Source organism: Emys orbicularis, chromosome 13 (genome assembly GCF_028017835.1).
Source record: "Emys orbicularis isolate rEmyOrb1 chromosome 13, rEmyOrb1.hap1, whole genome shotgun sequence".
Classification (NCBI taxonomy): domain Eukaryota; kingdom Metazoa; phylum Chordata; order Testudines; family Emydidae; genus Emys; species Emys orbicularis.
In genome coordinates, this window is record NC_088695.1 from 19,282,365 (window position 1) to 19,336,001 (window position 53,637).

General features: G+C 59.3%; 3 protein-coding genes across 3 annotated transcripts; 1 reads left to right on the plus strand and 2 right to left on the minus strand.

Moving 5' to 3' along the window:
* Positions 1 to 15,073: 15,073 nt before the first annotated feature.
* GABBR1 (gamma-aminobutyric acid type B receptor subunit 1) lies at positions 15,074 to 39,137 on the plus strand. Its single transcript, XM_065415401.1, has 18 exons — positions 15,074 to 15,214; positions 17,716 to 17,850; positions 19,117 to 19,287; positions 19,921 to 20,022; positions 20,749 to 20,814; positions 22,963 to 23,154; positions 23,479 to 23,721; positions 30,852 to 30,915; positions 31,586 to 31,663; positions 32,502 to 32,652; positions 32,974 to 33,106; positions 33,588 to 33,704; positions 34,138 to 34,245; positions 34,761 to 34,854; positions 35,179 to 35,306; positions 37,242 to 37,370; positions 38,486 to 38,629; positions 38,886 to 39,137. Exons 1-18 carry the CDS (start codon positions 15,089 to 15,091, stop codon positions 39,135 to 39,137), a joined length of 2,433 nt encoding a protein of 810 aa, XP_065271473.1. The 5' UTR covers positions 15,074 to 15,088.
* Positions 39,138 to 42,452: 3,315 nt separating this feature from the next.
* Positions 42,453 to 43,355, minus strand: LOC135887702 (RING finger protein 225-like). Its single transcript, XM_065415431.1, has one exon. The coding sequence runs from the start codon at positions 43,353 to 43,355 to the stop codon at positions 42,453 to 42,455; it is 903 nt and encodes a 300-aa protein (XP_065271503.1).
* Positions 43,356 to 46,375: 3,020 nt separating this feature from the next.
* RPS5 (ribosomal protein S5) lies at positions 46,376 to 49,423 on the minus strand. The gene is made up of 6 exons (XM_065415429.1): positions 49,316 to 49,423; positions 48,355 to 48,460; positions 47,717 to 47,926; positions 47,423 to 47,551; positions 47,157 to 47,255; positions 46,376 to 46,483 (listed from the first exon to the last, which is right to left on the minus strand). Exons 2-6 carry the CDS (start codon positions 48,457 to 48,459, stop codon positions 46,415 to 46,417), a joined length of 612 nt encoding a protein of 203 aa, XP_065271501.1. The 5' UTR covers position 48,460; positions 49,316 to 49,423; the 3' UTR covers positions 46,376 to 46,414.
* Between the last annotated feature and the right edge of the window lie 4,214 nt (positions 49,424 to 53,637).

A 53,637-nucleotide genomic window follows, 5' to 3' on the forward strand; every position in this document is an offset into this window, starting at 1 on the left:
AGCTCAGGCTAGTGGCTGGACCATGTGTAAGGGTAGTGCAGGCAGTGGGGGGGGGGTCCAGATACCCCGGGCCGATCCCGCCTCCCCAGGGATATTGTACCCGCGTTGCTCACTTTGCACCCAACCCCAAAGGAGGCCATGTGGTGAGATATGCAGGGGTCGGGGAAGCCATTTCTGGGGGGCCGGCGGAGCAGGTGGGGAGGAGGCCAGGTCATTTCTAAGAGGGGTGTTTGTGTTTCCCGCTTTCAGGGCTGCTTGGCGGGTGCTGCGGTGTCGAGCGACTGCCCTGCGCACGGATCCAGCCCCAGGCTGGGAGGGAGAACAGGCCGGCACCACCCACCACACGCCTGCCACAAGGTATGGGGGGACTGCGCAGGCTCGGGGCTGTCCCTGCTGCTCCCTGCTGGGCGGGATGAGTCCTGGGGAGTGCGTGTCTGTCTGTCTGTCTGTCCCTGCTGTGAGTGCTGCTGCTCTGTGTGTGTGTGTGTGTGTGTGTGTGTGTGCGCACAAAGTGACGCTGCTGCGGGATGAGTCCTGGGGAGTGCGTGTCTGTCTGTCCCTGCTGTGAGTGCTGCTGCTCTGTGTGTGTGTGTGTGTGTGTGTGTGTGTGCACAAAGTGACGCTGCTGCCTGCCCTCTGCTGGCATGGGTTGTCTGTGTAAATTCCTGCTGCCCCCTGCTGGATGAGATGAGTCATATACTCTGTGTGTGTGTGTGTGTGTGTGTGTGTGTGCGCGCGCATGCTGCCCCCTGCTGAAGGCAATGAGATTTACTCAGTATGCGTTTGTCCCGCCTGTAGAATGAGTCCTGCTGTGTGTGTGTGTGTGTGTGTCCCTCCTGGCTGCCCCAGTGAGAGGGAACGAGCCCTGCGCTTTGTGTGTTTGTGTAAGTCACCCTCAGCGGCCCCTGTGGGCACTGCTGTCTCTGTTTGTGCTGGGACAGGGCATATCACACATTATCACTGCCACAGGCATTTGGGGTACTCTAGCAAGTACCCCCCCAACCACTAGACTGCACTCCCCTCCAAAGAGCCAGAGCTAGAACCCAGGAGTCCTGGCTCTAAGACATCCCGTGTCTCACCCACTAGATCCAATTCACAAACCGACAGGAGGGGCACCGATTGCATATGGTAGGCTCAGGGTCAGGGGCAGCTCTTCCCCTGTAATAGGCACACAGGGGGTGGGGGTCAGCAGTGGGGGCAGCTATTCCTATGCAATGGTGTCACAGACTCACAGGTTGTGCCCACTCTTGGTCCCATGCGGTCCCGGGGGAACCCCCTTCAGTGTGACAGCCCTTCTCGGGGGTCCACTCTTGGGGGTTAAGACCCTCCGCATCCTGGAACCGCACCTCTCTGAGCCTTAGCATGCCTGTTTCTCTCTGTGGGCCCCCTCAGGGGGTCCACTCGCTCTGGACACCTGGGGCCTCCACTCCCAGAGGAAATAATGCAACCCTGTTCTCTAGACCGAGTGACTGTCAGCCAGCGTAAAACAGGAGGGTTTATTGAGCATCTGAACACAGCATAGGAAACTCTCAAGGCCCTCAGGTCTGGCCTCCCTCAGCACAGCACATCCAAGTCTTCCCTCCATCCAGGTGGGCTCTGCCTGCTCTCTCTCTCCAGTCCCGAGCCCCCTTTGCTTTCCAGCTGGGCATCTGATATCACCTTCCCCAAGCCCCGCCTCTGTCCATTGTCTTCTATCCAGGTAAACAGGGTCACCTGGGCCTCCTCTCCTCTCCGCCGTCCTCTGTCCCCCTCTGGCTGGAACCCACTGGTCAGGTCACCGGGGTTCACAGCCCATTGTCCTCCCACTGGCCATCTGTGACTCCTGAGCTGGGCCTCCCGGTCACCAGGTCACCAGTCGCTGGGGCATCCATTCTCCAGGCCATTGGCTGGGGTCCCAGGTTCTGTTGCAGGTCCTCTGTAACAACAAACTCCCTCTCCCATCACCTTGTTAAACCAGTAACACCCAGGGAAACTGAGTCCCACCCCTTCTGCATGCAAACCATTGAAAAAACAAGGAAACCCCCCACAGTTCGTCACAAATGGCCACATGGGGGCACTGGGGACTAGGAATATTTAGGTATTCACAGGATGTTCTGGGGCTTATTCTCTAACTCTGCCATTATGCCCAGAATCTTTAGCCTTTCCCTCTGTGGTGCTTACTGCATCATTCAGATCTTTTTAAAGCCCTGGGAGTGAGGGTTAGTGGTTGGGGCAGGGGGCCTGGGAGCCAGGACTGCTAGTCCTATCTAGCTGTGGTCTTTTAGAAAGGCTGCAGAGGTGATCCTGGCAATTACAGGCCTAACCTCAGTACCAGGCAAATTGGTTGAAACTATAGTAAAGAACAGAATTGCCAGACACATAGATGAACATGACTTGTTGGGGAAGAGTCAACATGGCTTTTGTAAAGGGAAATCATGCCTCACCAATCTACTAGAATTCTTTGAGGGGGGTCAAGAAGCATGTGGACAAGGGTGACCCAGTGGATACAGTGTATATGACAGGGATCTGTAAAATCATGACGGTTGTGGAGAAAGTAAATAAGGAAGTGTTATTTACCCCGTCACATAACACAAAAGCTAGTGTCACCTCATGGAAAGAATAGGCAGCAGGTTTAAAACAAACAAAAGGAAGTATTTCTTCACACAATGCACAGTCAACCTGTGGAACTCTTTGCCGGAGGATGTTGTGAAGGCCAAGACTATAACAAGGTTCAAAAAAGAACTAGATAAGTTCATTGAGGATAGATCCATCAATGGCTATTAGCCAGGATGGGTAGGGATGGTGTCCCTAGCCTCTGTTTGCCAGAAGCTGGGAATGGGCGACAGGGGATGGATAACTTGATGATTACCTGTTCTGTTCATTCCCTCTGGGGCACTGGCACTGGCCACTGTCGGAAGACAGGATAATGGGCTAGATGGACCATTAGTCTGATCCAGTCTGGCCATTCTTATGTTCTTACCCCAGGCTCTGGAAGGAGTGTGATCTAGTGGGTTAGAGCAGGGGGGCTGGGAGCCAGGACTCCTGGGTTCTCTGCTGGCTCTGGGAGGGCAGTGAGGTCTAGTGGGTTAGAGCAGGAGTAAGGTCTTTGGGAGCCAGTACTCGTGGGTTCTTGCCTTGTCGTAACCCTGTGGCAGTTGGCCCTCTGTGTAATCATGTGGGGGACAGGTTGTATCCCCCTCCCCTATCCCCATTCTCATTGCCTCTTCCCTCCACCCCTGCAGATGCTGCTCCTGCTGCTGAGTGTGGTGCTAATTCCAGCTCCTGGCTCTGGGGCGCTGGGACTCAACAGCACGACAGGTACATGGGACCCGCTCCCCCTCCAGCCTCGCATGCTGGGCCAGACCTACCAGGCTTCTCTGCTCACCCCACCCCCAAAAGCCCCATAATCTATGCCAGGACCCCCCGTGCCGGCGGTGCTCAGTCCCCAAGGAGCTCCCCCCAGACTCCCACATATACCCCTGCATGTACCCCCATGCGCACGCAGACATGCTCAGTTCTGCACTCCTCTCCTCTGTGTACGCATGTGCACACGCTCACACACACTTGGGGATGCACACAGACACAAGCATGGGGAACCCAACAAAAGTACACACGCGCGAGGACGCCTCCCCCTGCACACACACTTGCTCTTCCCCCACCCACCCCACTCCTGTCCCCCCAGCTCAGCCGGAGGCCCCCCCACCTGACGGTGCCCTGCTCTGCGCCCCCCAGGCTGTGAGATCATCCACCCGCCGCGGGACGGGGGGATCCGGTACCGGGGCCTCACCCCGGACCAGGTGCAGACAGTGCACTTCCTGCCCTTCGACTATGAGATCGAGTATGTGTGCCGGCCCGACCGCGAGATCGTGGGGCCCAAGGTGCGCAAGTGTCTGCCCAACGGGACCTGGACTGAGATGGGCCATGCCAGCCGCTGCCGTGAGTCACCCCCGGCCCCCACGCCCACCCTGGGGACGGGACACAGGGCCTTTCCACCCTCGGGGGCACCAGCTCCGATCTGACCCCAGGGCGGGGGGATTGGCTGGCTCAGAGGGGGTGGGGAATGGGGCATGGGGCCTTTCCCCTCCAGGGGGCACTGTGTCCAACCCAGGCCCATGGCGGGGAATGACTGGCTGGCTTGCGGGGGGAGGGAGGGGGGCAGGGAATGGAGCATGGGGCCTTTTCCCTCTAGGGGGCGCTGGCTTCCATCCGGCCCCAGGCTGGGGGACTGGCTGCCTCAGGGGGTGGGGAATGGGGCCTGGGGTCTTTCTTCTCTAGGGGGCGCTGGCTCCAACCCAGGCTGAGGGTGGGGTGTCTCAGGGGGTGGGCTCTGGCTCTGACTGTCCCCCTCCCCGGCAGTGCGGACCTGTCCCAAGATACACCTGAGCTTGGAGAACGGGCAGGCGGTGCCGCGCGGCATGGAGCGGGTGCCCGTGGAGGGCACCTGGGTGGAATATCACTGCAACCCCGGCTTCCGCCTGGTGGGTAGCGCTCGCAGCAACTGTACCAAGGTGGGGCGCTGGAGCTTCCCCAAACCTATCTGTGAACGTGAGTCAGGGCACGGGGGGAGGTGAGCAGAGGGGGCCCCTTAGGGGCATGTCTGGGGTGAGTGGGGCAGGGTCTGTGGCTGGGGAGGGGGCAAGGTCCGTCTGTGTGGGTCTCTGGGGTGAGGGGTGTGTGGGGCAGGGTCCGTGGGGTGGGCCAGGGTCTGTGTGTGGGGGGGTCTCTGGGGTGAGGGGCCTGTGGGGCAGGGTCCGTGGGGTGGGCCAGGGTCTGTGTGTGGGGGTCTCTGGGGTGAGGGGTATGTAGGGCAGGGTCCATTTGGCAGCCCAGAGTCCATGTGTGGGGGGTTGTGAGGAGAGGACTGTGTGGGGCAGGGTTCATATGTGGGAGTCTCTGGGGAGAGGGATGTGTGGGGCAGGGTCCGTGGGGTGGGGCAGGGTCTGTGTGTGTGGGTCTGTGGGGAGAGGGGTGTGTGGGGCAGGCAGGCCCTCTCAGAGGTCCAGAGAGGCCCAGGCCACTTTCAGCTTTTGAGGCCCCCTAGCCATAATAAAAATAAAAAATGACGACACATGAAAACAAAATAAGGCACCAAAAAAAGAGTGAGACATAATTTGAATATTTTTTTATTTAACAAATGCTTTTCTAGCCTTTTTCTGTGCAAATGCACTAATTGTTGAGGAAAAATCTAGCTTTCGTGCAATGTCACAGTTGATATTAAACATGGCGAGCCCATTCAAATACTCTTGTCCCATAGTTGAATGGTGATAGTTCTTTACCTGCTTCAACATGTTGAAGGTGCATTCACCTGAAGCCACTGATGCAGGTAAACTGACAAAAATACGCAATGCAATTGTGATATTAGGAAACACCCCAGAACATCCAAAGAGGGGAGGGATAGCTCCATGGTTTGAGCATTGGCCTGCTAAACCCAGGGTTATGCGTTCAATCTTTGAGGGGGCCATTTAGGGATCTAGGGCAAAAATCTGTCTGGGGATTGGCCCTGCTTTGAGCAGGGGGTTGGACTAGATGACCTCCTGAGGTCTCTTCCAACCCTGAGATTCTATGATTTCTTGAAGCAATTCCTTTGGCTTGCAAACCAATTTAAAGTTCATGGAATATATTTGTTTGAGGAAGATGACCTCATCACTAAGATCTTTTGAGATTTCTTCATTGTACTGTTGCTGAAATTGTTCAGCTGCAGAAAGTAGATCTTCATTACTCAGTCTGTTGAACTGCCAAAGAAACCCAAAAAGGGTACAAATTAGTCACAGTGACTCAAATCGACATGTAAGACCTGATTGAATAGAGTCAATGATGACAAGGAAGACATTGACCCTATAATGCTGCTCGGCATCGGATTCAGTAGGTAAATTGCAATTGGTGAACTCAGATGAAATGTCAATATTCTGTGCTACTAATCTGGATTCAGTCAGGATCACATCCCATTGTTCACGAATCTGTTTAATGTCATTGATAAGACTTTCAATGTTATCACTCTCAACATCAAGTGTAGCATTGTGTGCTTCAATTACCAGATGAGTTTGGTGGATCATTGTAAGTAGCTTCATCCACAAAGATGACATCAGAATGCATTCAAATTTGGACATGTGCTTCTGAATAGACTGAAGTTCAGTTCGAGCCTGTGCAGTGAGATTGAGATTCAAGCTCATTTAAAGCCTTTCTCACTGAATTCAAATGCTGCACAACTGGTTGAACACCATCAATCCATGCAGAGCATCTAGTTTTGGACATCCCATGCAGTGAAACAGGAAGATATTGCTTCAGCATTTCCCACCTTTGTGGACTGCTACTGAAGAGATTGTACATTTGCTTAACAGTTCCAAAGTAAGTAATTGCCTCCTTGCATGATTCAGCACAGTCAACACCTACAAGGTTTAGCGTGTTGTTTCCACAGCTGGAGAAAATACAGTCTGAATTACGCTCAAGCAGAACTACTTGTACACCTTTGTACTTCCCAGCCATATTAGATCCATTGTCATAGGCTTCACCAATGCAGACTTGAAAATCTAACTTAAAACCTTCTAGAATTGCTAGTACTCAAGCAGCAATTTCTTTTTCAGTTTTTCTCGTGAAATTATCAAACAAAATAAACCTTTCTTCAATTGAAAATTTTCAGCTGTCTACAATCTTAACATACCAAATAACTATAGTAGTCTGTTCCTTGTGAGAACAATCTGGAGTGACATCAACAACGATTGAAAATACTTGGCATTTTGAATCTCATCAAGAATTGTTGTTTGTACGAATGACCCACATAGCTCAATAAACGTATTTTGTATGCGTGTGGAGAGATAATGGACTTGAACGCGCTTTTGACTCTCTTGCAATTCTCAAACACGTTTAACATCATTAATGATCTGGAGGATGGCGTGGACTGCACTCTCAGCAAGTTTGCAGATGACACTAAATTGGGAGGAGTGGTAGATACGCTGGAGGGTAGGGATAGGATACAGAGGGACCTAGACAAATTAGAGGATTGGGCCAAAAGAAACCTGATGAGGTTCAACAAGGACAAGTGCAGAGTCCTACACTTAGGACGGAAGAATCCCATGCACTATTACAGACTAGGGACCAAATGGCTAGGAAGCAGTTCTGCAGAAAAGGACCTAGGGGTTACAGTGGACGAGAAGCTGGATATGAGTCAACAGTGTGCCCTTGTTGCCAAGAAGGCTAACGGCATTTTGGGCTTTATAAGTAGGGGCATTGCCAGTAGATCGAGGGACGTGATCGTTCCCCTCTATTTGGCATTGGTGAGGCCTCATCTGGAGTACTGTGTCCAGTTTTGGGCCCCACACTACAAGAAGGATGTGGAAAAATTGGAAAGAGTCCAGCGGAGGGCAAAAAAAATGATTAGGGGGCTGGAGCACATGACTTATGAGGAGAGGCTGAGGGAACTGGGATTATTTAGTCTGCAGAAGAGAAGAATGAGTGGGGATTTGATAGCTGCTTTCAACTACCTGAAAGGGGGTTCCAAAGAGGATGGATCTAGACTGTTCTCAGTGGTAGCAGATGACAGAACAAGGAGTAATGGTCTCAAGTTGCAGTGGGGGAGGTTTAGGTTGGATATTAGGAAAAACTTTTTCACTAGGAGGGTGGTGAAGCACTGGAATGGGTTACCTAGGGAGGTGGTGGAAACTCCTTCCTTAGAGGTTTTTAAGGTCAGGCTTGACAAAGCCCTGGCTGGGATGATTTAGTTGGGAATTGGTCCTGCTTTGAGCAGGGTGTTGGACTAGATGACCTCCTGAGGTCCCTTCCAACCCTGATATTCTATGATTCTAACATGCTCTGATAAAAGTGGGTCATATTTGCTGCGGAGCTCAACTATGCCTAGAAAGTTGCCATTTGCACGATCACCAATATGTTGACTGGAACCAAAGAAAGCCAATACCCACTCAGAAAGAAAAAGGATGATATTCAGGATGTGCTCAAGAAGTTTTTTCCAGTTATTAGTTTCTGTAGAGAGTTCAGTCAAGAGTAAATTCTCAACTGAACTTTCAGCTGATGCTGCCCTACTGGCTGATTTTCATGCAACATAGTTTTCTTTGTGTGACGTTGAACTCTCATGTGATGGTATTCGGTCTTTCAACTTCCTCCAACCTCTGTTGATGCTCCATTCTGATTGATCAGAGAGAACTGATGTATTTGTAGCTTTTTTGTTCAAAATGAACCAGGTTGCACAGTACAGAGATTGTTTTTCCGTACTCCAGCATAACCAGTCTCTTGTGCAGGTCTCACCTTTGGAAGAGTTTTTGAGTGTCAGCAGATGAGTAGGGAAAGCAAGATTATCAGCATCTCGTGGAATGTTACTTGGAATTTCAAAACAACTAATCTGAAGAAAAGACTGCATTTGGGCAGCATTGCTCTTGTCAATAATTCCAATGTCAGTCACAGTCAAACCTGTAGTAATCATGAATTGCTCTTGCTGCGTAAGATCTACATCTTCCTGTTGCAGTTGAGTTTCTTGACCGTACACAGGATCTTCTGCTGCATCTGTTACTGTTGGCACATCTTCTTCTTGACTACTGTCCTCATGTTCAGGTATTGGCATTGAAATATCACCTGTTGCAGTTGCGGAGTTTTCATTATCTGTTTCAGAGTAGCAGCCGTGTTAGTCTGTATCCGCAAAAATAACAGGAGTACTTGTGGCACCTTAGAGACTAACAAATTTATTAGAGCATAAGCTTTCGTGGGCTACAACCCACTTCTTCGGATGCATATAGAGTGAAACACTATATGCATCCGAAGAAGTGGGTTGTAGCCCACGAAAGCTTATGCTCTAATAAATTTGTTAGTCTCTAAGGTGCCACAAGTACTCCTGTTATTTCATTATCTGTAGCATTGTTTGTTGGGTAAGGTGTGTTTTCCAGTGGTTTGAGAAATGAAGTTACTGGCTTTGAGCTCTTAGCTGCTGCTTCACTCAGTTGTTTTCTCTGTCTCTTGCTTGCACCATTTTCAAATCTCCTTTTCATAGTGATCTATCTGGTCAATATGTAGCCTATCCACACTTGAAATATTCTGCTGTAAATAAGTAGCTTATCTACACTTGAAATCTTCCACTGTAAACATGTACACAAATGCTGAAAAGACTTAAAACGAAGGAATACTAATGAAGAACACAAAATGAAACAATCAGACAAGTTATTATCCTTATCACTGAATCAAAACTCAAGCATGCAAGGTATAATATAACAGGCTGAGCTGAAGACAAAGGGATGACATATATATAGTAAACACAGACACAGATACAGACGGAGGGATAATGTCCAAAAATTTCAAACGTGTGCCCTCACCAAACTCACTGTACAAATTTGTCCTCAAAAATGTTCACCTTGAATCTGGGCCTATAGACTATGAAAGCCTATGATGATGGCCAAGCTACCAAGCTAGGGCTCAACCAACCAACCAGTCACCTCTTTTAGCTACCATATGAAGATAATAATGAGGAATTCTCACACATAAATAATTCCTTAGTCAACTAGACATAAAACTATAAAGACACTAAAATGTAACAATTCTCTACCTTTCAATATGCACTTGATCCAGCACCAGCCACTAGTAGTGGTTTGTTTATATAATCAGCTGATCTGAGAGGACACATTCATCACGGTCTAATCTTGTGCCATTAGAACCGATATATTTTTATTAATATTTATTGAACATTTTTAACTCTTTAATATGACAAAATCTATATCAGTTAACAAAAAAATTGTCTTTTACCAAATCACATCTCTTATTTGCTTAAATTTGCAGCTCTAAGCTGAGAGTGTGTGTCACATTTTGGTCCAATAGGGTTGTGCATAAAAATAAGTTGTGAAACTTATCAAATGCCAAAAAATTAACAAGCCCAGGCCAAATGGCCCTCCTGGGCCCCCCTCCGATTGGCTCTGGGGGCAGGGTCTTTGGGGTGGGTCAGAGGCCATGTGTGTGGGTCTGTGGGGACAGAGGTGCATGGGGCAGGGTCAATGGAGTGGGCCAGGGTCTGTGTGTGTGGGTCTCTGGGATGAGGGGTCTGTGGGGCTGGGTCCTTGGGGTGGGGCAAAGTCTGTGTGTGTTGGTCTCTGGGGAGAGCTGTGTGTGGGCCAGGGTCCCTGGGGTGGGCTAGGGTCCATGTGTGGGGGTCTCTGGGATGAAGGGTGTGTGGGGCAGGGTACATGGGGTGGGCCAGAATCTGTGTGTGTGGGTCTCTGGGGAGAGCTGTGTGTGGGGCAGGGTCCATGTGTGGGCGTCTGTGGGGAGAGGGGTATGTGAGGCAGGGTCCGTGTGTGTGGGTCTCTGGGGAGTGGGGTGTGAGGGGCAGGGTCTGTGGGGTGGGCCAGGGTCTGTGTGTGTGGGTCTGTGGGGACAGGGGTGCATGGGGCAGGGTCCATGGGGTGAGCCAGGGTCTGTGTGTGTGGGCCTTTGGAATGAGGGTGTGTGGGGCAGGGTCCTTGGGGTGGGCCAAGATCTGTGTGTGGGGAATTCTGGGGTGTGGGGTGTGTGGGGCAAGGTCTGTGGGGTGGGCCAGGGTCTGTGTGTGGGGGCCTTTGGAATGAGGGTGTGTGGGGCAGGGTCCTTGGGGTGGGCCAAGATCTGTGTGTGGGGAATTCTGGGGTGTGGGGTGTGTGGGGCAAGGTCTGTGGGGTAGGCCAGGGTCCTGGTGTGGGGGTCTCTGAGGATAGCTGTGTGTGAGGCAGGGTACATGGGGTGGGTCAGGGTCTGTGTGTGGTGGTCTGTGGGGACGGGTGTGTGGGGCAGGGTCCATGGGGTAGGCCAGGGTCTGTGTGTGGGGGTCTTTGGAATGAGGGTGTGTGGGGCAGGGTCCTTGGGGTGGGCCAAGATCTGTGTGTGGGGAATTCTTGGGTGTGGGGTGTGTGGGGCAGGGTCTGAGGGGTAGGCCAGGGTCCTGGTGTGGGGGTCTCTGGGGATAGCTGTGTGTGAGGCAGGGTACATGGGGTGTGTCAGGGTCTGTGTGTGGGGGTCTCTGGTATGAGGGATGTGTGGGGCAGGGTCCGTGGACTGTGCCAGAATCCGTGTGTGGGGTCTCTGGGATGAGGGGTGTGTGGGGCAGGATCTCTGTGTGTGTGTCTCTGGGGAGTGGGGTGTGAGGGGCAGGGTCTGTGGGGTGGGTCAGGGTCAGTGTGTGTCAGTCTCTGGGGAGAGCTGTGGGGGGGCAGGGTCAGTGTGGGGGTCTCTGGGGAGAGGAGTGTGTGGGGCAGGGTCCATGGGGTGGGCCAGGGTCTGTATGTTGTGGTCTCTGGGGTGAGGGGTGTGTGGGGCAGGGTCCAGGGGGTGTGGCAGGGTCCACGTTTGAGGGTCTCTGGGAAGAGGGGTTTGTAGGGCAGGGTCCGTGTGTGGGGTTCTCTGGGGAGAGGGGTGTGTGGTGCAGGGTCAATGGGGTGGGCTAAGGTCTGTGTGTGGGGGTCTCGGGGATGAGGGGTATGTAGGGCAGGGTCCATGGGGTGCGCCAGAGTCCATGGGCGGTGTCTCTGGGGCAGGGCTATGGGAGGGGCTGGGTCCTCTGGGCCATCTCTGGAGTGGGGGCGGGTGCCTGGGGCATCTCCCTCCTCCCATCAGTCTTAGCCCCTCTCTCCTTCCCCCACAGTGCGACGCCCGATCTCCACAGGTGAGTGGCTCTTGGCAGGTCCCCTCCCTCCGTCTCCCCACCCCCCTGGGGCGGGTGCTGAGCTCTGCCCATTCTCAGCCATGCCCTTCGGCCCCATGGGCAGCTCCCCTGCTGCCCATGCCAGGCGCCCTGGGGATTTGAGCCTGGCACGGGTCACTCTGGGGCATTTACCCTCCTTGGTTCCCCCAGCCAGCCACAGAACCAGGGGCTGGGCCCCCCACCTCCCAGCGCCCCAGAGAGATCGGTGACCCCCTCAGGTTCCAGAGCCAACTGGCTCCTCCCCCTGTGCTCTCTCCCCTTACGCGCTTGTTGTGCGGGCACGGGGTGGACTCCTGGGGCCGTCCTGTAGCCAGTACCACGCTGCTGGGTTGGGGGAGAATGAGCCCCACGTTTCCTTCCCCCACCCTGTCCTAACGGCCCAGCCAGCCGACCCACCAGGGCGATGCTGAGCCTCGCCTGAAACCCGCAGCCAAATGCCTCTGTCCCAGAGTCTGGCAGCCAGCTCGAGGGCATCAGCCACCGGGCTGGGGCTCAGGACACATTGGTTCCATTTTCAGCCATGCTACAGGCCCCACATGAGAGAAAGTGACTTCCCCTGCCTGTACTTCAGTTTCCCCATCTGTAAATGGGCTCTACAGGGCAGGGAATGACTCCAAGTGCATCGCGGAGCACAACAAGACCCTGCTCTCGGTCACTACATGTCTGGGAAGCGCCTGGCACGACAGGGCCCCAACCTCAGGATGTTCATTTGCCTTTTATCCGGGTCACTCCGAATGCCCCTTGGGGTGGGGGAGGTTCTCCTGCAGACCCTGCATGTCCTGACTTGCACCAGCCCTCTGGGGATGGGCAGTGAAGTCCAGGAACTGGGAGATAGAAACCATGGTGCCAATCTTTGCCAAGGGGCCTGGCTACGGCTAGCTTCAGCCCCATCTGTGTATGGCAGACGTCCACATATGGGACAGGCTGGTGAGGGGCCTGGCACCTCCCCCCCCCCCCACACACACATTGCTGCCTGGGTGAGGGCAGGTGGAGCTGGGCAAAGGCTGAATTCCTATCTATCTATCTATCTATCTATCTATCTATCTATCTATCTATCTATCTATCTATTCCCATATACCCCATCTCTCTCTCTCTCTCTCTCTCTCTCTATTTCCTTATTCATATCCCTGTTATCTGCATCCTGTCGCCCACCTACGTCCCTCCATCCCATCCCGTTATCCTTTCATCCATCCATCCACCCATCCCTCACTCTGTTTCTTGCTGTCTATCCATCTGTCAATTTATCTGTCCACCTGTCGGTCCATCCCCGTGTCTCTAGCCACCTGCTCATCCCTGCATCCATCCGGCCTTCCAGTCATCTCTTGACCCATCCATTTCCCTAGCTGTCCATCCCTCTACCTGTTCACCCATTCATTCTCCTGTCTCCATTCATCCATATTTCTTTATCCATCCCTCGCATCCATCTAGCTGTCTCTCTCCATCCATTTTTCTAGCATCCATCCACCTTCCCATCCATCTCGCTCTCTCCCCCCATCCATTTCTCTAGCTAGCTATTGCTCTCTCTGTCTAGCCACCCACCTGTCCTCTGGTCCAGCTGAGGCTGCAGGAAGGGGGGTGGGTGAAGCCTGGGTGGAGAGCGCCCCCTGCTGCTCCAAGGGGCCATGGCCCCTACGCCCCTGGGAGACGGGTAGAGCCCAGCACTCTGCCATGTGCATGCCCCCTGCCCCTTGCCTGCTCCCCAGGGAAGTTTCCCTCACCCATACCTGGGGAGCTCCTGCCATGTGTCTTTGAGGGACACTGCACCCCAAGTTCTGCCTTCTGCCAAGCATCCCCCCGCTGGGGTCCATCCGAGTGCAGCCGTGGGTTGTTACCTGGGCTAAGAGTGGGAGGGGGAGGGTGTTGCTCTTAGAGCATGTTGATCTAGGGGGGTGTCCCCACACTGTCCCTCCCCCCCTCCATGCGGGGATCCCACAGGGTCTGTTGCCCCACTGGGTGTTAATGCAGCCAAATGCCAGCGCATGGTGGGAGGGAACCTCTGCCCTGCCCCTCCACACAGCCCCCTTCCCCACTCCTCCCTCACCAACCCCCTCCCTGCCTCTGCCCCACAACCCCCCACCAACTGCTTCCTCCACTCCTCCCCCACCAACCCCCCTGCCCCACTCCTACTCCGTTGCTTTTCACCACACCCCCATTCTACCATCCTTCACTCTCTCCCCTCCCTTCCCACCCCTGCATCTTTCCCCCTCCCAGTGCCTCCCCTCTATCCCTCTCCTCTCCACTCATCCTTCCTCCCCCTTCCCCTCCCATCCCTGCATCCCTCCATCCTTCCCTCCTTTCCCCCACTCCCCCCCACATCCCTCCCTTGCCCACTCTCACCCTTCCCCCTCTCTCCCTCCCTCCTCTCCCTCCCCTCTCCTCTTTCCCTCCCCCTCCCCTCCATCCTTCCATCCTTCCCTCCCCTCGCTCCTCCCCTGCCCACTCTCATCCTTCCCCCCTCCATCCTTCCCCTTCCCTCCCTCAATCTTCTCCCTCCCCTCCCTCTCCCATCCCTGCATCCTTCCATCCTTCCCTCCCCTCCCCCACTCCTCCCCCACATCCTTCCCCTCCCCTGCCCACTCTCATCCTTCCCCCTCCCCTCCCCCTTGCTCCTCCCTTTCCTTCACTGCATCCCTCCATCCTTCCTTCCCCTCCCTTCCCCCACTCCTCTCCCATAAGCCTCCCCACTCTCTTCCTTCCCCTTCCCTCCATCCCCCTCCCCTCCATCCTTCCCCCGCTCCTCCCCTACATCCCTCCCCTTGCCCACTCTCATCCTTCCCCCTCCCTCCTCTCCGTCCCCTCTCCTCTCTCCATCCCCCCTCCCCTCCATCCCTCTTCCCCTCCTCCTCCCATCCCTGCATCCCTCCATCCTTCCGGCCCTTCGCTTCTCCCAACCCCTCCATCCTTCCCCCTCCCATACCTGCATCCCTGAATCCTCTCCCTCCTCCCCTCCATACTTCCATCCTTCCCCCTCTCCTCCCCTCCCCTCCATCTCTCCCTCCTCCCCCTTTGCTCTTCCCCCTCCCTCGATCCCTGCATCCCTCCATCCTTCCCCCTCCACTTCCAGCATCCCTCCCCTTCCCCTCCATCTCTCCCCTTCCCCTCCCCTCCCCTCCCTGCATCCCTCCATCCTTCCCCCTTCCCTCCCTCGCTCCTCCCACTCCCCTCCCCTCCCTGCATCCCTCCCCCTCGCTCCTCCCCCTCCCTGCATCACCGCTTCCCCCCGCCCCCCGCGCCTCGCTCCCTCCCGGCCGGTCCCCCCGCCGCCGCAGAGCCGCGCGCCATGGCCGGGCCCCGGGCCGCCGCCGCCGCCGCCCCCGCGCGCCCCAGCCCTAAGCGGCCCGGCCCGGCCCGGCCATGCGCCCCGCCGCGCTGCTGCCGCTGCTGCTGCTGACGGGCTGGCCGCTGGCCGCAGGCAGGCGGGCGGTGCACATCGGGGCGCTCTTCCCCATGAGCGGCGGCTGGCCGGGGGGCCAGGCCTGTCTGCCCGCCGTGCGCATGGCGCTGGAGGACGTGAACCGACGCCGGGACATCCTGCCGGACCACGAGCTGCGCCTCATCCACCACGACAGCAAGGTGTGGGGGTGCGGGGCTGGGCACGGGGGGCCTCTGCGGGGGGCGCGAGGCTCGGCACCAGTGGGGGGCGCCGGCTGGGGGCGCGTGGCACCGGCAGAGGTGCGGGGCTGGGCACAGAGCGCACCAGCGGGAGGCACGGGGCTGGGCATGGGGGGTGCTGGGCTGGGCATGGGGGCACCGGTGGGGGGGGGCACAGGGCTGGGTATGGGGGGTTCGGGGTTGGACCATGGCGGTGGCACAGGGCTGGGTATGAGGGGCACAGGACTGGGCACAGGAGGTGCAGGGCTGAGTATAGGGGGCATGGGGCTGGGGGGCACAGATGACACGGGGGGCTGGGCATAAGGGGCACCAACAGCACAGGGGGCAAGGGGGCACCAACAGGGCTGGTCACAGAGCACCAAACGGGGGGCACCGACAGGGAGAGCAGGGCTAGTCATGAGGGGTACTGACAACACAGGGGTCTGGGGGGTAAGAGGGACACCAATGGGGTTGGGCATGGGGCTGGGCACTGGGGGCACCGATAGGGGGCCCAGAGCTGAGCATGGGGGGCACCACCAGCACAGGGGGCTGGGATACAAGTGGGACACCAACATGGGGGGCTCACGGGGGGCACCAACATCAATGTGAGCTCAGGGGCACTGGGCTGGGCACATGAGATATCGGGGGTACAGAACCGGACGGGGTACCAAGAGCAAGGTGAGCAGGGCTCAGGTGGCACCATCCGGGGGGGAGGTGGGCCTGGGGGGCACCAGGGGACGGGCAATGGGAGGAGGAGGCGGCATTCTAGAAGTGGGGGGGGGGGCTGCACTGAGGAGGCGAATGGCTGGAGGGGAGACACTGAAAGATGCATGCTCCCCTGTGCTGTCTCTCTCGCACACTCATCCTGCCCGTCACACACTGCCCTGTGCTGCCCCTGGCACGTTCACCCTGCCCCTCCCATACTCCCTATTCTGCCCCTTGCATGCTCGTCCTGGCCCTCACACTTCCCTGTGCTGTGTGTCTCACACGCTGGGGTCTGCCCTTGCTGGCTCTGTTCCTTGTGTGTTCACACTCACTCCACTCCATGTACACCTGACCTGTTGCACACTCACTGGCTTTTTGTGCACCCGGTGCCCAGTCCTTCTCTTGCACGCCCACTCTCTGGTTTCCTGGGGCACTCGGAGTCACTTTGCCTCTGGCACACTCATCCCTGCTCACTCCTTCCCTCACATCCGCCTCCTCTCTTCCAGTGCCTTCTTCACGGAGCCCTCACTGCCTTTAGGAGAGGAGTGGGGTCTGGTGGGTTAGAGCAGCTGGGGCTGGGAGTCAGGATGCCTGGGTTCTATCCCTGGTTCTGAGAGGAGAGAGGGGTTCAGTGGTTAGAGAAGAGGGGCTGGGAACCAGGACTCCTGGGTTCTATCCCTGACTCTGGAAGGGGAGTGGGGTCTGGTGGGTTAGAACAGGGAGAATGGGAGCCAGGACTCCCACTGTGCCCCCACCCCTACACCTGCCATGCTCCCTCTGTGTGTCTGTCACCACGAGAGCTGTCTAAAGTGTACCCAAGGAATTGGCTGGAGTGAGAAAGTCTGCAGAATATTCCTGTGGGAGGGGAGTGGTTGTTGCTATTCTCTGCTTGGAAAGGTGGGATCTTGCTAGGGTGTGGGTGAGCCGCTTTCCTCGCCCCCCTTTTTGCTCCCTGGGGGGCAAATTTTTCAATGAAATTTGAGAAAAAAATTCCAAGAAACTAAAACTTCCCTTCTCAAAATACACAGTATTGAGAGCGAGACCTGACTTCCCCCAACAGCTTTATTCTATCTATCTAGCTACCTAGCTACCTACCTACCTACCCCGACCTCCTTCTCTCTCTGATCTCTCTGCCTGTCCGCATGTCTCTGTATTTCCCCTGCCTTCATGTCCCCACCTCTCTGTGTCTCACCCCCCCCTTAGCTCCCCAACTGTCATCCCCCCCCAATCTCCTCTGCTCCCTGTGGCTGACAGGTTGCCATGGCAGCACAAGCTGCTTCTCCTGCTGATGGGGTTGTCATGGAAACTGATCTTCTCTCCCCCAGCTGCCATGCCCTGAATAATTCATGGGCCCCTCCTGGTGTCCAGCCAGGATAGGGAGGATGGGCTGTGACCTTCTAGAGAGGAGTTGGGGGAGGGGTGGAGCAGAGAGCCAGGACTCCTGGGATCAATCCCAGGCTCTGGGAGGGCCATGGGATCTAGTGGTTAGAGCAGGGGGGCTTGGAGCCAGGACTCCTGGGTTCTATCCCTGAGGGTGGGTAGGGAGTAGGCTCTAGTGAATTAGAGCAGGGGGGCTGGGAGCCAGGATTCCTTGGTTGTATCTCTGGCTGTGGGAGGGAAATCGGGTCTAGCGGGGAGTCTGGGAGTCAGGACTCTTGGTATAGAGCTGGGTGGGTTGGGAGCCAGGACTCCTGGCTGTGGGAGTGGCGTGGTGGGGTGTGGGGTTAGAGCTGGGCTGGGGCGTACCATGGGCGTGATGGTGGGTCTGTGCCCTGCAGTGCGACCCAGGCCAAGCCACCAAATACCTGTATGAACTGCTCTACAATGACCCCATCAAGATCATCCTTATGCCTGGCTGCAGCAGTGTCTCCACCTTGGTGGCCGAGGCCGCCCGCATGTGGAACCTCATCGTGGTGAGAGGGGCAGGGGGTTGGAGGGGGAGGGGTGGTTACGTGGTGGGGGAGGGTTGTAAGGATTTGTATGTGTGAGTGCGGTGGTTGTGTGAGGGTTGGTGCGTGTGTGGGGAAGTGTCACGGATCTCACATGGAGGTCTCCGGAACAGCCCCTGGGAGGACCCCTTCAGTGCGGCAGCCCCCTTAGGGTCATGCTCCCTCCCCAGGGTGAGCCCCTTGGCTTCAGTGCCTCCTGGGACTGAGCCTGGAGCACCCCAGCCATGAGCTCCCTGCAGCGAGTCCCACCTGGCTTGGCTTCCCAACAGAGGGAGACTCGTTCCCCTCAAAGGGAGCCATGCACCCCCGGTGTCCTTAAGCTGCAGTGCCTCCCTGCCGTTGTTGTGAATGTTAGATGTCTGGAACACAGCGTGCCGAGTCCTTGGGGAGCACAGAGAACAGCACCCTCCATCTGGGTCAGTTCAGAGCCTAGAGCTCCCCACCGACACCTTCTTCGGCCCTGTCCAGAAACTTCTCCCACTTCCTGCAACCCCACCGGGCCTGTCCTCCATCCTTTGCCCTTGTTCCCGGGCAAACATTGTCCCCCGACCCTTTGTTCTCCAGCTGGTCACACCTGGCTGGCTTCCTGCGGAGGGTCATCCATGGTCAGTAGTCGCTAGGTACCGAATGTCCGGGCAATTGTCTTCTGGGACTCTTCATGGCATGGGGCAGCCAGGTGTCAGTCATCCCTGGATCTCTGCAAAGAGTAAACAATTTCCCCCCGCCCACCTAGTCAACCGTGCAGCATATGGAGGAAACTGAGGCACACACTATTCATGCAAAACATTATGAAATATTCCCACTTGGTCACAGGAAGTCATGTCTTGGGACGTTGTGTGTATTGGGGTGGGAGGTGTTGCATGTATTGTATTTTGTGGGGGATAGGTGTCGGGGTATGGTGTGGGTGTGTTGGGGTGGGGGGCTCGGTGTCAGGATATTGTGTGTTGGGGTGAGTGTGTTAGTGTGGGGGACTGGGTGTCAGGGTATTGTGTTGGAGTGGGTGTGTTGGGGGGCTGTTGGGGAGGGGGCTGGGCACTGGGGTATTGTGTTGGGGGGCTGTTGGAGTGAGGGGCTAGGTGTCAGGGTATTGTGTGTGTGTTGGGGTAGGAGGCTGGGTGTCAGGGTATTGTTGGTGCATGGGTTGGGGGGGTGTTGGGGGAGGGCTGGGCATTGGGGTGTTGTGGGGGCATGTGCTGGGGTGCCCGCCCTGAGCCAGCTCTCCTCCCCCAGCTGTCGTACGGCTCCAGCTCCCCAGCACTCTCCAATCGCCAGCGCTTCCCCACCTTCTTCCGCACCCACCCCTCGGCCACTCTGCACAACCCCACGCGCGTCCAGCTCTTCAAGAAGTGGGGCTGGACCAAGATCGCCACCATCCAGCAGACCACGGAGGTCTTCACCTCGGTACGGCTGCGGTGCCCTGGGCCCTGACCCCCACAGGGATCTGCCCCCCACATTCTCCCAGACCCCCATGGTGCCCTGGGCCTCTGATCCCCGCAGGGATCTGCCCCCCACCTCCCTGACCCCCATGGCACCCCAGACCCCTGACCACCGCAGGAATCTGCCCCCAACATCCTCCCTGACCCCCATGGAGCCCCGGGCTCCAATCCCCACGGTGCCCCGGGTCCGTCCCCCCCCCACGGGAATCCTGGCCCCCACGCCCCACATCCTCTCTGACCCCCACGGGGCCCAGGACTCCCGACCCCTGTAGCCACCCTAGGCCTCCAGTCCAGCACCTCCCAACTCCCACAGCGACCCAGACCCCCACAACACCGTGACCCACACAGCGCCCCTGACCTTGCAGCCACCCCAGACTCCCCTGCCCTGTGCTTCTGACTCCTACAGCCACCCTGGATCCCACAGTACCCCCTGCCCAGTGCCCCTCATCCTCCCCAGTTCCCTCCCGGTGCCCCGACTCCCTTCCAACCCCCGCTCCCTGTCCCCACCATGCCCCAGAGCTTCCTGCTCTCCCTCATATGGCCCTCCTGCTAGCTCCTCAGCTCTCCCTGACCCTCTCTGCTCTATCTCCGCCCCCAGACCCTGGATGACCTGGACCAGCGGGTGAAGGAGGCTGGCATCGAGATCACCTTCCGACAGAGCTTCTTCTCCGACCCCGCTGCACCTGTCCGCAGCCTCAAGGTGAGAGACCCCTGAGCTGGGGCTTGGGGGGATCTGAGGGAGGAGGGACCTGGGGCTGAAGGAGGAGGGGCCTAGGCTTGGAGGGGGTACCCAAGGCTAAGATGGCGGGGGCATGGGCGCCTGGAGCTGGGTGGAGGGAGCTCAGGGCACAGGGAGGATGGGCCGATGGCTGGCGAGTGCCCGGGGCTGGGCCGGGCACGTGGGGGGCACTCCCTGTCTCCCGTGGTGGGAAACCCTGCCCCACCCCATATGTTCCCCATCCCCGCTGTGCTCCCCACGCCCCCTCCCAGCCGGGTGATCTGTCCATCTGCTGCTGGTTTGCCTTGGGACAACACCGCCCCCTAGACACACAGTGGGGCTCCCCTGGGATCTGGGGATCGGGGCGGGGGGAAGGTGGTCAGAGACCCAGGGTGCCCCCAGGTTTGGCAGGACCCATGGGACATCCTCCATCTTCCCACAACCTCCTCTCATGGGGGGGTGTCACAGCCTTGCACGGGGGTGAGGAATGCTCGGAGCCATGCAAAGATATGAAAACGTATGCAAATTGGCAACCGCCTGTGAAGTGGGGAGTGGAGTGGGCGGCAGTGGGTTGTTGTGGGGGTACATGGGGTTGGGGGCTGTGCTGGGGTGTCTGGAGGTAGAGCAGGGGGATAACCGTGTCTCCCCACGGTTCACGTGGGTCGTGACAGTTCCCCCCCCGCCCCCTCGGTGGCCATGTTCCCACAGCGCCAGGACGCTCGCATCATCGTGGGGCTCTTCTACGAGACCGAAGCGCGCAAGGTCTTCTGTGAGGTGAGACCTGCGGGGGAGGGGGGGCTCAGTGCTGTGGGGCAGCCAGGGTGGAGGGGCTGGGCTCAGCACTGGGGGGGCACCTGGTATGGGGGAGTCAGGCTCAGTGCTGGGGGGCAGCCATGGGGGGATGCCTCCAGATCTGGGGAGGAGCTGGGGGGCAGAGGAGCAAGGATGGCTACCTCCCATAGTCCCAGACACCAGGGCCCTATCCCCTCCAGTCCCCCAGAGGCCAGTGCCAGAATGGCTGGGCTGTGTGTGGTCCAAGCCGGGGGTCACCCCTTCCCTGGGGAGACATTGCACCCACCCCACAGAGCCCTGCTGGGATGGACCCCTGACTCAGCCTCGCCTCGCCTCTCCTGCCCCATTGTGTGCCAGATAACTGCAGGGACACCCTCCATCCCCGCACACATCCACAACACACACACACCCCGCAATGCGTGCATGCTCCACAACGTGCGCACACCCCACGCCCTGCAGCGCAGATGCCCTGCCCCCCACAAGGCACACGCCCCACCCCCCACAACGCACACGCCCCACAACACACACACTGCACAACACACACAGACAGGAGATTGCTGAGCCTAGCCAGCCAGATCTGTCTCTGCTCTCTTTCTTGCTCCCCACCCAGCTCCCCGAACATCTCTGGGGCTCCCCCTAGTGTCCCAGTGGCTCTCGGGTGATGTGAGGCTGAGCCCCACAGCCTCCCATGACACCCCCAGTGCCACCCCCCAGCCCGAGATCTTGTCTGTGTCACTTCTGCTGTTGCAGCCTGTGGCCTGCACATCTCTGCTGTAGGGACCCAGGCCTGCTGTGCCGGCTGTCGGTGCCCATGTGTAATGGTGTCCTTTGCAGGTAGTTTGATACTGGGTCAGTCACAGCCACGCAGCCCCTCACCTGGCCCAGTTGTACTGGTCTCCAAGTGCCCTGTCCCAGTGGAGGTGATTCCCTTCCCCATCTGGGAATCTGGGAATAGCCAGACTAGCCTCAGACCCTTGATCGCGGTGTAACTGTGTCCACCTAGCGGGCTGTACAGATAACTACCACCATAGAGAGACAGCTGGACAGCATGTGTGTCTGTGTGAACAAGGGGTGTGTGGGGAGGGGCTGTGTGGAAAGTGACAGGTGGATCCAAAAATAGAGGTACAGAGCTTAGCTAGATCGGAGGGGTGAGGGGATGGATGGATGGAGGGGGGTGTATGGGGATGGATGGATGGATGGATGGAGATGGGGCATATGGGGATGAATGGATGGATGTAGAGGGGGTGTGTGGGGACGGATGGATGGATGGAGAGGGCAGCGTATGGGGATGGATGGATGGATGGAGAGGGCAGCGTATGGGGATGGATGGAGAGGGCAGCGTATGGGGATGGATGGATGGATGGAGAGGGGCTGTATGGGTATGGATGGATGGATGGAGAGGGGGTTCATGGGGACGGATGGATGGAGAGGGGGCAAATGGGGACGGATGGAGAGGGGGCATATGGGGATGGATGGATGGAGAGGGCAGCGTATGGGGATGGATGGATGGAGAGGGGGCACGTGGGAACATATGGCTGGATGGAGAGGGGGCGCATGGGACGGACGGATGGCTGGCTGGATGGAGAGGGGATGTAAGCGGATGGATGGGGAGGGGACGTGTAGGGATGGATGGATGGAGAGGGGGCATATGGGGATGGATGGATGGAGAGGGGGTGCATGGGGACAGACGGATTGATGGATGGAGAGGGGTTGGATGGAGAGGGGACGTATACGGATGGATGGATGGATGGATGGAGGGGGGTGTATGGGGATGGCTGGATGAAGAGAGGACGTATAGGGATGGCTGGCTGGATAGAGAGGGGACAGATGGATGGATAGAGAGGGGGCGCATGGGGACGGATGGCTGGATGGGGGGAATGGGGACGGATGCATGGAGTGGGGCGCATCGGGATGGATGGATGGAGGGGGGTGCATGGGGACGGATGGCTGGATGGAGAGGGGGCAGATGGGGATAGATGGATTGATGGAGGGGGAATAGGGGATGGAGTGCTGGGTGGATGGATGGATGGATGGAGGGGAAGTAGGGGATGGAGGGCTGGTTGGGTGGCTGGATGGAGCCGCATGCTTGTCTGAGCCGGGTGCCCGTCTCTCGGACGTGCCTCTGTGCAGGTGTACAAGGAGAAGCTGTATGGGAAGCGGTACGTCTGGTTCCTGATCGGCTGGTACGCCGACAACTGGTTTCGCATCAAGGACCCCGCCATCAACTGCACGGAGGCAGAGATGGCGGAGGCAGTGGAGGGGCATGTCACTACCGAGATCGTCATGCTGAACCCTGAGAACACCCGCAGCATCTCCAACATGGTGAGGGCAGGAAGAGCCAAGTGCCTGGGAGGCCCTGGGGCGGGGACGTCAGGGGGCACAAAGCTGGGAGGGGGGTGTTGGGGGGCATGAGGGACTAGAGGTGTGGGGGAACCAAGGGGGACATGAGAGCACGGGAGCTGGGGTGGGTGGGCAGCAGAGACTGGGAAGAAGAGGGGGATCAGAGAAGACCTTGGAGGAGGGCAGTGGGACTGGGGGTCAGTGTGGGACAGGAAGACCTGAAGTGACTGATGAAGAGAGGCAGGGAGGGGGCCCATATCACTTCCCCTCCTCTGGCTCACTGTCCCCACCCCCCCGGCCCTGCAGACCTCCCAGGAGTTCATTGAGAAGCTGCAGAAGCGGCTGGGCAAGAACCCGGAGGAGACGGGGGGGTTCCAGGAGGCGCCGCTGGCCTACGATGCCATCTGGGCCCTGGCCCTGGCACTCAACAAGACCTCGGCCGAGCTGGTGAAGAAGGGGCTGCGGCTGGAGGACTTCAACTACAACAACAAGAACATCACAGATGAGATCTACCGCGCCCTCAACTCCTCCGCCTTTGAGGGGGTGTCGGTGAGTGACCCCTGCGCCCCCTGACCTCAACCCCACACCCTCTAATGCCCACCCCAACACCGATGAGATCTACCGCATCCTCAACTCCTCCGCCTTTGAAGTGGTGTCAGTGAGTGACCCCTGCACCTCCTGACCCCACGCCCGCCTGACCCTGACCTCATGCCCCCTAACATCCATCCCATGCCCCCTAACGCCCACCCAATCACCGACAAGATCTACCGCACCCTCAACTCCTCTGCCTTCAAGGGGATGTCGGTGAGTGATCCCCGTTTCCCTGGGGTACTGCACCAATACTAGATGGTGATGGGAAATAAGGGTGTGACTTCACTGAGGGATGGTACTTGACGGCCAGCACGTAAACAATGGTGGCTGCCCTTCGTAACCTGAGCCCAGGAGGGGGTTGGGGCCAGGTGACACCTTCTGCCCTGGAAACTGGACAAAGGCTGGAGGAGGGGCCAGGGATGTGGCTGGGGGAGGCAGTGGGAAGGGGTTTCAGTTTGGAGCTGGCTGGGGAGATGGGGGTAGGCCCAGAACCTGGGTCTGGGCTCCCCACCCCCCAAGAGGGATCTGACTGAGGGGTCCTGTTTTCTGTACCTACAAGCTCTGTTTTAGACTGTGTTCCTGTCATCTAATAAACCTTCTGTTTTACTGGCTGGCTGAGAGTCACGGTGAATTTCAGGAAGTGGGGGATCCAGGGCTCTGACTCCCCACACTCCGTGACAACTGGTGGTAGCGGTGGGATGTCTTGCACCCCGTGGGTGGCGTTTCCTGCAGTAAGTGACTGGGGAGCAGTAAAACGAAGGGGGATTAACGAGAACCAGGCATGTTGAAGGCTCAGAGAGAGTGGTTTCAGGAGGCGGAGGAGCTACACTTAACCCCTGGGAGTCTGTGACCAGTGAGAAGGACTGTTGCAGTAACAGGGTCCCCCTGGGGACTGCGGCAAGCCGTTTCAGGGGCGGAGGAGTCTGCGGCTTGACCCTGGGAGAGAGGTGGTGACCTGGAGAAGGGCTGGCACAGTAGGGGTTCTTCCGGGAAACCATGGGGAGCTGAGAGCACACAGGCCTGGGAGTCCACAACAACTTGGGATCAGCGGGGAGATGTATAACCATCTCCTTAAGAGGGACCTTATCGAGCTGTGCAAAAAGAGGGGGCTTCGCAGAGGGAAGGGTACCAAAGCACAGTTGATCGCCCAGCTGGAGGAGGAGGAGGATCGCTTGGAGGAGCTGATCCCTGTCCCTGAGGGAAGCAGCCTGGCAGATGCTGCGCCGGCACCAGTATCTGTACTGGCTGGGAGTGGTCAGACTGCTGCGGCTAGGGGAGGGGCTAGAAGCATACAGATGAACCCCAGGGGCATTGTGACCCCCTGCGGCCAGCAGGGGATCCTCAGGACCAAGGTCCCCTTTGCTGGAGCTGAGGCGGCTGGAATGGGAGAGGGAGATAAAACTGAAAAAGCTGGAGAATCGGGAGAAACAGCGGCTGCATGAACTGGAGTTGGCAAAGCTGAGGAGCAGAGAGCCCCCTGCTGCGGTGAGTGAGGGGGGACCCAGGACTGCATGGAACTTTGATAAGTGCATCCTGTCCCAGTTTAAGGAAGGGGAGGACATAAATGAATTCCTGATGGCCTTTGAGAAAGCCTGCGGGCTGCACAGAGTTGATCCTACAGACAGGGTCCGGTTTCTCACCCCCTTACTGGACCCCAAAGTCGTAGGGGTGTACAACCAAATGGAAGGGGTGGAGGCAAGGGACTATGAACTGTTCAAAAAGGCCCTGTTACGCAAGTTTGGGATGACTCCTGAGGCGTACAGGAAAAAGTTCCGGAGTCAGCGTAAAACTCCTGAGGACACATATCCGGAACTGATCCTCCGAATGGAGGGATATGTCCACAAGTGGGCAGATGGGGCCCAGACTAAGGAGGACATGGTTAAACTGGTTGTACTGGAGCACCTGTATGAACGTTGCCTATCCGACCTGAGGATATGGTTGGTGGACAAAAAGCAGAACGCAGGGCAGCTGGCTGACGAGTTTGTGGGCAGCTGGCTGACGAGTTTGTGGACAGCCGGTCAGGGGGTGGAATGGAGGAGTCCCAAAAGAATAAGCCCACCACGGTGCAGAGAGAGAGTCACCCTGGGATCCCACAAAGGGGGAATGTGAAGAACCCCCTCCCAAGGGGAACAACCGGCATCAGGACCAACCAACCAGCTCGAGGGGACCAACGGAACATGAATTGTTATTACTGTGGGCAGAGAGGCCACATACAGACCCAGTGCCCCAAGCTCAAGGACAGACTGAGCAAATCGAACCCTCACAGGGTTAATGGGTAGGGATGCAACTGGAGGAGGGGCAGGCTTCCCAGGCAGGAGGGGCTGGCAGCTTACCAACTGCTCAGGAGGAAGGAGTTTCCCAGACCAGCTCCTCTGGGGGGCTTGATGCCTCAGAATCAAGGTTCTCCGTGTACAGGGTGGGCGCAGGGCAGTCCCTGTGGAGCGAGTGCCTTGTTCCCCTGGAGGTGGATGGGAGGAAGGTTGATGGATACTGGGACATGGGCGCTGAGGTGACGCTGGCCTGGCCCGAGGTGGTGGCCCCAGGTTGGGTGGTGCCTGATACCTACCTGACCCTGACAGGCGTGACCAGGACCCCATTCAAGGTGCCTGTGGTGAGGGTACATTTGAAATGGGGGGCCAACAACGTGGGGGTGCACCATCACTTGCCCACTGAGGCGTTGATGGGGAGTGATCTAGAGGATTGTCCAAGCAACCCCCAAAACGCCCTAGTCGTGACCCGTAGCCAGAGCTGGCGAGGGGCACTACGCCCTGACATCAGGGAAGGTACCTCACCAGAGGTACAGGACCCTACCCTGGTGGGGCGGGAGTGCCCAGGAACAAGGCTCAGAGGGGCTGTGGCTTCAGACCCAGCCAGCAAGAGAGAGCAGGCCCCTATCCCTTCCCCAGCCACTGAATTTCAGGCCAAGTTGCAGAAAGATCCTTCCTTGCAGAAGATAAGGGACCTGGCTGGCCTCAATGCAGCACAGACCATGGGGAAAGGCTGCCAGGAGAGGTTCCTGTGGGAGAAGGATTCCTGTACTGAGAATGTGCTCCCACAGGGAAAGTGGAATTGTGGGGGATCCGGAGGCTGCTAGTGGTCCCCCAGAAGTATCGCCGCAAGCTACTGTACCTGGCGCATCACATCCCTCTCTCAGGATACCAGGGGATCTGGCGTACTGGGCAGAGGCTGCTACAAAACTTTTACTGGCCTGGAATCTTTAATACTGTCCAACAGTATTGCAGATCCTGTGACCCCTGTCAGAGGGTGGGGAAGGCCTGGGACAAGGGGAAAGCGGCTTTGAGACCTTTGCCCATCCTAGAGGAGCCTTTTCAGAAGGTGGCTGTGGACATAGTGGGGTCTCTCAGCAAGACGACCCGGTTGGGGAAGAAATACATTCTGGTGGTGGTAGATTTTGATACCTGTTACCCTGAGGCAGTGGCCTTGTCTTCTATTGAAGCAGACACAGTGGCAGATGCACTGCTGACCATTTTCAGCCAAGAGGGGTTCCCCGGGGAAGTCTTGACAGACCAGGTATCCAACTTCATGTCAGCCCTGCTCCGATGCTTGTGGGAGAAATGTGGGGTCCGGCACATCTGGGCCTCAGAATCTCACCCGCAATCCAATGAGCTGGTGGAGAGGTTCAGTGGAACTCTAAAGATGATGCTGAAAACTTTTATGAACCAGCACCCGCAGGATTGGGACAAGTATTTACCTCACCTGCTGTTCGCATACAGGGAAGTGCCCCAGGAGTCTACCAGGTTTTTGCCTTTTGAACGGTTATATGGAAGGAGGGTAAGGGGGCCCCTGGACCTGATGAGAGACGAATGGGAGGGGAAGGCCACTCCCGATGGAGAATCAGTGGTGGCGTATGTCTTGAACTTCCTAGAAAGACTTGCTGAGCTCATGGGCTTGGCCAATTTGAATCTGGCCAGAGCCCAGAGGAAGCAGAAGGTCTGGTATGACTGTACGGCGCGGGCCCACGCCTACGCCACCGGGGACCAGGTGATGGTTCTCATCTCTGTGAGAAAAAACAAGCTACAAGCCGCCTGGGAAGGCCCTTTCACGGTTGTCAAGAAACTAAATGAGGTGAACTATGTGGTGGAGCTGTCTGACCGGGCGCACCGCCACCGGGTGTACCATGTTAATATGATGAAGCCATGTTATGACAGGGAAATGTGGCATTGGCCATGTGTGGGCATTGGGAGGACCAGGGAGATGACCCTTTAGTAGATCTATTCTTTGAGACAGGAGCTGGCTCCTCCTTGGAAACAATTCCCCTCTCTGATCAGCTAACACCTGCCCAGCAAGCTGAGATCAGAAGGGTGCTGCATTTGTACCAACAGCTGTTTTCCAACCAGCCTGGACTCACTAATCTGACTGTCCACCGGGTGGAGACAGGATCGCATCCTCCTATAAGATGCTCCCCCTTCCGAGTCACAGGGAAAACTGCTCAGGACCTGGAAAGAGAAGTCAGTGACATGCTGGCTTTGGGGGTGATCCAGCCATCTTCCAGCCCTTGGGCCTCTCCTGTGGTATTGGTCCCCAAAAAGGACGGATCGATCCAGTTCTGTGTGGACTATCGGAAGCTTAATACCACCACCATGTCTGATGTCTACCCCATGCCTAGGCCTGACGAGCTCCTAGACAAGCTGGGAGGAGCTTGCTACCTTACCACTATGGATCTTACAAAGGGCTACTGGCAAGTGCCACTGGATGCAGATGCCAGGCTGAAATCTGCCTTTATCACCCCTCTGGGGCTCTATGAGTACCTGACCCTGCCTTTTGGACTCAAGGGGGCACCTGCTACCTTCCAGTGCCTGGTGAATTAGCTACTGAGAGGATGGAGAGTTTTGCCTTGTACATTGATGACATCTGTGTCTTTAGCCAGACCTGGGAGGACCATATGTCCCAGGTTAAACAAGTGCTGGACCGATTCCAGGAGGCTGGGCTGACCATAAAAGCTGAGAAGTGCAAGATGGGGATGGCCGAAGAATCTTATCTGGACCACCAGGTGCGGAGCGGCTGCCTAAAGCCAGAACCAGCCAAGGTGGAGGTGATCAGAGACTGGCCCGCTCTCCAAACTAAAAAGCAGGTCCAGGCATTTATTGGGATGGCAGGGTATTATCAAAGATCTGTGCCACACTTTAGCTCCATAGCCACCCCCATCACTGAGCTATGCAAGAAGGAAAAGCCAGACAAGGTGGTCTGAACCGAGCAGTGCCAGAGGGCTCTCTGTGTGCTGAAGGAGGCTCTGGTCAGTGGCTCAGTTCTGGTAAACCCAGACTTTAACAAGCCCTTTATGGTGTTCACCGACGCCTCAGACACGGGGCTGGGTGCAGTGTTAATGCAGGTTGATGAAAAGGGGGAGAGACACCCTATCGTGTACTTGAGCAAGAAGTTGTTACCTCGGGAGCAAAACTACGTGGCAATAGAGAAGGAATGCCTGGCTATGGTATGAGCCCTTAAGAAACTCTAGTCATATCTATTTGGGTTACACTTCACTGTGTACACTGACCACTCTCCCATGACCTGGCAACACCAGATGAAAGGAGCCAATGCCAAGCTCCTGAGGTGGAGCCTGCTCCTCCTGGATTACGATATGGAGGTGGTCCATGTGTAGGGGAGTGCCAACATGATAGCTGATGCCTTGTCCTGGAGAATGGGGCCTGAACTTCCCCAGGTCACTGGTCAGAGTGACCCCAATCATTTCAGTCTCGAAGGGGGGAGAGATGTGATGGAGTAGGGAGTATTAACCTGGTAATATTGCATGGGAGTTTTACTAGTTTACTGTCTTCTGCTAACATGGGGCGTGCCTCCGTTTCCCTGGGGTACTGCACCAATACTAGATGGGGATGGGAAATAAGGGTGTGACTTCACTGAGGGATGGTACTTGACGGCCAGTATGTAAACGATGGCGGCTGCCCTTCGTAACCTGAGCCCAGGAGGGGGTTGGGGCCAGGTGACACCTTCTGCCCAGGAAACTGGACAAAGGCTGGAGGAGGAGCTGGGGATGTGTGGCTGGGGGAGGCAGCGGGAAGGGGTTTCAGTTTGGAGCTGGCTGGGGAGATGGGGCGGAGGCCCAGAACCTGGGTCTGGGCTCCCCACCCCCCAAGAGGGACCTGACTGAGGGGTCCTGTTTTCTGTATCTACAAGCACTGTTTTAGACTGTGTTCCTGTCATCTAATAAACCTTCTGTTTTACTGGCTGGCTGAGAGTTGCAGTGAATTTCAGGAAGTGGGGGGTTCAGGGCCCTGACTCCCCCACACTGTGACAACCCCGCACCCCCAATCCCATACCCCCCTACCGTGACCCTGCGCCCCCCTTACCCCGCACTCCTAACGCCCACTTCATCACCGACATCTACTGCAACCTCAACTCCGCCTTCGAGGCGGTGTCGGTGAGTGAACCATGTGCCCCATAATTCACATCCTGCGCCCCCTATTGCCCGCTCCGTCACTGATGAAATCTACCATGCCCTCAACTGTTCCGCCTTCGAGGGGGTGTCAGCAAGTGACCCCCGTGACCCCTGACCCTGTGCCCCCTGACCCCAACCCCACACCCTCTGACCCCAATTCTGTGCCCCCGTCCCTGACCCTGTGTCCCCTAACCCTAGTGCCCGCCCTGTCACCGACGAGATCTACCGTGCCCTCAACTCCCCTGCCTTCGAGGGGGTGTTGGTTAGTGACCCCTGTGACCCCTAATTCACACTCTGTGCCCATAACCCTGACCCTGTGCCCCCAACCTTAATGCTGCTCCCTGCACCCATAACTCTAACCCCACTCCCTGAACCCCTAACCCCCATCCCTAACTCCTGCACTCTCTTTAGCGCCCCCAACCCCCCTCCCCCCGCCTGTAGGCCCAGGGCTCAGCCTGGCCTGTGGGCATTGAGCTCCATGCCAGGAGGCCAGTGTCCCTGCTCCCTGGCCTGCAAATTCCCCAGCCCCCCAGCACTGCACGCCCTGCACATTGCTGCCAGCTCAGCAGGGCAGTCCCCCGTCAGTGAGCACTGCCCACCAGGTGACAGCTCTACTGCTGCTGCCAGCGAGGAGTGCCTGGTGACGCTGGTCTGTGTGTATCTCCCTGCCCAGGGTCACGTGGTATTCGACGCCAGTGGCTCCCGCATGGCCTGGACCCTCATCGAACAGCTGCAGGGTGAGTGACGCCCCCGCCCCGTGCAACAGCTCAACAACCTCCACCCTGCGCAACAGCTTGACAACTACTGCTCCGCACAACAGCTTGACAACCCCCTCACTGTGTAACACCACAACACTACAGTCCCCTGCACAACAGAGCACAGCTACCCCACCCAACACATCACACAGCACAACAACCCTCCACACTGCACAATGCAACACTACACCATGAAACAGCACCACACACAACAAACCCACCTCAAACAACAACCCTCTGCTCACACCACACAGCGATGCACCACAGAGCAACACATGAACCACCCAGCACAACAACACAACAGCATTCCCCCAAGCATACCACACCACACAACAACCCCTGAACACACCACACACTGCACTACACTAGGACACCCAAGACAACAGTGCCTTTCCCCCACACATCCTGGCACGCCAACCCCAGAACACACCACACAACAACCCCTAGCTCCAGGGCGACAGACAGCCTGGCGTGCTCGACCCTTCTGCCCCCCATGCTCATATCACACAGGTCGCTCCTCCCATCTAGCCCCCAGGGCTCCCCACCCAGGCCCGGAGGCAGGAGGCTGCAGTGCTGCAATGGGGGGGCGAGGGGAAGCTCTTTGCACTTGGAGCTCGTCCCCCTGGCCTGACCCGTCCCCCTCTCCCGGCAGGTGGGGTCTACAAGAAGATCGGCTACTATGACAGCACTAAGGACAACCTCTCCTGGTACAACAATGACAAGTGGATCGGTGAGCCGGGGCTGCCCACGCTGCTGGGGGTTATGGGAACCGCCCCCCTGGGGTTCCTGTTCTTGGGAGTCCGGCACCTCCCACCGCCGGAATTGTGGGAACCGTCCCCCTGGGGTTCCCGTTCCTGGGCATCTGGCACCACCTTCCACCAGGGATAGTGGGAGCCGCCCCCCCTGGGGTTCCCGTTCCTGGGCATCTGGCACCTCCCACCCCTGGGGATTGTGAGAACCACCCCCATGGGGTTTCCATTCCTGGGCATCTGGCACCTCCTGCTGCCGGGGATAGTGGGAACTGCCCCCCTGGGGTTCCTGTTCCTGGGCATCCTTCGCCTCCCACCCCGGGGATTGTGGGAACTGCCAGCCTGGGGTTCCCATACCTGGGCATCTGGCACCTCCTGCCGCTGGGGATTATGGGAACCACCCCCTTGAGGTTCTTGTTGCCAGGGTCTCTGGCCCTGCCCACTGCCAAGGATTGTGGGAACTGCCCCCCTGGGGTTCTTGTCACCAGGGTCTCTGGCCCTGCGTGCCACTGGGGATCATGGGAACTTCCCCCCAGGGGTTCCTGTCACCAAGGGATCTGGCCCCTCTGCCGCAGGGGGTTATGGGAATTGCTCCCTGTGGGGATGGGGGCAGACATGGGTCCCTGTGGATTTGGGGGCTTATCTGGGTGCTAGGAGCTCTGGGGGCATGTTTGGGTCACTGAGAGTGTGAACCTCCCCCTGCCTTGAGCAAGGGCCTGGTCTGGCGCTTGAGGAGCCTTCCCCTCTTCCAGGGCTGGGGGGATGTGGGGGCAGTGTTGTGCTTAGGTCAGCCCCTCCTCACTGTGCTCTCTGCTGCAGGGGATGCCCCCCCGGCTGACTACACCAAGGTGATCACCACCTTCCGTTTCCTGTCGCAGAAGCTCTTCATCTCAGTGTCGGTGCTCGCGAGCCTGGGCATCCTGCTGGCCATCGTCTGCCTAGCCTTCAACATCTACAACGGGCACGTCCGGTTAGTGCCCCCCACTCCCCTGCCCCACGGCTATCCCCCACCCCTCCTGTCTTGGGGTGGGAGCTGGGCTGTGGCCCCCACCTTCCAGGTGGTGGCTGCGTCTGGAGGGGCTGGTCTAGGGGGGAGGGGGCGGGAGCCAGGCTGGGGGTACCCCCCAGGTGGTGGCTGCGTCTGGAGGGGCCGGTCTCTGTGGGGGGGCGGGAGCCGGGCTGGGGGTACCCCCCAGGTGATGGCTGCGTCTGGAGGAGCTGGTCTCGGGGGGAGGGGGCGGGAGCCGGGATGTGGGGCACCCCCCAGGTGATGGCCGTATCTGCTCTGCAGGTACATCCAGAACTCCCAGCCCTATCTCAACAACATGACAGCCGTGGGCTGCACGCTGGCGCTGGCCGCTGTCTTCCCCCTGGGGCTGGATGGCTACCACATCGGGTCTGGGCTCTTCCCCTTCATCTGCCAGGTGGGCCAGGGCATTAGGGCTGGGGCGCAGCAGGGCGGGGAGGGCCCAGGACCAAGAACGATTTAGTTGGGGATTGGTCCTGCTTTGAGCAGGGGGTTGGACTAGATGACCTCCTGAGGTCTCTTCCAACCCTGAGATTCTATGATTCTATGAATGGGGGGATGAGGGAAAAGAGCGATTGGGGGGGGAGGGCTCGAGTTGGGGTGCTGGCAGGGGGCAGGGCTGAAGACGGGGCCGGCAGAGGCCGGGGGGCAGGACTGAAGCCAGGGGGCCAGCAGGGGGTGAGGGGACAGGGCTGAAGACAGGGGCCCAGCAGGGGATGCCAGCAGGTGGCAGGGCTGAAGGTGGGAGGCAAGGCACAATATGGGGGGCCCAGCAGGGAGCGGGGGCAGGGCGCAAGATGGGGGGCCCAGCAGGGGACAGGGCTGAAGATGGGGCCCCAGCAGGCGGTGCTCTCACTCTGGTCTCTGCTCCCTGGCAGGCCCGGCTCTGGCTGCTGGGGCTGGGGTTCAGCCTGGCCTACGGCAGCATGTTCACTAAAATCTGGTGGGTGCACACCGTCTTCACCAAGAAAGAGGAGAAGAAGGAGAGACGCAAGGTGAGGGGTGAAGGGGGCGCCGGGTTGCAGGGAGTGGGGTGCTATGTTGGGGGGCACCAGGGGCCACTGTGGAGTAAAGGGGTGCTGGGGGCATTGTGGAGCAGGGTCACTGGAGGGCACTGTGTAGGGGTTGCTGGGGGTCTTGTGGAGCAGGGGGCACTGGGAGGTGCTGTGGGGGGTGCTAGGGGTTGCTGGGAGGCACTATGGGGGGTGCTAGGAGGCGCTGGGGGGAAGTGTGTGGGGGGTGCTAAGGGTCTCTGGGGGGTGCCAGGGGGTCAGTGTGTCGGGTGCTGGGGGTCACTGGAAGGCAGTGTGTTGGGTGCTTGAGGACGCTGGGGGGGCAGTGTGTAAGGGCACTATGGGTCGCTGGGCGGCACTGTGGGGGGGTGCCAGGGGGTGCTGGACTGTGGCGCTAACTCTGCATGGTTGGCAGACCCTGGAGCCCTGGAAGCTGTACGCCACCGTGGGGCTGCTGGTGGGGCTGGACGTGGTCATGCTGGCCGTCTGGCAAATCGTCGACCCGCTGCATCGCACCATCGAGGTACAGCCCCGACATGGCACTGCTGCGGGAAAGCTCGTGGCCCCAGGGACCCCATGTCGGGGGCACGCGTCGGGGAAGTTCATGGCCCCAGGGGCCCCGTGTCTGGGGCACGCGTCGGGGAAGCTCGCGGCCCCAGGGGCCCCGTGTCTGAGGCACGCGTCGGGGAAGCTCGCGGCCCCAGGGGCCACGTGTCGGGGGCACGCGTCGGGGAAGCTCGCGGCCCCAGGGGCCACGTGTCGGGGGCACGCGTCGGGGAAGCTCGCAGGCCCAGGGGCCCCGTGTCTGGGGCACACGTCGGGGAAGCTCGCGGCCCCAGGGGCCCCGTGTCTGGGGCACGCGATGGGGAAGCTCACGGCCCCAGGAGCCCCGTGTTGGCGGCACACGATGGGGAAGTTCGTGGCCCCAGGGGCCCCGCGTTGAGGGTGCACAGTGGGGAAGCTTGCAGCCCCGGGGGCCCCGGCTGAGGGCTCTGACCTGCCCCCCAGCATTCACCCCTCTGCCCTCCGTCGCTGTAGGAATTCACCAAAGAGGAACCGAAAACCGACATCGACGTCTCGATCCTGCCCCAGCTGGAGCACTGCAGCTCCACCAAGATGAACACCTGGCTGGGTAAGCTGGGGCACTGGGCACAGGCAGTGGGGGGCAGGGGGATGGGCAGTATCTGGGGGGAGGGGTGCTGACTCAGTGGGGGAGGGGGCCCAGGTTCAGGTGGGGGATGGGCAGTGGGAGGAGAGGGGCCCTGGCTCAGCTGCGAGGGCAGTGTCTGGGGAGTGATCCTGGGATAGTCGACCCACAGCTTCCTGCCCCCTGGGGTGGGGGCCGCTCTTGTCCTGTCCCCTCCCACCCACCTCCCTCACCCCCCCCCAGTCTCTTGTGTCCCCATCCTGTTTCCAGCCCCCTGACAGATCTGACCCACGCCCCCGTCCCACACAGGGATATTCTATGGGTTCAAGGGACTGCTGCTGCTGCTGGGCATCTTCCTGGCCTACGAGACCAAGAGCGTCTCCACCGAGAAGATAAATGACCACCGAGCTGTGGGCATGGCCATCTACAACGTGGCGGTGAGTGAGTGCGCCCTGCTGTGACCCACTGCCCCCCAAACCTCACCATCACGGCGGTGAGTGAGTGTGCCCTGCTGTGACCCACTGCCCCCCAAATCCCCCTCCAAACCTCACCATCATGGCGGTGAGTGAGTGTGCCCCGCTGTGACCCACTGCCCCCCAGCTCCCTCCCCCAAACCTCACCATCACGACAGTGAGTGAGTGTGCCCCACTGTGACCCACTGCCCCCCAACACCCCCCCCCAAACCTCACCATCACGACAGTGAGTGAGTGTGCCCTGCTGTGACCCACTGCCCCTCAAAACTCCTCACTGTCACGGAGTCACCGGGCGATGCTCTGGAACTACTCCATACAAAGCCAGTCAGGACTCTGGGGAAGCCGCCTCTCTCCGAGCACACTGTCTTGAGGGCAAAAAGCTTTCACAGCTTCGACCTTCCTGGGTCTGACCTCGGAGTATTCAGCATCCCCTTCCACACCATGCGCTTCCCGCAGCGAGTCCACCCGGGCGGGGCTCCTGGGGAAGCCAGAGGGCCCTGCACTCCACAAACGTGACTCTCAGCCAGCTGGTAAAACAGAAGGTTTATTAGTCAACAGGAACACAGCATAGAACAGAGCTTGCCATCACAGAAATCAGTGACTTTCAGCCAAGTCCATCTTCGGGAGTCCTGGGCCAGAAGCCCTGGACTCCCCCTCTTCCAGTCCCCCCAAGCAGACTTTCAGCTTCCAGCCACCTGACCTCTGACACACACACCTCTCTTTGTCTCACTTCCCGGGCAGTCACCTGGTTGTCACCTGCTTGCATCCCCCTCCTGGGTCTCAGGTTCCGAAGAGCACCAGTCATAGCATATGTGCAGGCAGCTGGAGCAGCTTCACCTGCCCCAGAGGTCTCCGCCAAAGTTACACCCCCCTATTCCCACCACCGAGGTATTGGTGCAGCACACAGGGAAACTGAGGCACACACAGTATTCATGCAAAACAGTAAAACTCACATAGGCTCAACAGTAAGACTCACATACAACATAACAAGAGAAAATCCCTACTTCGTCACAGCCACTGCCCCCCCCAACCTCCCCCTGCCCCTCCAAATCTCCCCACCACGGCAGTGAGTGCGCCCCGCTGTGACCCACTGCCCCCCCAACCTCCACGCCACGGCGGTGAGTGAGTGCACCCGCTGTGACCCACTGCCCCTCCAAACCTCCTCACTGCCCCCCCAACCTCCCCACCATGGCGGTGAGTGAGTGCACTCCGCTGTGACCCACTGCCCCTCCAAACCTCCTCACTGCCCCCCCAACCTCCACGCCATGGCGGTGAGTGAGTGCACCCCGCTGTGACCCACTGCCCCTCCAAACCTCCCCACTGCCCCCCCAACCTCCCCACCATGGCAGTGAGTGAGTGCACTCCGTTGTGACCCACTGCCCCCCCCAACCTCCCCACCATGGCAGTGAGTGAGTGCACCCCGCTGTGACCCACTACCCCTCCAAACCTCCCCACTGCCCCCCCAACCTCCCCACCATGGCAGTGAGTGAGTGCACCCCGCTGTGACCCACTGCCCCTCCAAACCTCCTCACTGCCCCCCCAACCTCCACGCCACGGCGGTGAGTGAGTGCGCCCCGCTGTGACCCACTGCACGCCAGCCCCCTAGTGCACCCCCAAACCTCCCCACTGTGCTGTGTCAATGGCCTTTTACAACATGGCAGTGAGTGTGCTCCGCTGCACCCAACGCCTGACTGTACCCCACTGTGACCCCCAAGCATCCCTCTGGGCTATGACAGTGCATGTGCATTCAGTACCCCCACGTTGTGCCACAGCCGTGTGAGGTGTGTGTGTGTGGGGAATAGCTACATGGAGCGGGTTTGGGGTGTCAGGGCAGGTCTCTCTGTCTCCCCCTCCCCACGCAGTGACCCTGCCTGCCCGCCGGCTCCGGCTATGCCGCAGGTGCTGTGTCTGATCACCGCCCCCGTCACCATGATCCTGAACAGCCAGCAGGATGCTGCCTTTGCCTTCGCCTCACTGGCCGTTGTCTTCTCCTCCTACATCACCCTGGTGGTGCTCTTCGTGCCCAAGGTAGGACCCCACCCCATCCCACCCCTGCCCACCTGCAGGGACAGGGGTCAGGATCTCCGCACTGGGAAAGTGCTGGACTGTTCTCTCCCTGTTTGACTGTTGGTGCAGGGATAGCACGGGGGGCTCAGAATCTTTGGTCTGGAGTTAGCATTGTGATGTTAAGTATCAGAGGGGTAGCCATGTTAGTCTGGATCTGTAAAAAGCAACAGAGGGTCCTGTGGCACCTTTAAGACTAACAGATGAATTGGAGCATAAGCTTTCGTGGGTGAATGCCCACTTCATCAGACGCATGTCACATGCGTCTGACGAAGTGGGCATTCACCCACGAAAGCTTATGCTCCAATACATCTGTTAGTCTTAAAGGTGCCACAGGACCCTCCATTGCGATGTTGTCTCTGACAGTCAGTGAGGGGAGGGAGTTGGAGGTCTGTGCTGTGGGTGTAGTGTTGGGGTGTTTTCTATGTCTCACTCAGTTGAAGGGGTAGCTGGAGGTCTGGGGTCTCTGTGCCAGGTGCACTACTGGTTTGTTGTTTCTTGTCTGATAGCAGAGTGAGAGGAGGGTAGTTGGGTTTTCAGGGGATTTTTTCTGGGTATAGCATTGAGGTGATTGTCTCTGACAGTCAGTGGGGCAGTTGGGGGTTGGTTCTGTGGATGAACTGTCTCTGACAGTCAGGGGGCAGGTGTAGTGTTGGGGTATTGTGTCTGAGTGTCTGTCAGGGGATATAGTTGGGAGTCAGCACTCTGGGTGTAGTATTATTTCTGTCAGTTAGGGGGTAGTTGGGAGTCAGTGCTCCAGGTGTAGTCTTGTCTTCCAACAGTTGGCAGGGGGTATTTGGGAGTCAGTGCTCTGGGTGTAGTCTTGTCTCCAACAGTCGGTGTGGGGGGAGGGGAGTAAGTTGGCAGTCAGTGCTCTGAGTGTGCCATGTCTCTGACAGTCAGCAGGGGGGAGTTGGGAGTCACTGCTCCAGGTGTAGTCTGGTCTCCGACAAGTTGGAAGGGGGTTTGGAGTCAGTGCTCCGGGTGTAGTCTTGTCTCCGACAGTCGGCAGGGGTGGTGGTTGGGAGTCAGTTCTCCCGGTGTACTGTTGTCCCTGATAGTCACTGCGCTTGTTGCAGATGCGGCGTCTCATCACCAGGGGCGAGTGGCAGTCAGAGCAGCAGGATACCATGAAAACGGGCTCATCCACCAACAACAATGAGGAGGAGAAATCCCGGCTGCTGGAGAAGGAGAACAGGGAGCTGGAGAAGATCATTGCAGAGGTGAGGGTTGATCCTCCATCCCGTGACTTTGGGGGGGGAGAGCGGCGGGGACCTGATGGGGCGCTCCTATACTGTGATTATGGGGTGCGGGGTATAAAGTGGGGGTGAGACACCAGAACCCTACACTGGTGACGTCCTCTCCTCCACCTCCCTCTGAAGCTGGGGACTTAGGGGGGTGGGAGGGAAGGGGGCTCATCACCCACTCAGGGGTGGGGGAAGCATTACACTCATTCACCCCTCCCCCTCTTTCCGGCAGAAGGAGGAGCGCGTCTCCGAGCTCCGCCAGCAGCTCCAGGACCGGCAGCAGCTGCGCTCCCGGCGCCGCCCCTCCAACCCCTCCTCGCGGGATGGCTGTGCTGCTGACAACCACTTCACCAACGCGGCCGGGCCAGTGCCCACCCTCTACCAGCCCAGCCTGCCCCTGGTGCGCTGCCTCGTCTCCGAGCAGGCCGACAAGCTGGGCCGCAGCAACTGCGACGGCAGCCGCGTCCACCTGCTCTACAAGTGACCACTGAGGTGGCGGGGCCTGAGAAGGGGGCGGGACTCGGGAAGGGGCGGAGCTAAATAAGGTCTCTTCCCCCCTCCCTCTCCCCCCCATCACGTCACTTAGCTTTGTAAAATCTCTCTCTATCCATCCATCTTCCCTTCCCCCATCCAAGATCCGGGTGCCAATTGATGTCCAGGTGCAGAGTAAAATGTGCACCTCGCCTGATCTATCCCGAGTGACTAACTTGGCCAGTGTCAGGCGGGAGGGGGCAGCTGCTTATAACCAAGGCGATGTGGGGAGGGCAGGGTGAATCGAGAAGGGAAAGTTACCCCTTGAGCACTCCAGCAAGGCGTGCAGTTTCACTGTAGCACAGAGTCAGACCCGGTGGCCCCCAACATACAGTCATGCACAGCCGAATCTAGTTACTGGGACATACAGTCAAGGTGTAGTGCACAACCGGATTTAGTTATTCATGTGTACAGTATTATTGTAGCCTAGAACCAGGTTTGGTTATATGTAAGTACAATCAGACTGTAACACAGCCAGATCTGGTGACTTGTATGTACGATCAAACCGTTGTGCACAGGTGAGTCTGATTACTGTAATGTACTGTCAGACTGTAGTGTAAAACCAGGTCTCATTTACTTGTAAGTACAGTCAGACTGTAGCGCACAGCTGGGTCTGGTACAGTTGGACTGGAGTGCAAAACCAGACCCGGTTACTTGTATGTTTAAACTAGTGAACAGCTGGGTCTGGTTCCATGTGAGTGCAGTCTGATTGTAGCACACAACCAGATCTGGTTACTTGTATGTACAATCAGACTGTAGCACACAACTGGGTCTGGTTACTTGTCTGTACTATCAAAATGTAATGCACAGTCGGGTCTGGTTACTGTAATGTACTGTCAGACTGTAGTGTACAACCAGATCTGGTTTCTCAGTTGCACTTTAGTGAACAACTGGATCTGGTTACTATTGTGTGTGGTTGTGTTGTTTATGTGCAAAATTCATCTGCTTCCTTTTGCGTACATTGGCCCTGGAGGTCACCTGGAGGCTCTGCAGTCAGATCATGGTCTAACACCAGCTCTAGCAACTCCCAGATACAGTAGGAGCCTAGAACGAGCTAGTGACTTTCATGTACAGTCAGCCTGTATAGCACAATCAGCAGTGGATGTCGAAATCCGCCGGCGTCCCAGCTGTAGGGGATGACCAGCCCTGGTTACCTGTAAGAATGGCCATGCAGACCTGGATATCTTGTGCACAGAGTCAGGTCAGGTTACTCTGTCTACCCCAACTGACTGGAAGGGGGGATGAGGCAGGGTCACACTCTCCCAAAGATAGACGGGGCTTTCGCGGGGGGATGGGATTGACATTGTTATCTGAGCCCTGCTCTGACCAGGTGACTCTGGGTGGAGAGCTCCGCTGGGGGCCAGCCCGCAATCTGACTAGTGTACAGCCATTTCCCCAGCCACAGCTGCTCCTGAGGGCCTCTTCCTGCCTGGATAGAGACAGCCTCAGCCCTGTGCTTCTGCTGGGGGCGTGGGGGATGGGGAGCGCTCCAGCTGGCCACAATGGACCCTGGAGGCCCAGAGCTGAGAGTCTGGACCCAGGGTGGTCCCCATGGCTCTCCCGACAGCTCCCACCTGAGCTGGGCCCAGAGCCGCTGGAATGGGGGTGGGGGGATGGTCCCTAACTAGATCCCATCAGTGTTCAGACTCCCCGTCTGAGTCCCAGGAACAGGCACCATGAGAAGGGCAGGAGAGCAGACCCACACGGGGAGCGAATGTGCCAGGGAGCACTGGTGTTTGTTAGACACAGCACCGGGCGGCTGCTCTGCGGGGGCAGCACAACGTGTGAACACCCAGCGTACACAGCACAACACGCGCTGTAGCACGCATGGGTCACAACATTTAGGACACGCAGCAGGACAGAGCTCAACAGGTCAGACTCAGTGAGCATGGTGGTTCATTCTGGCCTTAAAAATCTATGAGAGAAAGAGCCCCCTAGAGCTAGCCCCCAGCCAGTCCCAGAGACAGGAACCCCCAGCCCCAGAGGTATCCCCCCCCAAGCTCCCTGGAGCTTGTTCTGGGAGGGTCAACAACAGTGACCCTCCCAGAACCCCCCAGCCCATGAGACAGCCCCCCCCCCCAGCCTGAGGGACAGTGAGCCCCCTAAAGATAACCCCCACCCAGCCCTGGGCCTGGGGTATGGGGGCTGGCTGAGCAACTGAGAGCACCAGGGATAGAACCCAGGAGTCTGGCTCCCAGCCCCCACTGCTCTAACCCACTGGGACCCCTGTTTGCACCAGGGGGCATTTCCACTCCCCACACAGCCCTCCAGGGCTCCCAGCTGCCAGGAATCTGCCTAGCCTGGGACTTCCCCGCCGTGCATGCAGAGCTCTGCCCGTGAGGAAGTAGAGCTCCAGGGTGCGCTTCGAGCGAATGCAGGACTCCTGGGTCCTGTCTGTAGCTCCGGGAGGGCCATGGGGTCTAGTGGTTAGAGCAGCAGCCTGGGACCCAGGACTCCTGGGTTCTATCCCTGGCTCTGGGAGGGCTGTGGGGCCTAGTGGTTAGAGTAGGGGACTAGGAGACAGGACTCCTGCCTGGGTGCAGGCCGGCACTCCAGTGGCTGGGCTTGCCCCCCCTCTTCCGGCTGAGGTCAGGAGGCCAGTTGTTGGGAACTGGACAGATGAGGGTGGAGTTGTGGGCGGGCCCCAGCACCCAGGAAACAGCCCCAAGCAGGAAACCTGCCAGTGCTGGGCCCCTGGGGCTAAGGAGAGAAAATGCTGTTAACCCTCCCTGCATTGGGAGCCGGGGGGGGGAAGAATTGAGCACAAGCGGTTCCCAGCACACACACCCCAGCCACCTGCTCTAACCACTAGGCCCCAGTCCCCTCCCAGAGCCAGGCTAGAACCCAGGAGTCCTGCCTCCCAACCCCCACCTCCCCTCACGTAGGATCAGTAATGAGCCCTTTGTGGCTTTCCCCTGTTGCTGCCACAGACCCTCCAGAGCCTTCACATATGAAAAATAAAATCATTTAATGAAGGGGGGAGGGGAGAAACAGGGGGAGCCGCTGTTGGGGGCGGGGGGGTGTCCCTCATTGATTCCCTTTAGCAGCAAAGCGGGGCCTTTAACCCCCTCGATGGACCCCATCTAGGGCAGTCTCCTCAGGGCTCACAGCTTCTGCCCCCCCCCCCCCGAGCCACAGCCCCAAAACCTGGGGGGGGGGGCAGCTGGAAGAAGCAGTGGGGGGGTGCCCCTGTGATGGTATCCGCTTGTGGCCCAGCCTCCACCTCCTGGCTGGGGCTTCAGGGCTCACAGGGGGACTGGGCCCCATGTCAGTTCCTGGCTCGGTTCAGTGGTGGGGGGCCCAGGCCTCTCCATCTCTTCCTCCTGATACCAGGCGGTGGAGGTGCTGTCTCTCCAGCCAGCCCCATAGCCCCGTCCCTGGGGGGCTGTGCCAGCAGCCATCTGTCACTGGGCGGCGCAGCAGTGCCATTGGGCCAGGGCACCTGCCAGGTGGCGTTGCCCAGCCCGCCTGGCCCTGGCCCGTAGGTCGTCGGCAGCATGAAGAAGATGTAGACGCCGGAGATCACCAGCCCCACGGTGACAGTTACGGCCACAGCCACAGCCACAGCGAAGGGCCAGCTGGAGCAGCCCAGCCCCCGCAGCCCCCCGCCCACACTCCGCGGTGCGGGCCGCCCCACATCCACGCTCAGGCTGACAGTGCTGAGAGCAGGGCCTGGCTTGGGTAGCGCCAGCCCCCGGCCCTTTCGGGTCCCCCAGCCCGGCACGTACAGCAGCCCCCGGCGCCGGCTGAAGCGCACAGAGCTGCTGGGGGCGGCAGGCGCCAGGGGCAGCCGGTCCAGCAGGTCCAGGCAGGTGGGCAAGCCAGGCAGGCCCTTGCGGGGGGGCAGGCAGGTCAACTCCCGGCACACGGGGCAGCTGATGGCGTTGACCTGCTCCGAGGAGACGTTGATGCGCGCTAGGCACTCGAGGCAGAAGGTGTGCCCGCAGCCCAGCGCCTTGGGCACCTTGAACAACCGGTCATAGGGCGAGAAGCAGATCACACAGTCCATGGAGGCCTTGTCTTCATCCTCCTCGTTAGTGCCCCAGGAAGCCTGCTCTGCCAGCTCAGCACCCCAGGGGCCCCCCTCCGCCAGCTCAGCACCCCAGGGCCCCTGCTCCACCAGCTCAGTGCCCTGGGGCCCCCCTAGCCCCACTTCCCCTGGTGCCGCCATGCCAAGGTTTGGCTCCCCTGGTCGGTGAGGGTGGAGGTGCAGCGAGCGGGGTACCTCAGGCTAAGGTGGTGCCAGCCGGCAGCCACGTCCCGGCCTGGCCCCTGTTGACGTCTCTGGGGAGGGAAGGGAGAAAGGACAATATTTACCCGGTGGAGATAACGCGCCCCATGGCCTGGCCAAGCTGGGCACCACCCCCTACACGCCCAATTCCTCAGGGGGAGGCTATCGGCCGCTCCCCAGCTAATCTGGAGTCACCCCAATACAGTGCCACCTGGGGCTAGGGCATCGGCATGGAGCTGCCAGACACTCCCAGCCGGCGGGAGGGGAAGGAAAAGGGAGGCATCCAGGGGACGCACACCCCAAAGCACATCACTGTCAGCCTCCCCAGCCTTGCCAGTGCCCTCACTCCTGACACAGCCCCTGCTCGCTCAGGCCTGGGCTCCCCAAAACAGCTTTGCTAGTGCCCCTTGACCACCACCCCCAGCTATCCTACCCCTGGGCTCCGCCGAGACCTGCCAGTGCTCCTCACTCCCAACCCACAGCCCCATGCTAGCCCAGGCCTGGGCTCCCCCCCAGCTCTGCTGGTGCCCCTCAATCCTGCCCCCGCTGGTATTCCAGCCCTGGGCTCCCCGAAACAGCTTTGCCAGTGGACCTCAATCCCACCCTCCCATCCTACCGCTGGGCTCCCCCTAGCCCTGCCAGTGCCCCTCATGCCCAACCCACAGCCCCTGCTACCCCAGCTGTGGGCTCCCCTCAGATCTGCCGCCCCCCTCGCTATACTACCCCTTGGCTTCTCCCCTCCTCCCCCCCCCCCCGTCTGCCCCCGCTGCTATTCCAGCCCTGGGCTCCTCCATACAGCTTTTGGTGCCCCCCAGTCCTGAGCCCCAGTTCATTCCCCATAGAGTCAGGCTCACCTGGTCCAGGCCTGGGCACAGGTGGGATGTTATCGGAGCAGGTGCGCTGGGGTTGCCAGATCGCTCCTCCTGGCTCCTGGTGCTGCTGGCAGCTCCCAGGTTCTGGAATCTGCACCCTGCAGGGAGCATTTCCCCTAGTGGTGCCCGCCCTGCCGCCCCGGCCCGCCCAGTTCTTCTGGGGCTGGGTGCGGCCAGGGCGACAAGCCGGTGCCACCACATTCCCTTCCTGTGGCTACTGGCCAGGAATGCAACCGGTAGCTGGCTCTGCCAGGGTTAACCCTTCACTGCCCCCCTCCACGCCCCAGCCACAGAGCCCCCCTGCTCAGCTCCCGACCCTGCTCTCTGCAACAGAGCGCTCCCTGCTCAGCCCCTGACCGCTCCCCGCAACACGGCGCCCCCTGCTGAGCCCCTGACCGCTCCCTGCAGCATGGCGCCCCCTGCTGAGCCCCCAACCCCCCAGAGACCAGCACCCCCTGCTGAACCCGTCCTGATCCTGGCAGTCCAGTGCTCCTTACTGAGCCCCCACCCCATTCCCTGCAACCCAGCACCCCCTGCTGAGCCCCTGCCCTGCTCCCTGCAGCACCCCCCAATGAGAACCCCACTGCTCCCTGCAGCACCCCCCCCGCTGAGCCCCTGCCCCACTCCATGGAGACCAGTACCCCATGCTGAACCCCTGCCCCACTCCCTGCAGTGCCCCCTAATGAGTCTTGCCCCCACACAACAGCAGCCCCTTGTACCACACTGGGGGCTTCAGACCAGCCCTATAGTGAATCTAACCCATGGAATGTTCCAGTCTCTCAAGTTGGGTCTATACCCTACTCTTTGGGCAGCACAGCAGAGAAAGACATGGGCCCCCGCACATGAGCTGAGAGGGCATCTACTAACCCCTCAAGCTAGCTCCTGAAAGGGTCTGGGCAGAGGAGAGGTGTGTATGGAGGAAAGGGAGGGGTGTGCATGGGGCAGGCACTCTCCCAGCCATGCCACAGGGCATAGCTGTGCCATGCAGCAGGGTCTGCCGTGGGACCTGCCCCAGTCACACCCTGGGCCCTGACCCCAGCTGTGAAGGCTGGACAAAAAGCAAGAGCTGAGCAGGAGGGTCTGGATGCCATGGGGCTGGAGAGGTTGACCAGGAGGAGCTGGCGGTGCAGGGAAGGGGAGGGCAGACACCTCAGACCCAGATGGTCTATGAGCAGGCAGGCATCCTGAGGTCAGATCTACTGCCCACACTGTGTAATGAGTCTAGGGGGCCCTGCTCTACTCCAACAAGCCTAGACCCTGCGCCGAGGCCAAGGCCCAGCCCAGCAAACCTGCTCTGGAGCGACAGCCTCCTTGTCCCAGCCAGCTCTGGCAAGCTCAGAACTAGGGCCTCTGGGCCAGCCTTGCCTGAGGGAACTGGCTCCCTCTGTCTCACAAAACACACCCACCCCCGTGGCCTATGGCCAATTAGCCCTTCCCCTCCAGCCCAATCACCATGGGCCTCCTCCCTGCTCTGTGACCACATGCCCTACATAGGGCCCTCGGACCCTGGGAACAGAGATCAGCATCCAGCCAGGACCACAGGACAGGCAGAGGAGTCCTGCTGGACCCACGGTGGAAGCGAAGAGCTAGGACTGCCCCTGTTGCAGAGGGGAGTGACTCTCCATTTCAAGAGGGGGCCCTGCTCTTCATGCTCCCCCAGCTTTTCTTGAGGGTGGGGGGGTAGAGGAACAGGGCAGGGCCCTACAACCAGCTCCCAGCCCATCCATGCCTTGTGGGCCCCCAGAGGCAGCTGCTATTAGGGGACATAGGGGGCAGAGCCAGGCCTGCAAGCAGCTGCTCCCCAGAGCAGGCTCTACTGCCCTGTGATGCCTGCAGTGGCGAGCAGCCGCCCCGCCACCCACAGCTGGAGCCAGCTGCAGCCCTCCACCAACCCCAAGCCCACTCTGGGGAGACCCACTGCCACCCACACCTCTCCAGGCAAGAGATGCCACCTGCCCATCCCCAGAAAGGGCAACAGAGCAGGCCGCAAGAGGGTGGGAGGTGGTCATGGAAGGGCAGCATCAAGCAGAGCTCACTCCCTCCTCCCGCAGGTGGGGGCCAGCAGCTCAGAGAGGACACACAGGAGAGTGAGTGGAATCAGAGTTTATTGGGGTGGTTCCCGCAGCTTTAACGGTTCGACTTGGCCACACGCTCCAGCTCGTCCTTCTTCTTGATGGCATAGGAGTTGGAGGAGCCCTGGGAGGGGGAGAGATGGTGAGATTTCCCCCCATGGTGGAGCCACCCCTGCAGCTTAAGAGCCAGCTCAGGGGGCACCCCCCAGTGGTGACACGGCACTGCGCTGCAGAGGGGACAGCTGTAGGGCAGGGCTCTGCCAGCAGGGCTCAGTCAAAGGCTCATGCCAATTGCCAGGGGCAGGCAAGGAAAGGGGGCCATTGGAGGCCCTGGGGCAGGAGCAGTCCTGCAGCCCTTCACTGTTAGGGACACACATGGACTCAAAGCCAGGGGGCAGCTGGAGAAATCTCCCCTCCATCGGGTGTAGTTATCCACACAGCCCCCAGGGGGCACAGTCACGCCCCAGCAGTGACCCAGGCTGGCGATGCACCAGAGGGGAAGCAGCTATGTGGCACAGAAGCCCTTTAACATCAGTCTGTGTCAACACGAGTGGCTGCATTGGTGGGACCGTCACCGTGCACAGCCAGCCCCAAGCGACAAAGGGCAGAGCAGGCTGCAGGAAGGAGGGGCTGAGCTGGGGGAGCCACATGCCAGGCCTCGACTCCAGACAACACGAAGCTGGGCAGGATGCTGTCTGGGAGCCCAGTACTTGCCCTTGTCCTCTACTCTTGAGTGGGCAGACATCTCCCAGCACGATGGGTCAGGCGCAGGCAGGTGCCCGGCCCCCACCTCTCACCTTGGCAGCATTGATGAGTTCGTCAGCCAGGCACTCGGCGATGGTCTTGATGTTGCGGAAGGCGGCCTCGCGGGCCCCGGTGCACAGCAGCCAGATGGCCTGGGGGGGCAGAGAGGGGTTACCAGGTGCCCAGAGCCAGTGGGCAGCAGTGCCCAGCCCATACGCACTGTGGAGTGGGCACTAGGCACAGCTGCATGGGGAGGGGAGTCATGCTCAGGGATGATGGGGCATGCTGTGAACACATGTATGGCCAGGGAGGGGTGTACCTGGTTGACACGGCGCAGCGGGGACACATCCACGGCCTGTCTTCGGACAGTGCCGGCACGGCCGATGCGGGTCGAGTCCTCCCTGGGCCCGCTGTTGATGATGGCGTTGACCAGGACCTGCAGGGGATTCTGCACAGAGAGAATCGCATGGACAGGTCAGCCAGGGCGGAGATCCCACATAACCCAACCCCCGACCCCAGCTGAGATCACATGCACAGAGCCCAGCCCCCAAACCCTCCCTCCCACACCCCTGCCTGGCCAGGACAGCCAGCACCCCCGCCCCCGGAAGCTCACCTCCCCGGTGAGCAGGTGGATGATCTCGAAGGCGTGCTTGACGATGCGCACGGTCATGAGCTTCTTGCCGTTGTTGCGGCCATGCATCATCATGGAGTTAGTGAGGCGCTCCACAATGGGGCACTGGGCCTTGCGGAAGCGCTTGGCCGCGTAGCGCCCGGCGCTGTGGGGCAGATACTTGGCGTACTTCTCCTTCACCGCAATGTAGTCCTGGGCCGGGGAGAGAGACTAGTTCAGGGGTGGTCCAGGGAGGGGGAGACCCCCTCCACGCTGACAGAGGCAGCCACAGTCAGAGAGCAACGGGGTGGAAAACCCAGGCATCCTATCCCACCCACTATGACGGTGCACAGAGGGCATGATCTGTGAGGAGAGGCGAGGGACCTAGGTATCCCCCCCCCCCGCCCCCGCCGCCAGGGTGCAAGCTGTAAGTTGGGGACCCAGGCATCCTGTCCCACTCCCTGCAGCCCTTCCTGCTGTGCACAGAGGGTGTGAGGTATGGGGGGGACCCAGGCATCCTGACTCACTCCCTGCGGCCCCGCCCGCTGCATACAGAGAGCATGAGGTGTGTGTGTTGGGGCGGGGGGAGAGAGAGAAGGAGAACCCAAGCATCCTGGCCTGCCCACTTGGGCTCCCCGGACCTGCAGGGAGATGTCATTGATCTGGACGTCATCTGTGCTCCATTTCCCGAAAAGCTTGATGTCGGGGGTCTCGGCCACAGCGGGCGCCGTCTCCCACTCGGTCATTCTGGGGAGTGGAGAAGGGAAGGTCAGGCAATGCAGCACCCCCATGTCCCACACTCAACCCTCCCATATATGGGGGACCCCAATGCCATGCCCATCCCTATAGGGCAGAACCCCCCAAACCAGTCCCCTGGCAGAGCAACCCCTGCACCTCACCAGCAGCCCCCCTCAATGTCCCCACCAAGAAGAGCACCCCACAGCAGTGTGCAATCCCTGCTAGCCCCCGTGGGACAGCCCTCCCACCCCCAAGTCCCACACACAGCCCCTCTGGGGTGGGGGGCTGCCCAAAATGACACCTCTGGAGGAATCTCCAGGGTAGCTGCTGTGGGGAGCGCACAGCTTAGGGGGGCAACAGCCATCTGCGGCCTCTGGCTCCTGCCACCTAGGTACCCAGGGGGCCGGCGCAGGATATTTCCAGAAAGGCCTAAGGGTTCCCCTCCACCATGGGGCGCGTCAGTTCCGCCCCCCACTGCACCGGGCAGGGCGACGGGCCCGGCGGTGCCTGCTCGGCTCACTGCGCCCGTGGGTGGAGATTGGGGGGGTGGGGGGTTTAGAGAAACAGGTGGTGTCTGTACGGCAGGAACAGGACCCGCCTCGGGTGGGGATCAAGACACATGGGAAGGGGGCTGCACCTGGAAACATCCGCTGGGGTTCCATTCTCCCCATCGCCCCACGCGGGGGCCCCTCGGGCTCCACTCCGCCCCCCACGCGCAGCCCCGGGATTCCACGCGCGGGACCCTCGCACCCCTGGGGTTCCACCCCCCCTTCGCCCCACACGCGGCCCCAGGTTCCATCCCCACACGCGGGACCCCGGCCGCCCCCCATCAGCGTTCCATCCCATCCCCCCCCCCGCACTCACATGGCGGTAGCTCCAGCGGCGTCCAGCCCAGGAAAGAGAACTCTATACGGGGTTTCCCAGGCTCTTATAATCCAGAGGGCCAAGAAGAGCTTCCGGTGCTGAACTGCGCATGCGCCATTCTGCGTCCAGGGACGGCAGGCAGGCGTCACGAGGGGTTCCGAAGCCTCGCTTCCGCCCAGGGCTTTGCCCGCTACTCTGTTGTGCGCGTGCGTAAGCATGCCCCCATTTCTACGTCCGGAGACGGTGCTCACGCATGTGCAGTGCTGGAAGCGTCGGCCAGCACTGACCCCTCTCTGACTCATGCGCGCGTCGCTTACCCCGGCGTTTCAAAAATGGCCGCTCGAGAGAGCGCGTGCGCAGCATGTATCATGTCCCGCCACCACTTCTCTCGCGCGTGCGCACTAAGGAAGCACGAAGCCCAGAGCCCGCGGCCGTAGGATTTGCCAGGCTGCGCTGCTACCGCGCTTGTGCATTGTCAGCTGCGAAGCGAACAACGCCATGTCTAGTGAGGGCACAGCTGCCCTATGTATCCTCTCCATGGGTAGGGTTACCATATTTCCACAAGCAAAAAAGAGGACACTGGGGGGGAGGAGCCCCGCTCTAGTCCCGCCCCTGCCCCCATCCACTCCCTCCCACTTCCCACCCCCTGATTGCCCCCCTCAGAACCCCCAACACCCCCCCGCTCCTTGTCCCCTGACTGCCCCCTCCTGAGAACCCCCTACGACCCTACCTGTCCCCTGACTGCCCCGACCCTTATCCACACCCCCACCCCATATTCACACCCCTGCCCCCAGACAGACCCCCGGGGACTCCCATGCCCTATCCAACTGCTCCCCGCCCCCTGACAGGACCCCCCAGAACTCCTGACCCATCCAACTCCCTCTGCTACCTGCCTGCCTTGACCCCTCTCCACACCCCTGCCCCCCTGACAGCCCCCCCAGAACCCCAGACCCATCTAACCCCCCCGCTCCCTGTCCCTGACTGTCCCAACCCCTCTCCACACCCCTGCCCCCCTGACAGCCCTCCCAGAACCCCAGACCCATCTAACCCCCCCTGCTCCCTGTCCCTGACTGTCCCAACCCCTCTCCACACCCCTGCCCCCCTGACAGCCCCCCCAGAACCCCAGACCCATCTAACTCCCCCTGCTCCCTGTCCCTGACTGTCCCAACCCCTCTCCACACCCCTGCCCCCCTGACAGCCCCCCCTCCCTGTCCCCTGACCAGGGCCCAGGAATCGGGCTGCACTCCGGCCGGGGTTGCGGGGCTTGGGGCCAGGCCGGAGGTGCTCGGCCGGAACCAGGGCCGGCGCTGCTGGGGCCCGGGCCGGGCCGGGCCGGCGCTGCTGGGGCCCGAGCCGGTGCTGCTGGGGCCCCGGCCGGGCCTGGGCCGGCGCTGCTGGGGCCGGAGCCGCTGGGGCCGCCGGGCGCTGCTCGGCCCAGGCCGGAGGGCGCCGCTCGGCCAGGGCCGCGCCTCCCCGGAGTTCTCCTCCTCGCGCTCCCCCGCCCCAGCTTACCTGCTGCTGCCTCCCGCTTGCCCCTGCTTCTTTTCAGACTTCCCGCGAAGATCTGATTCGTCGGAAGCAGGGGAGGGGGAGGAGCAGGTGGGCAGAGCGTTCAGGGGAGTGGAGGAGAGGGAAGACAGCTGCGGGCCGGACAGCATGGTAAGGTTGCAGGGGATGGTGGGAGCCGGGAAGGGGCTTTGGGTGCCCAGCAGTGCTTGGCCGCCGCTTTTCTGTCTATAAATAGCCGACTGGGGGGAAATCCCGGACATTTTTAGATTTTTAAAAATCCCCCCCGGACGGCTATTTATAGACCGAAAAGCCGGACATGTCCTGGGAAATCCGGACATATGGTAGCCCTATCCATGGGTATTAGTGGGAAAGCAGCTGTAGGGCTCGTTCCTGAGCTCAGGCTTATGCCTCCCCCGGAGACTGAGGCTGGGAGCCCACCGGGGACTGGGAGTCCCCCGGGGACAGAGACTGGGGACCCCCCCCCCCGAGACTGGGTGCTGTGGGTCCCCCTGGAGACAAGAGCTGGGGTCCGGCCCAGAGACAGCATATAAAGCTCCATGGTATTGCAGTGGGGTGTAGAGAAAGGCTTTGCGAGGGAGCAGAGGTGTGCACACAGGGCTGACCAAGAGCAGCAAGCTGGGTAGGTACTCAGGTGTAAGACGCCTGGGTGGTCTAGGGCAGAGTCAGTCTCAGGCCATCACTACCTCAGCTGCAGCATGGGGGTAAACACACCTATCGCTTTCCAGCTGCAGATCTCAGAGCACTTTACACGGGAGGGGCAAGATTGTTATCCTGCTTTTACACATGGGGGAAACTGATGCACAAAGGGGATGAGACTTGCCCATGGTCACCTAGCAGGCCAGAGACAGGGATAGAACCCAGGTGTCCTGAGGTGTGGTGGCTCATCAGCCCAGGCCCAGGAGGTGCAGCCTAACCAAAAATTCCCCAAAGCCACAAAATACATTTTGTACACATACCGATTTAAGGACAGTGACTCTTGTGTATATTACTCCTGGGGGAATTCTGCACCACTGCGCAGGTGCAGAATTCATATTGTCCGCAGATTTCTTCCCCCCCCCCCCCACAGAAAAATGGGGAAGGAAAGAAATATGTGGGGACACATTCCCCACGCTTGGAGCAGCAGGCGGAAGCGTAAATCACCATGGCGGGGCAGGGGCTGGGCGTGTGAGCATGCATGGGGGGGACTCTGTCCCTCTCGCTCACCTGGCCTGGATGGGTAGGGCTTCGGGTTGTTTGGAGGTAGGCATGAGGCAGGTTCTGTCCTCTGAGGCAGTTAATTGTTCCCATTCTTAGTCAATTCCCCCAGGTTCATAAAACACGTGTAAAAGTTTTAAGGCTCCTTTACATTGCCAGAGTGGTGGAAAGGAGCCTTATTATAAATAACAGTGAGGGAATCCTCAGCTAGGAAGATCTAGGTTCTGTCTCACTTTTTTCCTGTGTCAGAGTAGCAAAATGGGGTTAATTACAGGTCAGGATCTATTTTACTTACCCATTAAAAAAAAAGACTTTGAGGGCAAATAAAACGTTTATCAAGCAGCCAATAAAATGTCAGGACAATCAGAACCAAGCACTTCCCAAAGTAGCCAGCCAGGATTATAAACGGGAATGCAGGGTATTGGTACCCTAGTATTTGTAATTTAACTTTCATATGTTTAGGAAATGCTAAATAGTTATTGTGACTTTTTTCTGTATTGATTATATTGCATTATTTTGACAAACAAAATATGCAGAATTTTTAATTTTTGGTGCAGAATTCCCCCAGAAAGTATATGCAATAAGATAACACAAGGCCACAAGAAGTGCTTGTGATTTAATTGAAATCTGTCCCAACTCTCTCTCGCCAGTAGCGAAACGCAACACCCAACCAACGGAGCTGGGGATGAGGGGTTTGGGCTGTGGGAGGGGCTCAAGGCTGGGCCAGAAGGTTGGGGTGTGGGGGTGAGGGCTGCGGGGTGGAGCCAGGAATGAAGGGTTCAGGGTGTGGGAGGGGGCTCTGGGCTGGGGCAGGGGGTTGGGGTGCGGGAATGGGTCAGGGCTCTGGGCTGGGGGTACAGGCTCTGGGGTGGGGCCAAGGATGAGGGGTTTGGGGTGCAGGAAGGGGCTCCAGGTTTGGGGGGGCTCAGGGCTGGGGAAGGGGATTGGGGCACAGGGTTGCGGCATGGGCTTACCTCGGGCGGCTCCCGGGCACTGGTGCAGCGGAGGTGCTAAGGCAGGCTTCCTGCCTCTCCTGGCACCGCGGACTGCAGTGCGCCCCGGAAGCGGCCAGCAGCAGGTCCGGCTCCTAGGTGGAGGTATGAAAGCAGCTCCACGCGGCTGTTGCCCGCAGGCACCACCCACCCAGGGAGCGGAGCCAGTACTCAGGGCAGGGGCAGTGCGCGGAGCCCTGTGGCCCCCCGCCTAGAAGCCGGACCTGCTGCTGGCCACTTCCGGGGCGCAGCACGGTGTCAGAACAGGAAGGGACTAGCCTGCCTTAGCCAGGCAGCACCGCTGACGGGACTTTTAATGGCCCGGTCGGCAGTGCTGACCAGAGCCACCGCGACCCAGTGCCTTACATTCCACAACCCAGTACTGGGTCGCGACCCAAAGTTTGAAAACCACAGCCCTGGGAGGTGATTGGTCCTTACTCCCATGCCAGAGCTGTATCCACTGGGCTGCACTGCCTCCCAAACACAGGGAAGGGAACGCTCTCCGGTCCTAATGTCATTTGGACACCAGTGTAGCTATGACCAGCAAACCCTCCTGGAGGAGATGCAGCTTAAACTGGCAGAGAGGGCTCCTGCCAGTACAGTTTA

What these genes read in the sequence shown, in the direction of transcription:
- GABBR1 (XM_065415401.1), top strand. Translation starts at nt 15,089, where the DNA reads ATGAGCGGCGGCTGGCCGGGGGGCCAGGCCTGTCTGCCCGCCGTGCGC. An exon ending in CCCGCAGCATCTCCAACATG is followed by an intron (nt 23,155 to 23,478) that starts GTGAGGGCAGGA and finishes CCGGCCCTGCAG; the next exon opens with ACCTCCCAGGAGTTCATTGA. An exon ending in TCTTCCCCTTCATCTGCCAG is followed by an intron (nt 33,107 to 33,587) that starts GTGGGCCAGGGC and finishes GCTCCCTGGCAG; the next exon opens with GCCCGGCTCTGGCTGCTGGG.
- LOC135887702 (XM_065415431.1), bottom strand. Translation starts at nt 43,355, where the DNA reads ATGGCGGCACCAGGGGAAGTGGGGCTAGGGGGGCCCCAGGGCACTGAG.
- RPS5 (XM_065415429.1), bottom strand. Translation starts at nt 48,459, where the DNA reads ATGACCGAGTGGGAGACGGCGCCCGCTGTGGCCGAGACCCCCGACATC. An exon ending in CGCTGCGCCGTGTCAACCAG is followed by an intron (nt 47,256 to 47,422) that starts GTACACCCCTCC and finishes CTGCCCCCCCAG; the next exon opens with GCCATCTGGCTGCTGTGCAC. An exon ending in AACTCATCAATGCTGCCAAG is followed by an intron (nt 46,484 to 47,156) that starts GTGAGAGGTGGG and finishes TCCCCCTCCCAG; the next exon opens with GGCTCCTCCAACTCCTATGC.